Source organism: Plectropomus leopardus, chromosome 20 (assembly GCF_008729295.1).
Source record: "Plectropomus leopardus isolate mb chromosome 20, YSFRI_Pleo_2.0, whole genome shotgun sequence".
NCBI lineage: Eukaryota > Metazoa > Chordata > Actinopteri > Perciformes > Serranidae > Plectropomus > Plectropomus leopardus.
In genome coordinates, this window is record NC_056482.1 from 1,450,770 (window position 1) to 1,522,858 (window position 72,089).

General features: G+C 37.5%; 3 protein-coding genes across 3 annotated transcripts; 2 read left to right on the top strand and 1 right to left on the bottom strand.

The window, feature by feature from the left end:
* Nucleotides 1–2,894: 2,894 nt before the first annotated feature.
* On the bottom strand, nt 2,895–26,186 carry lmo4a (LIM domain only 4a). The gene is made up of 5 exons (XM_042509258.1): nt 26,030–26,186; nt 14,247–14,494; nt 5,531–5,627; nt 5,293–5,451; nt 2,895–4,726 (listed from the first exon to the last, which is right to left on the bottom strand). The coding sequence occupies exons 2-5, from the start codon at nt 14,486–14,488 to the stop codon at nt 4,718–4,720; spliced, it is 507 nt and encodes a 168-aa protein (XP_042365192.1). The 5' UTR covers nt 14,489–14,494; nt 26,030–26,186; the 3' UTR covers nt 2,895–4,717.
* A 3,718-nt stretch (nt 26,187–29,904) lies between these two features.
* Nucleotides 29,905–51,450, top strand: lrsam1 (leucine rich repeat and sterile alpha motif containing 1). Its single transcript, XM_042509846.1, has 25 exons — nt 29,905–30,211; nt 33,958–34,145; nt 34,314–34,370; nt 34,942–34,986; nt 35,102–35,179; nt 35,527–35,595; nt 35,688–35,772; nt 36,703–36,824; nt 36,933–37,023; nt 37,497–37,606; nt 37,768–37,797; nt 39,346–39,468; nt 40,108–40,247; nt 40,392–40,436; nt 41,802–41,872; nt 43,172–43,271; nt 43,410–43,497; nt 43,608–43,682; nt 44,883–44,963; nt 45,310–45,405; nt 46,425–46,523; nt 46,606–46,737; nt 48,515–48,581; nt 49,400–49,608; nt 50,874–51,450. Exons 2-25 carry the CDS (start codon nt 34,074–34,076, stop codon nt 50,994–50,996), a joined length of 2,208 nt encoding a protein of 735 aa, XP_042365780.1. The 5' UTR covers nt 29,905–30,211; nt 33,958–34,073; the 3' UTR covers nt 50,997–51,450.
* A 5,119-nt stretch (nt 51,451–56,569) lies between these two features.
* ndor1 (NADPH dependent diflavin oxidoreductase 1) lies at nt 56,570–69,325 on the top strand. Its single transcript, XM_042509606.1, has 15 exons — nt 56,570–56,659; nt 58,111–58,250; nt 58,413–58,490; nt 59,780–59,877; nt 59,965–60,063; nt 60,251–60,352; nt 61,075–61,278; nt 62,534–62,661; nt 63,543–63,754; nt 63,943–64,050; nt 64,600–64,714; nt 65,102–65,248; nt 65,335–65,453; nt 66,744–66,838; nt 67,539–69,325. Exons 2-15 carry the CDS (start codon nt 58,116–58,118, stop codon nt 67,681–67,683), a joined length of 1,785 nt encoding a protein of 594 aa, XP_042365540.1. The 5' UTR covers nt 56,570–56,659; nt 58,111–58,115; the 3' UTR covers nt 67,684–69,325.
* Nucleotides 69,326–72,089: the final 2,764 nt, after the last annotated feature.

A 72,089-nucleotide genomic window follows, 5' to 3' on the forward strand; every position in this document is an offset into this window, starting at 1 on the left:
GCTTTTTCCTCTCAGACAGCTCCGTAGCGCATAAACTGCTGGCTGCCTGGTGCCCACAGGAAAAAAGCTCCCTCCCTTTTAATTAGACCAGCTCACCAGATTAGGCCTCATTAGGCTGCAACACTGGAGTGCAGCTAAAGCCCATGCAGGCCTCCAGCGCATCCCACTTTAATTGCTTCTGTAATGGCTTCGGCTCAGGCCTTTGAAATCCCATTCCTGTGGGTAATCAGCCATGTTTGTCTGAGAACCGCAAGCATTTCTTACCCACCCCTCAGTCTGCATCTGCTACCTGTAGACCATTTCTACACTCTTATTGTAGCTTTAACAAGATCAACCTCACTCAGCTGACATGATGAGTGAGTCCATATCCATGGACATGAACACAAGCCATATCCATATCTAGGAAAAACTTATAACTTATTTGAACATGTTCTGATCCCAAGTCGTCACATGCTGCCACTTGCAGTGGACTTCCGTGTCTACATGTTACGCTCTAGGTATCCTTCTGTGTCTGCAGTTGATGTTCCGAGATGCTGCTATTGTGATAATTACACAAGCGCTTGGTGGGATGATGCACACGTGGTTATGTTTAGGCAACAAAAACACATGGCAACCAATGCCAATATGTCAACAAATACAAATATGTTTAGGATTAGGGGAAGGAGGCAGACATCACATTCAGATGGGAAGTGAACACTGGACTCCCACATTAAAGTCCAGAGTTTGAAGACCCATCAACCGCCTCTCCCAACCTCCCTTCCGCTCCTTATATTACATTGTTACCAGCAGCATGTCAACCTGACACCGTCCTGCTCCATATCAGGTGGACGACACACGGCCATCCGCTGGCGTATAATAACACCTTGACCTGTTCTATCGGGCTGCGTTCTCAACTGATGCTGTCCAGCGGCACTTCATGCACATGCCACTAGTGCCTTTTGCAGTTGCAACCTAACACCAAAAGCTCTGTAAAAGGGACAATATTTCACAAGTTTGGAATGAGAACGAGTGTTGAGCTGTACAATGAGAATGTTTATGACCCTGTTGCCATATTAAATAGAGTCAAGTGAAACCAAAGGACTACAGTATTTTGGATTCATCCACCACCCCAATATAGGCGCTCTTGCGCTCCTTTTATTATATCATTTCCACTCCTTACTGTATATTACATTGTTACCGGCAGCTTCCATCCGTCCACGTTCTCAAGTGACACACGACTGGTTCTGATGCTGTCCACGTGCGTATCAGGTGTACATGAGAGGTGGCTTTTGGCATCCTGATCTTACTCCATAAATCATCAATTGATGCGGTCAGAGCTGATCAGAAAGATAGATGAGAGGAGAAGCAGAGTGCAAAGTGAGTGAAAGCTAATCACTGACCCCTTCTACTTTCATTTTTAATTGCGCTTGTCATTCTACTGCTCCGTCTGTGACAACAGTACGCTCTGCGCTCTGACAGTATGACGCAATGAATAACCACACAATATATATATTTCAATAATGCTAGAAAATATATTTGTGGCTGCAAATATTTTAATTGTGGCATCCAGCTACAAAGGAATCTACGTCTGGAAATCCCTGTCTTGATCAAAAATCAAAAAACACAAACTGCAACACAGAAAACATGATTCATACACTGTAGCACACAACACAATTAGTGCACTTTGAATATCATCCCAACCTTCCTTCACCCATTCATAACTATAAACAGATCAGTTTAAACTGTAAAAACTTGATCGCTGCTGCAATAAACATTTAGAAGGTACAGTATACATCACTGTTGGTAAATCTTTTATAGAACAATAATAATAATAAGAAGAAGAATCTTTCCAAACACTTAGAAACACTGATGAACCCCAAAAGAACAACCATCAACAGCTGAAGGGGAGAAGGTACATTATGATAAAATATAAAGAAAAGAAATGTATATGTAAGGAGAGCATTGATCCTCTGGGCCCTGAAGTGCTGTGATCCTACCACAGTCAAGACTCACTGTGTTTCTCCACTAATTGTATATAAAATGCTTAGTTATTGGCATCACAGGCCTTTGGAGGATATATAAAACAATGTAATGCAAGGAAGAACCCCCACTGTTCGAAAGCTTGCTTTAAAAAGTTTGTTCCATTTCTTCATTCAGATCTTTAGACGCAATAAAGGCTGGCTTAAATCAGTTGTAAGTGGCACTGCCATTGGTGGTTTTGCCTGTAATAGCCCATTAACTACCAAGAGTCTACCTACCGCCATGCAAGCAGCTCCTCAAAGACATTAGACAGTGAGCAGACTTTAAGGTGAATTAAACTTGAGATTTCAAGTTTGTTTGTGGTGACTTCAATGTAAAAGTGGATGTGGCTGTGCTAACACCCAGCCAGAGACGTTGGGCTCAGGTTGGACTGACTTTAAATTTTTTTTTGAATGAAAATCAGGTTGGCAGTATTTTAAATGTCTAACCATGTAGAATTTCAGGTTGTGTGGATGTTAACATAAAGATATTTTGCAAATATTATACACATAATAATATATATTTTGGATTTTATTCTCCATACTTTACGTCTAAATGCTCGTGTTGATTTGGCTACTTAAAACGCAACTTAAAATAAACAAACAACTTATAATTAGTATTCTTTATCAGATTAACTTTGCATGAAACATTGTCTTAACATAACAATTTTGTTATCGTTACATCACAATATCGAAATCTAATTGCATTGGTAGAAAGTTGAGTATGCTCACAATGATAATGTATAAGCAAATATACAGTTTATCTTAATTTGTGACTTATTTTATGATATCTTGGGTCATCACTATTGGCTTTAAAAACAGCATATAATGTCAACCACATGGTGGTAAGGATCTCAGAATGGAGAGATATGTGTAGTTAGGCAATCAGAAACGAGCTTTTTCCAAATGATCTCAACCACTTTATTTGGAGGTCAAACTGAAAGTCAGCACTCCTGTAACATCTCAAATAACCACAAACTGCAGAGAAAAACCACAAGTACAAAAGAACAACTGCGCTGTAAACTGTGATGGACCTTTACAACAGTTTAAGTAAAAAATTTAACTGCTTGCTTTCATTGTTTCATCCAGGTTTGACGAAGCTGAGGTTTTGTTTTCAACCTATCTGACTGTTGTCTATTGGACTTATTTTGGCAATGTAGCTGTGTTAGCGACTTTTTTACATTAACACTTTTCTGTCATTTACAACACGTTTCCTTGCCATTGACGATATTTTTCATAAATTGGTGTTTTCACTGTACAGGTGCTGTTACTGTACAGTACTGTACTGCTGACGCTGTGCAACGGAACAACATTTCCATGTCCAAAACCAAACAAACAAGACGATCCCAGGGTAACAGGAAGAGTGGACTATTAACTTGTCGACTTTATCACTATTTAGTGGCTTTTACAGACCTCCTCAGTGACATTATATTTAAAAAAGCAACAAGAGACACATTTGGCAACTTATTCAGATAGGGAACGTGCTCTTTAAAATGACTTTTTTTTTAAACGAAAATCCGATTTTCCCCACTTTTTGTCAGAAAGTACGTTTTGTTGAAAATGCACGAATTCAGGTGTTGATTAAGGAATGGAAGAAGATAGAATATTTCTTTGTGTGTGTATGAAAACAGAAGATTTGTTCTTTATTTTGATGTAGTCAGTGTTCATATATTCAAGACATTAAATATTCTGGGTTCTTGAAAGACCAACTTAATAATAATAATAATACTCTGGCTGGGGAAGTGTTAAAAGGCTGTCTATTAGGGGAAAGCCACAAGACTTTTAATGTTAAAATTCTGTAGAATTTCATTCATGGTACATACTTGAGGGCCTGACATGACTCATGCTGTACTAATGCACTGTGTCCAGTGGATATGGACATTTAATTTAACATGCTAAAGGGTTAACATGGCAGAGATGCTGCATTTGCATTAACTGGGGAAGAGGGCAAATTTAAAAATAAAAGCCTGTGTCTAACAAAGACTTGGTTCTTTCTCATGAATAAAGGCCCGGGCCACTATTTGAGAATTTATGGTGCACACAATTTGCAGTTATTGGGCTAGAACAGGAAGAAAACTCTGATATGGCCCTTTATTACTGCAATGGGACAATCAAGACACTAACATGTTTATTGAATACAAGAGACTTACTCAGGAGATCCATACATTTTTTCTATAAACCAAAGAAAAGGTTGAACTACAGTATGTATGTGTCTTTGTAATTTTGGAAGTATGTTTCAGCTCCTGCAGGAATCACATTGTGGTCAGTCTATCTTTAGTGTTCAATGTCCACTGTTACTCGATAGCCGGGTAAAGACGATGAATGATTCTGTTGGAATCACACGAATTGGAGAATTCCCCCACAGTCTATTTTTCCCCCAATAGCCACTTCTTGCTGTAATATTGCCACAGTTCACAATAGACAAAAGTCTATTGTATAAATCAGTTCCAGCCATCCTCAGCATCCTCAGCCCTCCATCAGAGCACTGCACTTGTCCAGATTTCTCTCCTCACGGACCACTCAGAGAGGCCAGTTTGTGTTGGGATGTTGGAATCTAAAGGAGGAGCAGTAATGGCTTTATCCAGACTGTGGAGGGACAGTCCATCAGACTGCAGGGGGGTTAACCAATGGCAGGATTTACAGGTCAAGGGGGAGGGTGAAGGAGGGACAGAGGAGAAAGGTGGGGGAGAAGGCACACATTTGGTTTTCCATCCTCTTCTTCAACACACCTGTAAACAATGGAGAGAAAAGGTTGTAAATGTCATGGGTTAACATCTGTGCTTTTCACACCATATTGAAATGCAGTATTTACAGACACATCAGTGCACACGTGTAAATGCTCACAAATGAGTAGGCCACTTGCGTAGGCTCTGTGTAGAACCTACATACAACTACGACTCAGCCTTAAGTGTATTTCCATTCACCTGTTATTATGCCTATTCTTAGTTTGTGCACAAAAAAACTGAGATTTGCTTGTAGCTTCTTTAATTACATCATCATGTTGTGCCATCTCACAGCTGGAGGATTACTCCACCAGCTGCATATTTCAATAGGTCCCCTTCATAATATTCCCAGAACAGCAGATGATAGAATGCACATTTATTTGCATTTTCATTGTAAATTTGCAATAAATTTAGTTGAATTTTGTGTTACATTTGGATGAAACTTAATTCATACCAAGCCAAAATGTCCAACGGAACTTCCAACAGAAGACAGCCTGCTATACTGAGATGTACGTCTTGTTGCCCTACATTACTTCTTTACGCTCATTATAAAAAGTACATCACTTCCTTACCTTCTGGTCGGGCATCATGCTGTTGGCCTGCAGTGGAGTTGGATGACCACTGAGCAGACCTCCTCCCGGCCGGTCATGTTCACAGAAGATCGTCCCGTTGATGTAGTGAAAGCGATCGCCAGGCACCAGGCGGTTCCTACAGGTCGCACACGTAAAACACTGGGGAAAAAAAGACAGCATTAAATTGTCAAGTTATGAAGATTAACGTTGAGTGATACGATTACATAATCCAACTCACCTTCAGGTGGTACACGTTGCCTTGTGCTCGCATCACCATCTCACTAGCAGGTATAGACTGTCCACAAGCACTGCAGGCCCCACTGTGTCCAAACAGCCTGTGAATCAAAACACATCACAGGTCTGTCACTTCATCTATTTTAACACTATTGCAACAACAGCTTTGCTGTCCAATGGAACTCACAACATGTTGGTAATTTGAATGATGTTTCTGACAAGTAACTGATCATTTCATGACTATCTGATTTGAAGTCTCTTTCCCACTGCACAAAAAAGTTGTTAATGCTCACAAATATCTGGCTTTTAATACAATGGGAATGCATTTGATTGGCATTCAAACCCGGGCCAAATGACTCTGCAGTAGACACAGGTATTTATTGCCTCCAGCTCTGATGGCCATTAGAAAGAAACAACACCCATGTGAATGCATTAATTTTAGCTCCAGCGAGATGCAATCACAAGCCGTCATCAATCTCCTCCCAAGAAGCACTAAAACATTGATCTAAATTAATCTGCATTGAGTTTGAAAGAGAGACTGAATAAGTTAGAGATAAATAAAGAGAAAGAACCACCGCAAAGAAAAAGGGTATCAGTGACAGGAAATCAAACTGATAATTTGCTGTTACAAGTTACAAACTACAATTCTTTCTTACAGCCATCTTTCAAGCCCAGAGAGAATGCCTTAGTATCACTTTAAAACTTTTAAACTTTAAACTTTTCATTTAATTTTCCATCTACGAATTCATTATAACCCCTTGGGACTGTTTGGCACATTTTACACACGTTTCATTCTTCAATCTTGTGTGAAGATTGTGTATTTTTGTTTAATCTTGGAATTTCCAGCTAAGATCCAACAAAAAGTCTAAAATACCATAGAGATTCCATAGCAGGTAACTGAGACCAAACTGATTTAACTGCTCTCTAAGCCCCACCCCCTCAGATTAGCTTTGCTATGCCTGTCAGACTTTCTGTTTTCATATGTCAAATACTGGATGTAGTTTGCAATGATAATAATGGCAGACGTATCGCTTAAAATTCATAGAGATATTTCATAACAATAGGTTTTTAATTTCAAACAGCACCTAACAGCGCAGCCAGGCTGGGTCTGGCCTCACCCAATCACAGGACTTGAAACACAAAACACAAGGATCAATACCAATCAATAGCTATTTTTTATGTTCTCTGTATTAAATAAGGTTAAAAAAAAATAATGGTTGCGTGTTTTTTTTAACCACTTGATTATTATGATGTGATGATAATGTGATTGCTTTGAATACAACATTTTAAAGTTGGTGTCTTAGTGAGGATTTTCATAGTCTATGAGAGGCCCTGTTTTTTTGTTTTCTCAGTTTTGTATCTGTTGTGTTTCTTGTGTTTTGCCTCTCGAAGACAGAAAAAAAATGTAAGCTTTCACCACTGCACATATGTGGTGACTGCAACTATAATCACTCTCCTTGTCTCAGTAGGCAGGTTTTACATTAACCCTCAAATTGCGCAAACTGAAATTGCTAATAAAAAATTTGCCTAATGGAAAAACGTGTCAATTTTGAAAAAAAGATTTTACACTCACAAGAGGTGGTATTTGAAAAAGCCATATTTCACGAAAATTGCAATGTAAACACTTTTTCCCTTTTATAGATCATTTGATTTGCAACAATTGGTGTCTGTAATGCGACTTTATGGATGCCAACTGACATTAAACCCAAATAAGAAGTACAACAAAGTCACATGACATTCTACAAAACATGGCGTAGATCTTCTTAACTCTTATACAAGACAAAGAAATAAGGCAATATTAGATTGGCTTTATCGAGTGGCTGCAATAGAAATAAACCTGCCAATGTTTTGAACATCCATCACCGTGCTTCATAATGTTATCGCGAGAGGAAAATAATATTACTGAACTGAAACGCAGATGTGTTTTATTGAAATTTCCAAAATACTGCTTAAGTTTTGTGCAAATCTGTGATGGAAACCCACCTGCTGTGTCACTACACCCTGAAGAAGGCCCAAACTGATAGGCGTTAGTGTATTTTTTTATGTTTTTAGCCATACAAATTCACTTCCCCCCTTTTTTAAGTATTCCCCTCCACAAGCATGAGACGATCATTGTTTGTTTGGTTTTTTTGTATGTTTTTTGTTTTTTTTTTTAAATTTTATTAAAGGAATTTTGCAGTACTTTTTTTACTATATTTTTGGTAATTCTTTTGGAAATGTCTTAGTTCATCGCTCATTGCTGTCTTCCCATGTTTTTGAAAGAAACCCAGCCAATCTGCTTAAGTTTCAAAGGGTTAATATATTGTAGGTTTGGACTCAAATGTTGTGTAGAAGTCTTTGTAGGAGTAGATGTGCTCCTCCTGCAGCTGTGTGACTGCCACCATCAAACCTTTCCTAACCAAAGTGTGTGTTTGGCACCTGATTAGCTTTAAAACCAGTGGATCCATTACTCAAACCAGTTTCCCTGGGTATTTCATCTTCTCACTGGTACCCGAAACAACACGCCAACACTCACACAGACCTTTGTGTTGTTTTAACACAATGCTGTTTTCAGTCCAAATGACCGACAACAAATCACAGCACACATTCTCTGTGCTGAGATACACACAAGTGAAATACACAGCTGGTAACACACAGCCGCTCTCATTTTTAAGGTCTATTGAAACTCAGCCTCCGGCAGAAACTACTTTTTCATTGGTTTCTGTCAGGCTGAATGTGGCGAAGCTGCTCTGCTGTAAAAGCTCATCACAGTTAATGGCTGTGGGATTTGTGTTACCTTCACATGCCGTGGTTCATGTGATGCCAGCAACCAACGCCATGTGGATTTTTCACAATATTTTGATATCAAGATTATTGTCACATTATTTAATGGTTTTCACAGTTAACAATAACAATAACAGTTATTATGTTATATAGAGTTTCCCACACATTCATTTATCTGTGGTGGCCCACCACCTTTAAAAAAATCACCACAAACAGATTTTTGGAGTGCTGTTGGTGACTGACTGCACCACACTCTCAGAGTGAAGAGTGCACTCCGAGCAAAGACGGAGCAGAAGAACTTGCAGAACGGGTGCATTGAAAATGAAATTAAGCATTCATTGTGCTTGGTCTAAAAGTTTGCATTCACTCACATATAGCCGCTCCTATCATCCATTGAATGGATATTATCAGTCTTGAATAGATCAGCAGAACAATTATCCATCCAGTGAGTCACAAATTGCTGGTGTGGAAAAAAAGAAGTTAGTTAGAGATATCTGCCTTCGTTGCACTCATGGACCTGCAAAAACCTTGTGAAGCAGCTAACCAGGGGACAAAGGGGACTCTGAATGATACGAAGGGCGCATTTAAAAGAAAGTCATCTGCTATTGCCGCACCAGCACATTCCCATCCCAAGTCATCACATATTGACGCTTTGTCAGTGGACTTCATATTACACTGCAGGTATCCTTCTGCATCTTCCACTGACATTCCAGATGTCGCTACAAAAGCACGAATGGTTAGGTTTAGGCAACAAACATCACATTTAGACAGGAAACGCTTGGTGAAAGTCCAGGATTTGTCAGACCCATCCACTGCTCCTCCTGCCTGCCCATAAGGCACCCTTGTGCTCCTTACATCACATTGTTACCGGCAACGTTTCAACCTGATGCCATCCAGCGGTGTAGCATGTGGGCACCACAGGTTTCATCCAGCTGTGTTCTTAACTGACTGCCCTGACAGGTGCCGTCTGGCGGCATATCATAACAACATACAGCAACATTTAAGGACTTCGGAATGAGAACAGGCTAGCCATACATACACTCATTCACTAATTATTATATTAATTATTATGATCAACTATATCCAGTTAGTTTTTATAGTGTAACATTTGGCTACTTAAAGATAATTTATAATGGTTTAATGAGAATAAGCTATAAAGAATATTACTTTTTTTTCTTACTTGACTTTGGCATTAAGGGCAAGAAAATTATCTTAAAGATGTAGGAACATATTGGAAGTGTTGGACCCCTTTGAGGTCACTTTTTTAATGGCATGCATTGCAAACTGGCATGCCAGCTTCTACAAAGACTCCCTTGTCATTTTGCAAATATCTATTTATAGCTCCCACACTGCTCATTTAAGTTTTTTGGCATGTATGAGGCTGAAATGTAACTTCCTCTGATCCTTTAACCACAGTTCTTCTCAATGCTTTAGGTGAGCGGTATGACACTCTCACACACAACAAACCAGCACAACACACACGATATGTATCTAGAGAATATGTCACTGCACGCATGCATACCACATGACTTGCAAGATTTGTTTTCACAGGGCAACAATGCAAGAATCAGGGCACCGCAGATAACGTAGCTTCTAGGATTCACAGTTATGAACTCTGATATTATGTTACTGTGATTATGGCAAAACCGGTTAATCCTGATATCCCTATGTGGCACTTTGAGGTCATTATTTACAAGGCCATCTAGATTTCAGTGCACCTAACGAAAGGAAACTAGGCCTGGGTGGTATCACGGATACACGGTTGTTTAGAAATCCCAATGGTATGTTTTTCACTACCGTCATAAATATAGGCACTCCTCTTTTTATTGAACTCATTGTGTATAGTGCACAGCACGCACCGCCAGAGTTCAAAGTTGAATTCAAAAAGTGTAGTATTTTTCTATTTAATAAGGAAAATAGTTGTGAGAATATTTCTCTTTTTTAAATTTTGTGCGTTTCTGTTGTGTTTTTATTAGTTAAGCTTAAAGTGAGTAGCGCTATCAAGTGAGGGTGGGAATGTTAGTGCTGCACACCTATACCATCATATACCTTATATCCCATTGAAAAGTATAAAATTTTACAAACTCCCCAAGCCTAAAAGAAACAAAAGAAACTTTGGTCATGTTTAACCCTTTGAAACCTTAAGAGAAGCGGCAATGAGTAACTTGAGAAGAAGTGACACAAAGAAGAGAAATTATTTTAAAAAAGTAATTACCTGAAAATTAGTTAAAAATGAAATAAAACAAAATAAAATACACAAACAACATGACCTCAAATTATAATAATTATAATAATTTTGAAGAAAAAAAACATTTATTTTTTTATGATTTTATGATAAAAAATGTAAGTAAGTAGAAATTTACCTGAATATTTGTTTAAAAAAAGAAAAGAAAAACAAATAAGAAAGTTTAAAAAAACATAGCAAAAAGATCTTGGCAAAAAGTGCTTAAAACTATATAAATGTGTGACATAATTTTAAATGTAATTATACTAATCAGAAATATAGTTTTGTCATCATTTTTTTCTTTTTTCGCCAGATATTTTCTTTAGAATTTTTTTTTACCTATTTCTTCCTATCTTTTAAAAAATGTCTAAATCTACTGATAACTTGCAATTTGTGGAACTTTTTTTTTTTACCAGGTTGCTCATTGCCTTTGACATGTTTTTTTTTTCTTAAAGAAATCAAACCAATGTGCTCAGGGTTAACTTTTTCACAGTATATACAATACGTGCACAGCAATTCCTGCTGCTTTAAACAACAGCTGGGAACAACAGCACATGAGCGCAAGAGCACATTAATGTTGAGGCACATAAAAGCTGCACAGAAGAAGAATGCGGCGGCACACAGCAGCAGTCAGTCCTTATCTTCCACAGGCTGGAAGCATGTCAGCACCTGAACTGCAGCAGGTTCAACTTTTAATAGGAAGCCTCTGTCATCATTACAAGCTCTTGTGAAACTGATGCCGTGTGACACTGACTTGACTGGTTTGGGTGCTCTCTGTCTCTCGCTTTCAATGACTGCACAGAGTAATGAATTTTTTATCTTAATCCAAACAGTCATTTAATGAGTGCGCCTCAGAGGATTCCTGTTCTCCTTAATTAACCCCCCTCCCCTACACACACACGCACGCACGCACGCACGCACGCACGCACGCACGCACGCACACACACACACACACACACACACACACACACACACACACACACACACACACTCTCTCCTCTTAAGGCTCGGTTACATCTCATCCTGCTTTACTGGCATGAAGGGCAGGAATCTGAGGACCTGACATGAACCAGGCCTTGGGTCAGGACATTGTGGTCCACCTCAGCTCCCACTAACTTTGCTGTGGGTCTCAAGCAAAGACGTGATTGGACGAGACAGATCCACAGGGCCAGAGAGCAGTCTGATAACATGAGCAACATGTGCTGCAGCAATAGTTCACCAAACAAAATAAAAAATGCAAATGTACACCATGTACCCACTTTAGAAACCTTTTAATACACATTTATGAGCTCTTTATTTGCACCACTGCCACAGAAATGAATAAATGAACGGCCAACCATACTAACCCTTTGAAGCCGTGGTATCTGTTTAACCGTCTGCAAACACTGACATCCAACCATTGACCGAAAGCCTCAATTCGACAGCAAAAACATCGACACTTCCTGCCCTAGATGACGCAAAATAAAAGCACCATGGGTTCCCTTTTGATTTATTAAATTATAACAATACTTTATTCAACTTCATTCAACTTTACTATAACAGTACTTGATTTAACTTTATTTTATTGAACATTATAACAGTATTTTATTAAACTTTTTTATAACTGTAGTTTATGTAACTATTTTATGGTAGTAGCTACTTTATTTGTAACTGTAGTTTAATTTCATGATATAGCCAAAACATATTGGGACATTATTTTAAAACCATATCGCCCAGCCCTACATAAGAACCACTTTGATTTGGATGAGTATGAAAAAACTCAACATGGAGTTAGTCACAAAAACATCAGGAACTTATCTACATCCAACTTCTAATTTGGAATAACGCCACTGTAATACCATATAAATATTAATCAGGGGCATTTTGATATATATGCACCTGAATAAACATCTGCTGACTCATTTTACTTATGGACTAAATGTGGAATTTCTTCAATACACAGCAGGCCTCTCAGGACTACATAGTGGATATCACTGCAGATTGTGGTGTAATCTGAGTGTACACTGAGAACTTTATTTATTTCACAAGCGAGGTCCTGAAAGCCACCGTATTATTCCTGGCCTGATATACAAAGTCTGCTGTGTGTCAGCTCCTCCTCAGCAGGCCTTCAGCTGTAGCTTTCAACATCCAGCCCAGCATTCACCCCGGACATGTGGGCACCCACAAAATCTCTGTCTGTGTTGCACTAGTCATAGACACTGACTGTGCGCACACACACACATATGTTCACCATTGCAATGTTTGCTATACCATTTTAACATGACCTTTAACATGACCATGCTGACCCCCCCCCCTGTTTATTTCTGTCATCAGACATAAACAATGTTACTCACATTCACTAATGAGGCAAAATGAACTCATAATGACAAATGTTTACATACTAGATTTAGACTAGGAATAGCAAGGTAGAGTCTGAGTATGACCAAAAAACAGGATCATTACTGTCTGCAGATATTTTTTGATGTGATGAGATTATAAATGAGGATACGCCAAACAGGGCTCTTAGTTTTTCAGGAACATCATGTAAACATTTTTCTAGAATTCTGATTGGCTGCATTTATTTCCTGCAGTTTGCTGTCCACTGTCCTCACAGTCTAGCACTCTCTTCTCTTCGAGCTGCCTTCTCTTGCTACCTTGCCTCTGCAGGCTTGGTGAACTTGCAGGATATCATTTGATTGACCCTGACAGATGTAAGCAAACTGAATTGCATGCAAAAAAAGCGACTAACCATGCTAAGAGTAAAAATGCTGTGTATGTAATTATATGTTGGTGTTCCAGTCCTTCCAGTATTTTGAAATAATACGATCACACACAGTTAGCGTGAATTCATCCAGTTCTTGTGAACTCTGCACAACCTTGCAATTTTGTCCAGTCACCGCAACTTAACCTCATATTTGACTTCTTAAAATGGGCAAAATCTCATTTCATTATAGAGCTGCACGCACCATATTGATTCAATCAGCCTTCCCTCTCTCTGTTTATCATGAGACTGCTGCTGTGGGACCAGAGCTCTGTGCCTGATATGGGGTCACATACAGCCAGTACAATTACATGATGTTAGAAAAGTCGAATTATTGTGTCAGTCCGACTCAAACTGGACTTTTGAAATACATGTAAACACGTTAGTCCAACTGAAATTAGGGTAAATAGAATTTCTTGAAAACAGACTGACACACCCAGATAATGTGACTGGAAGTCGAGCTGTTCTGTCATGTAAACACCTCAGTGTGACTTTAACTGGACTAGGCATTCTGTGCGTGCTCCTAGTCATGGCGCCGGCCTTATATGGTGGTTAGGGATAGCTTAATTAGGTCATTTAATTGGACTACTGTCCTTGTCCTTGTATACAGCACTAGAAAGTTGTTTGTCCCTCACCTGATCCAAAATTAAAAACACAAGTCCCTCTTCAGTGCTTCCATTGTTTAAAAATGCCTGATCCATTTTTTCCTATCCTTAACCACCAATGGAGGCCAGCGCAGCAACGTGGAGCACAAGCACAACCCTAAGTCGAGTTAAAGTCCGACGAAGGCATTTTCATGACATAGTAGCTCGACTTCCAGTTAAATTATCTGGGTGTGTTAGTCCGATTTCGAGAAATTAATTTTAGTCTGATTTCAGTGGGACTAACATGTTTACTTGAATTTTAAAAGTCCGGTTTTAGTCAAACTGATGCAATAATTCAACTTTTTCTAACTGTCTCCACTGACTGTCTACAAAGCTGATCAAGACTCACCTGATGTAGTCATTCTTGCAGAGGATCATGCCTCCTTTGCTGTAGCAGGTGCTGCTGTACTCGCCCAGCTGAGCGTGGCAGCATGAGCACTTGAGGCATCGCGTGTGCCAGTACCGCTCCATGGAAAAGAGTAGGAAGCGGTCTGCGATTCGACCTCCACATCCTGCGCACAACCTGCCCGCTGTCCCCCCGCCACCGCCCATCACTGCCACCGTGGGCGCCTCCACCCTGCTGTTCACCATAGCAACCTGGAGATGGGACAAGAGGCACAAAAAAGGATTAAACAATCAAAACAGGACAGTGGAAATATTCAGTTTAAACAGTTTAATATATGGCATCCTTAAATGAAGAGGTACAAACTGCTTAATTTAACCCTTAGAGCCCGCTTTAATATGAGACACACACCTGTATCGCTCTGCGCACAAAATGCACAATGCACAAAATCAAGATTTAAAAAAATATTATGCATTGATATTATTTTTTAGTTTTAGTTAATATTTAACCAGCATGAGTCCTAATCATAAATATCAAATATTAATTAATTTTTCAGAATTTTAACCCTTTAAATGCCAGGCTTTTGTCATGATGCCACCATGTTTTTAGATGAACCCTCCCCCCAACTACACACACCCACACAAAATGAATTATTTTCAAAATACTACATGCAAAGTAGGTTATTTTTAAATAACCACAGCCTAGGATATGTCAATGATTTGCAGCAACATTGATTTTCATACATTATTATTACATTATATATTATACATTATTATTTTGTGTAGTGTCAAATACTCATACCATACTCATACAAAATACATTTTTCAAAATCAGGCTTTAAAATAATGTAACATACATTAATATAACTTTCTAGGGCAACTGAATTTATTAAAAAAAAAAAAAAACAAGATCAGTCCTAATCATAAAATTAAATATTTATTAATTTTCCAAATTTTAACTCTTCAAATGTCAGATGTCAAATGTCAGATTAACTTGATTTATGAAGTTGCAAACACTTAGAAAATTGCAAAAACGTCGCAAAATTAAGTAAATACAGCTTAATTTTGAGTAAACTTCACATAAATTAAGATTATTAGTTATATTTACTTTCCTTTTTTGAAGGCAATCGTTTTCCAAAATTATTTTTAACAACTTTTCAGATTTTAAAGTGAGCAAATTATCACATTGGAGAATCTGAAATGTAAATTTTTGGCATATTTGCTTAATTATCATTTAAATGAGTAGTCAACATTTACAGAAGTCCTATTTTAAACATCTAGATAAATTATGTCAGATTAATCTAGGTTGTTTTTTTTCCACACTTCAGAAAAACAGTTGATTCAAGTTATCACATCTTATCCTCAGTACATTCACTGTGTGGAGAATTTAGAGAAAATTACAACAAACAGAAACATGTCTTCCCAAATGTGGCTCTTGGCACCAGATCCAATCGATTGCTTTTGGAACTTCCTGGTAAAAAAAGCTTGGGGCTATTTACTTGTGGGGGCATGGGAATGTGAAAGCCTGACAGGAAAGCAAACACACACACACACACACACACACACACACACACACACACACACACACACACACACATCAGAGAGTTGCTATTTTACACCAAACAAGTCCAAAGTTGTGTCCAACTGAAACAAAACCACACACATGCCTTTTTGGGTGTGCAAATAACTCTTATTCTAACTTGATAATACGTCCCCAGAGGAGGCGCTCTGAAGCTGAGCAGCTCTGTGATAGGATATCGAGGCATACACACTCTGGAAATGTACCTCATTTGATTCAGCCACTCATTTCTTCATCATTTCTTTTAAATGTTGAGGAAACAAAACCCAAACTAAAAAAAAAAAGATTTAGAAAAGGTTATAACAGTAAAGTAGCTATAGCTGCCGGTGGAAACAGTGTTACATATGTGCCATCAGGCAACATTTTCTGTATTTCTCCTTTCTTCATTTTTCCATGACAAAACTCAACTGATTTCATGCACAGCTGGGAATAATATTGCTTTTGAATCACACCGAGCACAGCCGTAGCAGTGTGTGCTACTCAGCAATGAGTCAGCAGCACTGCCTCTTCAGCCGCTTCCATGATTTATAATTAGCGCCAACAACAACATAAAATAATTGCGGGGCTAGATTTCATTTTCCAAATGAGCAACAGCAGCACAATTTGTCCTCTAGAGCGTCTAATTTCAGCAAGGGCATGTTTAGCTTTACGACGAGCCTTCCCACAAGATTATTTGAGATTGCAGCAGCTGGTCCTCCGCAGTGAAGCAGGCTGCCCTCAATACCCTCATTTTGTAGAGGAGACACCTGGCTCTAATCAGCCACAGGAACACCATGTTAAGAAGCCCAAGGCTGCATTCAAACCACAAACAGCCGCATGCTCCGGGACCAAACCTCCCGATTAGTGAAGGCTTATTCATGAATGAGCTGATCTGTTCAATGACATGAAAAAGTAAGTCCATCTACCTTATTCACAGGTCTCACTTTTAAATTGAACCACTTGAATCTTGATCTTCCTGATATTAGCATTAAATTCAATAAGCTCTTTTCCAACTTTTTAGACAACAGTCATTTTACTCCACTGAGCTGCTGCTCTGTTGCTGCCTCCATCAGCTGTTATAGTGAACACTTACACTGATACTGATTTTTTTAGTAGGCTAAAATATGTTTTGTGGCGGCCCCATCCACAGCAGGACATCGCTTAGCTTCCGTGCCGGTGTTGTGGGACTGTACTTTATTGGAGGAGGGGGGTGGCTGGGGTGTCACGTTTTTATTTAGAATAAATAAAGTATATAAAATACTACCTTTGCAAGTTGCATGTCCCTCGCCTAAGCCAAAATGAAAAGTCCCTCCTCACTGCTTAATTAAAAAAACTTTTTTTTTTTAAATGCCTGAACCGTTTTGCAGCTCCCTTTTCCTCCTCATAAGTGATGAACAGTCCCTATCTGTAAACACTTAGGGAGGTCGGCATGGCGACTAGGAGCATGTGCAGAACACCTAGTCCAGTTAAAGTCCGACTTATGTGTTTACATGACAGAATAAGTTGATTTCCAACAGAATAATCTGTGTGTGTTTGTGATTACGAGAAATTTAATTTAGTCCGATTTCAGTCAGAATAACATGTTTACATGTATTTTAGAAGTCCATTTTAGTCAGACTAACACAATATTTTTTTTCTAACATTACGTAAACATACTGAGAAACTCTTGGTCAAATCTTTCTTCCTTAAAATAAATAAATAAACAAACAATAATGTAATCTAATAATAATGAGTAGCAACATGTTATCATTACTGCAAATGTAATGTAGTTTTCCCAAATAGTATCAACTTTGCATTAATCAATCATAAATATCCAAATTCATGACTGGTAAAACAAAGTCAGACTTGGCTGACAGATGTACCTATAAAGAGTCAACCTAACTTACATAGACAACAGCAAAGTCTGCAGAGCTGCTGGTTAAAAAAGCCTGTTTCCCCCAGTGATGTCCTATTTCAAATATTTTGCTATTATGTTAATATTAACATAAATGTTAATCAACACAAAACCATGGGTTTATATTATTATAAAACACATGGTATAAATATTCTAAATGCATCTTTTCTGAAAAATAAGTGTGTGTGTGTGTGTGTGTGTGTGTGTGTGTGTGAAGCTATGCTTCACACTACACTTCTCATGAGCCTCATTGGTTGTTGCTTTGGTGACTAGAGAGCCAAAGTGAAAGCAGAGCTTCCAGGTTCTGCGCCAGTAGTAGGAAAACTTCATTCAAAATCCCTCTGCCCCTCTGAACATAGCCTTCTTCAACAGTAGATCATGTGGATTACTCCATAAATATTTCTGTCTTTAGCAGCATTACATAAACTGCATTTCCCATGAGCCCTTGACATTTGCGAGCTGAAAGTCACAGTTTAAAAGAAGAGACAAGTGCATGAGTAAGGCCACCTTTATGTTGCCTTCACATGCTCCTCTAAAATATTGTATTTGCGAGTTATGAGCACATCAGTGGCCAGACAGTCATGTTTACGAGTGGGAAATTGGGAAATTTCAATGTTACCCGAGTGCAGAGTTGTGACGTTTTTCGTGGCATTTGCGTGACGTTTCAGAGCAGCAGAAATGGCGCAAAGCATGGAAACAGTGTCAACAACTGGCAGTAAAAATTATATATTTGGTTATATTGTTCCTTGTAGCTATCATTTACTTTTAGTAGTTGCACATTTTAGTATCTGCGGCTATTACCTGAAGCAGGCAAACTTTGAACTATAAAGCATGCCAGGCCAGTATATTAACGTTGATATCAACATTTTTTTTGTATAACACAAGTTGCCGACTTGAGGTCATAAAAGCATAAACATGGTGGGCAAAAGTCAATGTTGCCCATGACCTATATTAAGTATAAAAATATATTAAAAATATACTATCTATAATATATAAAAAATAAAATATACAAATATAAATAAACTGGAAATAGCTTTCAACTTCTTCTTCTTCTTTGTAGCTTCCATGTTTTTCCCACGTTACAACCTCAAAGCTCATGAACACAATGAAATCAGAAGAATGACTTCCCAACTCGTAATCTCCGACCTTCCGACATCCCCTGAACGCAGCATTAGTTTAGACACATTCAGGACTAAACGGTGTAGAAGTTGACAAACAGGAGAAAATACTGCTAAAAAAAGAGTTTGAATTAAGAAATCGCTTTAAGAGTGTTTGTGCATAATAAAGATATGAAAAAAAGAAAAAGAAAATGCTAAATGAAGGTTGGCGTTGAGTTATAGGAGCAAGCTGGCATGCAGCATCATGGCTTCATACTCCAGCCAGAGCTGTGACAGCAGCAGATTGAGAGCACTGTTACAATCAGGAGCAAAACACCTCACCAAACAAGATTCATACAGAGAGCACAGGATGTCTGATGTCACCCTGTCCCTCAGTGGACCTGCTGTTTTTTCCCCTCATCTATTTCCTGTCTTCAGTGCCAGATTCCTCTGGGCGGCACATCACCAGCCATGAAATCAATTATCGGGCCGAGTCTGTGTAATACAACTGCTTCCACCCCTGTGAAAGTAAGCCAGGGCTATTTTGGATGAAAGAAAAGGACTCCTCTACTAACATGAAAACTTGCAGTTTTTTATCTCCTGTTGTCACTGAATAGCTTTAATATGGATGGTGCAGCTGGTTGCTGGTAGAAGCAGTCTGATGCCCCATGTTTAGACATATCATGAAGTGTACAGCAGGACAAAACAACCAAAAGGATTAAGAGGCATCGGTTAATGAATCCTGAAAACCTTCAACAGCAAACACAGCATGTCCATTAACAGTAAAACCCCAAACATTTCCTTAATCTTACTACAAGTTCAATATTCTCGGCCACGAGTGAAACTAATTGCAAAGCGGCAGCCGATGTAATCATCATGCAAACACCTGTGTTCATTCAAGACGTTCCAAGACATCTGCCGAATGGCTCTATGATACAATTCTTATCCAATTAAAATGCAAATCCTGCATTTAATCATCGTCTGCAAAGCAAAGCCTTGATGTGACATCAGCCTCACAGAGAGGAGGCAGTGATGGTGAGATTTCAGTGTGAACGCAAACTGGGATCCACACTTTCTATATCTAGAGGTTGGAAAGTTAAAAGAAGTAGCCCATAGCTTTTTTTTTCTGTTGAATCCTTGAAGAATGCAATACAATACACAGCTGCATTGTGTATATGTAGAAAATACTTAATTTAAATCTCTAATTCCTCCATGAAGTGACCTTTACCATGCTGAATCCATGCCAGTTAAAACAGTCTTTTTTTTTTTTTTTTTTTTTTTAAAGACTCTTTCTCACAACTGTGTGGCAAACACTCGACCCCAATCCTATCACTATAGGCGGGTTTCCATTACTGTCAAACTGCAAAAATTAATATTGTGAATACAAAATACACCTAATGGAAACACGTCAATTTCCAAAAAAGTCCCATTTATCACAAAAAAAATTCACGCTTGCCTGAGGTGGTATTCAGGGGCTTTGAAAAAGTCATACTTCACAAAACTGCAATGGAAACACTTTTTTGTCTTTTCTAGGTCACATGGTGCTATGGCTATGTGCTTGTCAGTAGGAACTGGCTCCCCCATGATGCAGCAGGAGCTACAAGAGGTGTTATTGCATCACATAACTCTTCAAAAGTTGAGCGGATCATCTGGAAGTTTTGAATCCAGAATTCCTCAGTGAAATCGTGGACTATCACCTCCCAGATATCTCTCATACATGGGGGAGGCTCGCCTTTCCATTATGGCTCCATAACACGCCTGTGTGGCCTTGGATTGGAATGACGGCTAGTGCGACGGCTGCAATAGAAATAAAGCTGCTAATGTTTTGAACATCCATCACCATGCTTCTTGGAATGTTATCACCAGAGAAGTCACAGAACATCACTCAGTGGAAACACAGTCATCTCACAAGTTTTGTGTGAGTTTTGTGCAAACGTGTAATGGAAACCAGCCTAGTGACATTTTTGGCGTGACAAAATCAGAGGTGCACTTATCAGCCCATCAGAAAAATGCTAACATTGCATCTCTTTTGGCTCTCTGAATCATTCTACTGAAAATTTATTTATTCTCTGGCAATAGCAAATAACCTAGTAACCCTTAACTACCATAATCATAGCAATATGTCATTAAAGAAAAGAATTTACAATCTGACAATATAAACTCACATCCTGCATGTTTTTTTTTTTTTTTACAGATTATTTAAGACAGTGTTTGGTCTGCTCTTTGTTTTTGCTAATGTACATGTATGCACACAATACGTGTGTACTTCTTCCCTTATTTTCTAACATGTTTAAGTTGCTTGAGTATTTGCTATTGAGATTGATGTATATGTTGTTTTTTGTATTCTTTTTTAATCTTTTTGTTTTTGTTCATTGAACTTTTACTTTTGTCTTCTTTTTTTAACATGTTTGAAAAAGAGATTCATTCAATTCAACTCAATATAGCTATGTGCGTTGACCTTGGAACACAGGGAGGGGGGCTGAAAGTGGGAGACATCACCTGTAAAATGAAATTTAAAAAAAGAACTAACTGAAAAAATATTAGGAGAAAAGAATAAATATATAGTTCTGGTGGGGACCAAGGTTACTTTAAAACTTGAGTAAATTGGCTTGATTTCTTCCAAAAACACGGGAAGAAGGTAGTGTGCAACTGAAGAAAAAACAACCCAAAAATCTGTAAGAAATTAGTAAAAAGGACAAAAAAATAAACAAAAAAGTAGCACAAAAAAGTTAAAAAAAAGGAGGGGGGGGGGGGGGTGATCCAAAGAAAATTGCTTAAAAATAGGCTATAACAATTCTGCAACATATTCTGAATATAAAATCATGATCATTATAAATGACAGTTTTCTAGACACCTTTCCCTAGCTTTTTAAAAAAAGAAAAAAGGCTTTTACTTTCTTGCATTTTGTGGTACATTTCCTACCAGTTTGTTCAAGGGTCGAAGGGTTAAATTCTCCTCCTCACACCATATATGGATCATGGTTTAAAAGGCAGAGATGAATTCCTTTTCCAGATCCTTCTCTTAAGGAGCTTTTTTTTTAAGCAACACATTACTCATTTTACTTGTGACTTGATTACATTTAAACTCCAATTAACATCTTTCGTGACTGTTTAAATGCTGTAAAAATTGATTTCCTCCCCGGGATAAATAAAGTAATTCTTCTTCAAAAATTAATTTTCTTTTAGGACTGATGTGCTGCAGGAGCTTATCAGAGCGTGGGCTATATAAGGCAGAGCAACACCACAGACAGTTCAGCACTCATACGGGAAACTTACACTTGTAAAGGAATATTGCTCTTTTTATTACAACCTACAACTTTAAAATGCTACGTACACACTAAGGCAGCAGCAATTATAAAACAATATTAGTACAGAGAAGAATATGGACTTCTGTATGATGAGTGCTTTTACTTTTTACACTTTGAGTACACTCTGCTGGTAATACTGACTGCTGTCTTTATTTTATCTATTTATAAATTTTCTTTGCATGAGACAAAACAAGTGCAAGTCGGAGCAGCAGAAGCCACCTCAGCTGCCGTGGAATTATTGGTGGAACTGCATGTGACAAAATGTGGTCTGATGACATGCAAGTCGGCTGCATTAAAACACCAGTTTTTGAAGATCAAAAAATATTCAGTGTTGGGATTTAAGCAACAGTTATTAGTGACTAAGTAAGAGCAGTTAACTTAATACATACAAATTTATTCAGTTAAAAAATCATAAATGTTAATGTGACTTCCTGGTGATGCTGATGAAAACTGTCTGATTTGACCGCCCTCCCCTGAGATACACATATCCAGCAAGTTGACCGGTTATTAACCCTTAGAAAGCTGAGCAAGTTAGTTTAATTTCTTCTAAAAACATGGGAGAAAGGCAATGAGCAACTTAAGAAGAAATGACCCAGGAAAATCACAAGAAAATTACCAGAAAGAAAAAAAGGGGAATGTAAAAACACACAAAGTAAAACTGGGAAAAATTAAAAAAAAAAAAGATTAAGAATGATACATATTCTGTTGAATGATTTTAAATATATAATCATAGTAATTGGAAATATAGTTCTGGAAATGTTTTCCAAGCTTCACAAAAACAAACCAAAAAAACATCTTAATTTACTATTCTCTTGCGATTTTCAGGACATTTCCCACAAAGTTGCTCATGGCCTTTTTTTCTCTTGTTTTTGAAAGAAACCAATTTTCTCTTCGTTCGGAGATTTGAATACTTGTGAAAGGCGTCTGATTGCAGCACAAGAAAAGTGATGTGGATCCAGATTTCAGAGGGTTTATGCTCAATCTGAAGAAAGTGACGGGATTACACGTCACTGGAATAAACCTTATAAATAATAAATCTTACATGATTTCAAGTGACAGATAAATTTATTCCAATTACCATTGTCTGTCTTAGATATTTGAACCCTTCACATCCAAAACAAAGACTAGTGAATAAGGAAGTCCTTGTGTTGTGCCCTGCTAATAAACTGACTGATGAAGCAGTCAGTGGAAACAGGAGCTAATAATGAAGAGAAACACATTCCACTGCAGTCTGGACACACTGATGAATTGAATGCGGTTTCACGTTGACAGAGCCAATAATGGCTCATTTTACCCCAAACTGAATGCAACTGACTGATGCCTCACACACGGGAAGAACTGTTGTATTGAAATGGGAACAGTATTTAATGGCATGGATTTAAGGGTAAAGTATTTGATATGTTTCCACTGTCAAGCCTGATTCTAGACAGAGGTTTGTTGGATTAGAGGTTTTATGAGGCATCGTGAGAAACTCCCCACTTTTTGAATTTGAGTGATCCTGTGGTGTAATGGATCATAGTATCTCTGACTTTTTAAAGGGAATATTTAGCCATGTTTTCACATTTTAAAAAGTAACCCTGGTAGTAGTCAGCCCATTAAAAACCTGAGCAAACTGGCGTGATTTCTTTCATAAACATGAGAGGAAGGTGATAAGCTGCTTAACAATGAATACTGCCCTAAAAAAACAACTAGAAATGAGTAAAAAGTTACAAGAAAACTAAATTAAAAACAAACAAGAAAAAAAGACTTGAGAAAATGTTACTATAAATATATATATTTTCAATTTATTTTTTCTGTAACATAATTTTACATTTCAATTATAGGAATGATAAACATAGCTTTCTGGAGACTTTCCCCTAATTTAAATATATAATCTTATAATTTCCCCCAGCTAATTTTCAGATCACTTCCTTGTCTCCTTTTACAATTTAATTCTTTTTATTGTTTTCAATTTGCATGACTTTTCTTGGTGCCCACAATGATTCCTAACATGTTTTCCAATTACATCCAACCAATTTTCTCAGGTTTCAGTGGTTGAAATGCTTGTGAAAAGTATCTGAATGCAGCACAAGGAATCTCATGCCGATCCTGGTGTTAAAGGGTTAAAAATGCAAGGGTTTGTGTTTGCAGGATGATGACGGATCTGTGTCCAGCAGCAAACAGTTTAAGATTAGCACGGTAAATAGGGCCAATCATTGATCAGTCATCAGAAATGTTACTCTGCAATAATGTTTCAATATTAGATTTAAGTTCTTCTTTAACCTAAAGTGCCAAAATTCCTTGAAATGATACTCAGATTTGAGGATTTGCTACTTTTATGTCCGTCTACACTGAATATCTATTAAACTGCATTTGCAGAAATATGAAGATGTTCTCTTGGGTTCTGGGAAACTGCAGTGAGCATTAATTTTTATTACTCTGCTTACTATTATTTTGCTTGGTGATTGGTGTCAGATGGACACAGAGATATATACATAACATATGCTTTAAAACTTGTACACAGGCTCGACAGATCAGTCCTTTGGGTCATCACTGGTCCACTCTGTCTTAGTGACATATAGGTTGGAGTTAAGGCACAATTTTGTGGCAATTTCCAACCTCATTAACAGCCAACTAGATGCTGATGTGTGGAACTCTGTAGAATGACACCACTTCATTGGGTTATTATTTTCCACTTCCTTCTTACACATTCACTAATTAAATCACCACACAACACACACACACGCACTCATCATCTGCGGTATAATTAACAAATAACCTCCGCTAAAACAAGTCTGGGGAAAAGTGCAGCTGACTGAAGGCAGCAGAGACACCACAGTCTCCTGTACCACAGAGAGTGCTGGTCAGACTGGTACGGCACTGAGACACATTCACTGTCTTTCTCTCTGTTGCATTAAAATGGCTCTCTTCTTAATGAACACCAAGGAAACCAGTTCCTGTAGCAGAGGTGCTCTCTCACGGGAGCCTGAAGTTGCAGTCTCATTAGAAAGGTCCTCACAATGCTGCAGACTCATGTAAGCAAAGCAGGCTGCATACACAGTGAAAATGGTCCATGTTTTTTTTTTTTAATGAACAAACTTAGAGAAATTGTCAATAAGTTGCTCCTCGCTTTTGACGTTTCTTTCCTCATCTTAACAAACATGCCGCTGCAGATTTACATTTAATTTTCCCCCATCTACCACCACCACCACTGTTGATAAAAGTGAACAATAACATGAATAATAATAATAATAATAAAATAATAATAGTAACAACAACAACAATTACACTATTAAGATGAATACTACTAATATTATTAATATTATTATTATTATTATTATTATTATTATTAATAATAATAATAATAATAATAAAACTGCCATTACAATTACTATTATACTATTATTACTGCTACTACTAGTATTAGTAGTAGTAATAATAATGATAATATACTAATAAAGAATTATTATTATTTTTTTATATTCTTGTTATTATTATTATTATTGTTTTGTTATTATCATAGGTATTTTTATTATTAATATCATTTCTACAGGTGTTATTATTTTGATAAGGAAAATATGTCAATGTCACGTTAAATTAGCAGCGGACCATGTGGACTCAAACAAGCCAGAAAAAAAAAAAACAACAACAACACCACCACCACCACCACCACCAACAACAACAACAACAACAATACCAACAACAAAAGTTATCACAGGAAGAGAAGGGGAAAGCATTATTACATTGTTATAGCTGTTATTAATTTCCCAATTTTCTTTCTAGTAAGATGGTATAATATTATGATACAAATATTAGTGTCTGTTCCTATTGTGTGACATTAGTTCTAGGTGTGATGTGCAGATGAGTGATTTTCCAAAGATGTAAGAAGTTGAAAAGACTTCAGGACGTCTGTTGGTTTCTAACTCTGAGGTGAAGGCGCGCTGGATTCACTCACCTTACTGCTGAGGAGCTGAAGCTCGTCGGGTTGAACAGTCGATGTCTGTCAGTCTGAGAAAGTGAAGGCAGCCTCTCTCGCCTTCAGCTGGAGCGCAGCAAAGAGCCAGATGTTACAGAGAGACCAGAGAACTTCTCAGCAGCTGTAATGTCCACGCGCCGGGTGTGTGTGTGTGTGTGTGTGTGTGTGTGTGTGTGTGTGTGTGTGTGTGTGTGTGTGTGAAAAAGCCGAGCAGAGCAGCAGATAGTGCTGTGGACAGATCCTCCTCTCTGTTCCCATTTACAGAGCTTCACTGTGTCTGTGTCTGTGGACAGCAGCAGCTCTCTGACAGGTCGAGTCCCCGCACTGCCTCTGTCTTTGTTCCTGAGCAGAAAAGCAGAAGAGGCCAGCACACACACAGCTAAGTTCTCCTGCCTCCTTTGAACGGCTTTCTAACTCCTCCTCTGACGCTGTGGAGGAGGCGGGGCTCTTGCCTCCTGTCAGGATAATGGATGACTGCTCGGGGACTTTTGCCTACTTAAGGATCCTCATAATAAGTCACATAATCATCATTGCAGCTGCAGGAGCTGCAGTGATTTTCTCTCACTATCTTATGAATCACTCTTATCATTAAAGTTTTTTTTTTTTTTTTTTTTCCCCAGAAGAAGCACTCAAATGCTTGTAGTAGAAGTGGATGGAGGTCATCATAACACCTTCCTTGAACAGAAACATATGACTTAAGGCTAAAGATAATCACTATTTTTACATAAACAGCTGATGTATTGAATAATTCACTAATACTGACAAATCCATAGAGAATTATCATCTGACTGACCTGGCTATTCACTATCACTGCTTGAAACCATAGGTATAGATTTCTTGTCCTCCCCCTTATTTAAAACACATGCATTTATAATGTGACTCAGACATAACAGTAAAGCAGGATTTTCTTTTTTAAATTTAACAAAACGTACTGTATGTGTGTCTGTGAGGCGAATTATTATTTTCACAATTTCAATTTGCGCAATTTAGGGGTTAATGGAAACCTGCTACTATCTGCAAACTATTTCCCACCTGATGACGTCTTTTTTTTTAAAAAAAAAAAAATGTAACCATTTTTGGCATATGGAGAAAGTACATGTTATTTCCACTAGCTGCACTATCACAATCAATTTTGCTGGTAATCATTGACATATCCCAGAGTGTGATCAAAAACAAAAAAAAAAAAATTTTTTTTTTCAAAAAAATAAAAAAAAATTATTTAATGGGTTAAAATTATGAAAATTAATGACTATTCAATATTTATGTTTAGAACTGATGTTGGTTAAAAAATAACTTAATAAAAGTAGAAAATAATATTAATGTATAATATTTTTTTATAGCCTGATTTTGAAAAGGCATTTGTGAGGACAGCAGTATGAGTGTCACACTAGTTTCACACTGCACAAAAAATAAAAATGTATAAAAACCAATGTTGCTGATAAACATTGAAATAATCTAGTTTGTAATAATAAAAAAAAACTACTTAGCATGTAGTATATTGAAAATAATTATTTTTTGTGTGAATGTTTTTCATCTAAACACAAAGTGGCACCTTTACAAAAACCTAGCATTTAAGGGTTAAAATTCAGAAAATAAATGTAAACATAAACATAAACATCTGATATTTATGATTAGGACTGATGCTGATCAAAAAAATTAACTCAGTGAAAGTAGAAAATCATATTAAGGTATTATATATTTTTTAAAGCTTGAATATGAAAAGATATACTTTTTTTTCCGTATTGAAGCGGGCCCTAAAGCGTAATGAATTAATTCTGGTTTGATAAAATAAGCTCAAATGAATGTGTTCATGCACAAGAGGTATACTGCAGACTTTTTATGCTTTGTTGCTTCTGCAATATTGTGATGATATCAGATTCAACTTTGATAAATGTGCAAATACACATCTTCTAAGCACATACTGGTGTTTTTAGGGTTGCAGTGTAGTGAGACATATTTAACCCAAGGGGGGCTCAGGGGGAAACTGTTCTAACCACAATGTCAGTTCCCTGTCAGCGCCTTTAATTATGTGGTTATTTATAGTGTGTTTCCTGTGCCTCTTGTGCTCTGGTTAAGCCTATGGCCTGGACCACAGTCCTACATCACACCTGCAGAGCTCTGTAATAAGCACAACTGAGTTTTACTGTGATCGTGCTGCTAAGAGACCCACAGTCCCACAGGTCATCCAGTTATGGTAACAGTCTGATTAACCAGAATAGGCCTACTTGTGAAGATGTTAGGGAACCAATCTGTTAAATTAACCCTTTGAAACCTGGATCAACAATAGTGTTCTTGTCCTGCAGTCAGATGATTTTCATAAGCATCTAAATCTCTGAAACGTCAGCAAATTTGTTTAAATTTATTTCAAAAACACAGAGAAAAAGGCAACAAGCAACTTGGCAAGAAATGTCCCGCAAAATGCAAGAAATTTATAAAAGGTGAAAAATGAAGAAAGAGAATTATTAGAATGAAATATACATATATATATATATATATATATATATATATATATATATATATATATACATTTAAAATTATGGAAAGAAAATATGAAAAAAAAATATTTTATTATATTTATTTTATTCATTTATTTATTTGATTGTTTGTTTGTTTGTTTGTTTGTTTTTGAGGTCATTTCCATGTGCATTTTAATTTTTTTTAAATTTATGCTATTTTTCTGTAATTTTCTTGTAAATTTTAATGAATTTCTTGCTCATTTTGGGGTGATTTCTTGTGAAGCTGATCATTGCCTGTTTTCTCAGGTTTCAAAGGAATAATGAGTTGCAACGTTGTAGCTCAGTCTTTGAGGACAAAAACCTCAGATTGTAATCATAACCACATGCAACCAAATGGTTCCTACTCTGTACTGTGACTCCAGCAAAAATGTATAAAGTGTGACCTCTGGTGGACACACTGCTCACAGGCAAGCTTGAATATCATAGAATCTGTCATATAAAATACAAAATGTATGACAGGTTTTAATGCTGGCAACTGCTTTGACCTGAGGCAATTTTTTTCAGGTTGTCCATCCAGTAAAATGATTGTCATGTTTGTTTGTTTTTTAAATGGTCAAATCCATTTGTCAGTTTAGACATTGATTTATTAACCCTTTGAAACCAGCGTACACTGGTTTTAACACAAAAACAAGGGGAGAAGGCAACTTAACAAGAGTTGGCCCAAAAAAAAATGCAAAAAAAAAAAAAAAGTTAAAAAAGATACAAGAAAATTCCCAGAAAATAAGAAAAAACAAACCAAAAGACAGTTAAAAATAAAAACAAACAACAACATTAGTATATATGTGTGTGTGTGTGTGTGTGTGTGTGTGTGTGTGTGTGTGTGTGTGTGTGTGTGTTTGCAATTTTCTAGACATTTCATACAAAGTTGCTTATTACCTTTTTCTTCTCTTTCTTGTTTTGGAAAAAGAATAAAGCCTGACACTTATTTGGGTTCAAACCTTAAATCTGAAATTGGCTTGATTTTTTTCCCAAAACATGGAAAGCAGGCAATGAGCAACTTTAAAAATGTCCAAACAATTTGTAAAATATAAGTCAAAAGTTACAAAAAAATTACCCAAAATTAGAGGGGGGAAAAAACCAACAATAAATAAAAGTAAAAGAACCAAAATAGGAAATGACGTGAAAAAGTGCTAAAAAATAAAATAAAAAAATCAGACAATTATAAAATATATTTTGGTATTTTTCTGTAGTTTCTAATTAACTTTTCCCCATGTTTTTGAACGAATAAAGACGTCGAATGAGGAGTTCGTTTGGGTCCAAGTGAAGACTAAATGCTGTATCACCTCCAGCCCAGCCTGTAGAGGGCGCTGTTTGTATTACAGCTATCGCTAGCTGCAATCCACTAATAACCAAAGGAAGAAGCTGAGCCGCAGTTATTTGTTGTGATTTCATTACGCAGCCGACGCTGGACTCTGGGCTCTCATCGGGAATATTAATGCTGTATTCACTGTATCTTTAGGAACCAGGGAAATAACGGAGAGTACAACATTAATAATAGATCCATGGAATACAACTTGCTGTTTCCGTCCTGCTGACTTCACCACCTGACCTTAAATGATAAGGTCCATCGTTAGCAACTCCCCCTTAAATGTATCCTGCTGTCCAGTGGAGTGAGGAGCAGTAAATCGGCATTAAAACACAGCCTGTGAGTTTTATTTTTGTCATTAGTTTAACATCGTCGTGTTGTTCTAGTTTGTGGGTTGCTGTTTACATGCTAGCTTTTTTAGCTCGTGTTTGCTAACTGTAGCCGGAGTGACCACGAAAGCTAACACTGTCTGTCTTGTATATGAAGCCTTCATTGCTGTGAAGTGAGCTAATTAACCTACATACAGCGAGCTAATGTGTATATGGATGCTGTTACGATTAGCATGAGTGTTTTACAGCGGCTGTATCTTGTACAAGGTGTAGCTAGGCTAAGTTTTTAACCTTAGGTGCCATTTACGTCCCTAAGTTTAACGTCAGCTACGTCAGTTACGGTAACCCTCCCTCCCCCTGCCCACGTCCACACCCACCCTCCGGCCTCACGTCACTGACACAGTCGCTGTAAAAACAAATACACAGCCTGTGTGTAATCTAAATAGATGGTTCAATTAAGTCTGCCAAGAGAGTTTGTTACGTTGTCCCAATCGCAATAAATGCCACTGAAATTCAGGAGTAACTGAAATGTTTTTTTTGTTTTTGGAATTGGAACATTTCAATTTGATTTGCAAAGAAATCTTTAAATAATATAGAGGGGACATCATATTTATCTGACTGCTTGTATTTATTGATGAAAAAGTAGCCATGTGTGTTCATATTGAAAATTGAGGATGCAATGCATGATTTGAATGCATGATTTGAATGGAACTGAATCAAATTGAATCCTTGACATGATGATCATAATCTAATCGAAATGTGAGACCAGTGAAGATGCTCAGCTCTACCACCACTGCCTTCTTGTCATGTTTTTGAAAGAAAACAGGCCAAATTTCTCAGGTTTCAAAGGGTTTAGCAGCATCTTTTCAATGAAAGCCCTCTGTATTGAGTTCTTTCTTTCAAAGAAGTCTCATAAGGCCTGATCTGGAGGCCATCCAACTTGAGGTGTTTTTTTTCATCTCTGTTGTTTGCTATAGAAACAAGTTAACTGTGCCGTTACTGAAGTCCACCACCAGCAGTCTGATTCACTCAGCTGCCTGTCAGTTCTGGTTGTAATAGCTGTGTCAGTTGTTAAACCGTTTTGCAAGTAGATTATCTCACCACACAATTTGTGTTTTGACAATCTCTTTTGCTATGTCTGCTTATTTTATTGTGTTTTTTTATGAGTGGAGAGGTGTGACAGAGTTGTGAGTTGTATCACAGACCCTGTTTGGGGTGGTTGCTTTTCTGGTGTGTTTTTCTGTTTTGCGAATACTTTCCCTGAACATCCAAATTAAATGGAAACATGTTTGGCTTTTATTATGAAGCTGCAGGAAGTTGACTTAAAGCACCTACTAAGCTTGGTGACAAAGAATTAACTCTGTGCTTCATAAAAACTGGCCTGTTACTAGGCTTTCATGTTTATCATTACAGGTCTTATCATGCCAGTAGTAGTCATGGCTGGAGGCATTATGTTGTCTGTCTGTGCCTCCTTCGTTTCTATTCTTGTGAATGCAAATCTTGTGAATCTCAAGAATGCTTTGACGGAATTTCTTCAAATTTGGCACAAATGTCCACTTGGACTCAGAGATGAGCTGATTGAAGTTGGGTGGCCTAAGGTCAAAGGGTGAAGGTCACTATGACCTTGCCTCTGTCTCGTTCTTCAACACGATATCTCAAGAGAGAAGAGAATATTTCCCCAAATTTGGCACAAATGTCCACTTGGACTCCAGGGTTAACAGAAGTCATGGTCAGTGTGACCTCTAAAAACATGGTTTTGGCCAAGAAATCATATGCAATTACAAAATTTTACACAAATGTCTAAGAATAAACTGATGAAGTGATGACATTTTTATTTCCAAACGGTCAACTTCACTGTGACATAATAATGTTCTGCAAAAACACTTTTCATACCATTATTCAGTGTCATTAATCAGGAACAGAAAGGGAGACTTTTGGTCAGATAGTGAATTTGTGACACTAATCTTGGGTGTTCACCTTGAAACTCTGCTGATTGTAGAAATCTTCTGTGCTGCTGGGGGGAGATGTGTATGAAGCGTCCATGTTTTAGAATGTGTAGCTTCTTTGCAGAAATAACCATATATGAACCCCTGTCTTCTGTCATGCGATTCTGGACAGACATGGATTTAAATGTAGCTCAACTTGACTGGTTTACGTAGGCATATAACCCAACACCGTATTTTTAGTTTTTTTTTCTTCAGTAGAACAGGTTGAAACACACTTCATCTTGGAATTTCCAGCTCAGCTCCTACAAAAAGTCTAAAATGCACCGTGAAAACTAAATTGTTACATTCAGACTGTTAAGTGCAAAAAATGCTCCATTGAAACTCATTCAAACTGCAGTTTTTGATCCCACAGCCATCAAAGCATAAAAACATGCATTGTATTATTTCTGGGTGTTATTCAGGGCTTTGGCCTTGGAATTTGGATTTTTTTTTACTATTTTCCACGTGATAACAATTTTTTACCGTATTTCGCATATGGAGAAAATACATGCTGTTTCCATTAGGTGCACTGTCACAATCAGTGTTGCTGCTAATCACTGACATATCCAGGGCTGTGATGACAATAATAAAAAAAATCGGCTTTGCATGTAGTATAGTAAAAATAATTTTTTTTTACTCTTCTAAAAACATAGTGGTATCATGAAAATCATATTAATGTATATTTTACATAGCATAATTTTGAAAAGTGCATTTTGTGTGCAGAACAGTATGATGTGAGTATTTGACACTGCACAAAAAATAATGCATAAAAAATGTTACTGCTAATCCATTAGATATCCCAGAGGTGTGGCATCATGACAAAAACCTGCAATTTAAATTCAAAAATTTTATAATTATTTGATATTTATGATTAGGACTAATGTTGCTTTAAAAAATTAACTCAATGAAAGGAGAAAATCATATTAATATATTAAGATTTTTCAAAGCTTGAATGTGAAAAGCGCATTTTGTCCACAGATCGTTATGAGTGTGTGAAATATTAAAGAGAGCCCTAAGGGTTAAATATTTATGAAAGAGAGCTGATGAGAAAGAAGAGCTTTGTGGTTAATGAGAGGATAAACAAAGAGACAGGCGTGCCCTCAGGAAACTGTAGCAGGAAGAAAAAGACATGCAGATCCTGGCATTTTGTCTCATGATCAGTTTAGTAACTGTTGTGCCATAAACACATATTAAACAAAGTATGTGGTATTTGCTATGTGAAATAGCCCCTCTACTGTTTTGCTTGCCTGTTAATGTTTTATGTTATCAAAGTGTGTATTTGTTTTTACAGCAGAAGTTGTCTTTATTTCAGGTGAACTGCCCCATCTTCACCATAAAACAGTTTAGGAAACCTGAAAACACAGTAGCAAAATAACTCTGGAAATGTAAGAAGTGCAAATAAATATAATTATTTTTAATGTATGAAATCAACATTTTTGGAGCTGGTGGGAAAAATTAGCTTTTTAAATTTGACTATTTAGGAACATGACTCCAAATGATTAATAATGTTGCTCTGCATTTGCTAAATGTGAATATAAGTAGTGGAGGGCTAACATGTTCACCATCACTACCTTTTTAAGGTTATAATACAGTATGTCAGTGTTGTGTGTTATGTTCTGTTGCCCCCGAGAGGCTAAAACATGTTGACTTAAATTGTCGTTTTCACTCATGCTGTGGCGTGTTGTGGAACTTCTAAACGGTCATTGCAATATATGTTAAATCCACATTGTTTTATCTGACTGGTCAAATGTTGTTGCTTCTCAATGTGCAGGCACAGTCAGTGCTTTCCAACCTGTCCATCAGTCCTCTGGAGTGGCTCTTTTTGTGGTGGAGGGACAGGAGGGAGACCCAACAGGCTGAGAGACAGCAGGACAGACAGGACTCAGGATGCCTCTATTCTTCAGAAAGAGGAAACCCAGTGAGGACTCTAAGAAGAGACTGGAATATCAGCTGTGCCTGGTTAGAAGAATGTATTTTTGTCTATCCAGCCATTAAAATGCCTCACCCTGAGTGTGAAAGTGTTTTCTTAAATAACATAATGAAGACTATACCATGTATCTTTGCTGCCCTAAAGAATGAATATTTATTCAAAACCAGCTCAGTAACTGTTGTTTATTTCTTGTTCAGTCTAAGGAGGCCGGTGCTGATGACATCCTGGACATCTCAGCCTGTGAGCTCTCAGAGGTGAGTCTCTCACCGTCAACAGATATGCAGAAAGCTACTGTATTAATAGTACAATACATGTTTTTTTGTTAAACTTTTGGAAAGTACAGCTATAGGTATCAACAAGTTATCTCAAAGGAATAGTTCAACATTTTTTATTTTATATATTGAGAGCAAAGTGAGAGGATCATTAGTAGGGATGTAATTCTGGGCTGATGCCAATGTTTAATTTGTCTTATAGCAAATCCAATCATACAAGCTTTTGACACAACCCGTAATGTAACTTTTGACATAAAAATATATCTAAAATGTTTTTATGTCAAAGATTTCTTTTTATTGAAGTAGGAGAAGATGCTGCTGTTGTCCTTGTTGAAAGCTGCTTCTTTAGGCATTACAGGACTTTTAGAGACTTGGGTCATTCTCCTGTGTGCGTGTGGATTATGACTTCCATGTTTTAACCATTGCTTCCCTTCCATTTTATCTTTTACTGTTGCACCTGCAGGATAACTGTTGAAAAATGTTAGAAATTATATAAAAAGTAGTGTGCGGTTAGCACAGCAGATAATGACATCAGTGCTATGTTCTGCTCCAGGTTCCCTCGAGTGCCTTTTCCATTAGCAAGGTTCTACAGAAGAAGGTAAGATTGTAACATGCAGATGTAGATTTATTTTATTTTTCATTAATATTAGTATCAGTATTTGTGTGCGTCCCTGGCTGAACAGTTAGAAATGTCCTCTATTGGTCTGTTTCAGGTCCTTATTCTCCACAACAATGAACTGAGGTCATTACTGCCCAAAGGGTGTGACATCAGCACTCTTGCCACTTTAAAGGTAATGTAAACCACACACAAGCATGATGGGAAATTTAAGTGCCTGTTAAAAACTTTTTAAAAACATTTTAAAACCAGTTGGCCAGTTTGGACATTTGTAAAGATGGTTGTTTTTGTCTGGGAATGGTTCTCTTTTTAACTTAAAGCAGTGTGGTTACAGCTTTTCTGTGATTGCATAAGCTGAAGATTAGACACAGCTAGGTTTTCAGGTCACATGTGAGCATGCACCTCATCTCAAAAAAACAGAGTTTTTCAAATTACAAATTTGGAACAGGCGCCTTATCTCTGACCCCTGCGTCATCACATAACCCCCTCCAAAAACATGACTGAATATGTTTGCTTCTAAAGGTTTTGGACCTACATGAGAACAAGCTCACATCACTCCCAGAGGACATTGGGAGGCTGGCAACTCTGCAGGTAAGGCCATTCTGACCTCGACTGATACAGGGGAGATGAGTGTGAATCTATACCATTCATCATCCACATGTGTCTATTTTGCGTCCTGTCAGATTTTGAATGTGGAGAAGAACCGTTTAAGGGCCCTGCCGCAGTCCATCGGGGATCTGCGGCTACTGCAGACGCTCAATGTGAAGGGTACGACTGCTTCCCGCTTTCTCATGTGAGACAGAGGACACAAGTGCAAGTAGGGCTGGGCAATGTGGCCTAAAAGTAACACCACAATATTTTTAGGCCACATCATGATACACGATATTTATATCAATAATCTGAAACTTTTTCTAAACTTTCTTAAATTTAGTACTGAACAAAATGCACTACTAATACAGTAAAGTTAAATAAAGTATTGTTATAATAAAGGTAAGTAAAGCACAGTTATATTAATTATAATAAAGTCCTTTATAATAAAGTTAAATAATGCACTCTTATAATAACGTTAATTAAAGTACTGTTATAGTAAGGTTAAATGAAGTACTATTATAAGATGGTTAATAAAGTAATGTTATATTAAAGGTAAATAAAGTACTATTATAATAAGGTTAAGTCAAGTAATGTTATAAAAAAGTTAAAGAACTATTATGATGAAGACAAAAAAGTGCTATCATAAAAAGTTAAATAAAGTATGATTATAATAAGTTTAAATAAAGCACTCTTATAATGTTAAATAAAGTACTGTTATAATAAAATTTTTAAAAAATAGTGTTATGATAACATTAAAGTACTGTTATAAAAAGATTACATAAAGCACTGTTATAATAAAGTTACATTGTTTAAATGGAATATTGGGACAATTGATACTTAATGTGTGCAATGTACACACATTGATTACATCCCCTGTGGAACCAGCAGCAGTTCACTGAGTATACATTGCCTACCTCAACTTCACTGTAATGCAGCCTTTAAACCAGGAGAAGGCAACACGTGCAATATTACGAGATACAAAATCTAAGACAATATTTAGACTGATATCACAGTATGGATATAGTATTGTATAAAGTGTTGTCCATCTTTACGCACAAGTCAAATGGATTTGGTTGTGTTTTCCTACATCCCTGTGTATCTGTGCAGGTAACTGTCTCAGTGAGCTGCCGTCCTCGATTGGTTCTTTGAGCAGCCTGCGGACCCTGGACCTGAGTGACAACAAAATCGTCGAGCTCCCCAAAGCTCTGGTCTACATCCGCACTCTAGAGGTATGTGTCCTGGGATTCAAACTGACAGAAATATGGGTGTGGCTTAAAACATAGATATTGTTTAAAAACAAACCCTATGTGTGTGTGTGTGTATGTGTTCTGTGACAGAGCTTTTCACTGGATGCCGCCACGATGACCTACCCACCTGCGTCTGTGTGCGCAGAGGGCACAGAGAGCATCCAGCGCTTCCTGTGTGATGGTGAGGGTTTACTTTATGGTACTCAATGCACATACACGTGCATGCACGGAAGCACACTCCTGCACTCATAACTTCCTATGTATGATATTTATGCTGCTAGGTGAAAACATATTTCTCAAAAATGTCATCAGAGCAGGACCAGCTTTGTTGGACTGAGTTTATCCATTAGGGCTTTAAATAATGTCGTATTATTGAGGCCATCCAGCAACACAAGTATTAACTCGGTTAAATACTGTGAGAAAACAAATCGCAAAACATGTTGAGCTCTATTAATCTGAAGATGCATCTACACACCAGTTTATCAGTGTTTTTCAGTGTCAGTCTTAGGCTGGTCTGACAGAACAGTTATACTTCAATTTCTTTTTTTTGGGGGGGGCATTTTGGCTTTATTATATAGGAAAGTATGTTAGCATGAAACAGGGAAGAAAATATGAGAAAATAATGCTGCATTTCTTGGTTGACTTGGCTTTCAGAGCTGGGAGAGGAGTACTGCCCGCCCTCCCAGTATCTCCTGCCCGTGCTGGAGAACGACTGCGGCAAACAGAACTCTGACTGTCTGGATGGCCTGGAGGAGGCCTGGCAGGTACAGTATGTGACACACTAACACACATGACCATATACAGGGTAAATACATCAGTTTGATGATAATGTAGTGCTGTTCCATTAGACCTTTTTATTGCTGCTTAAACTGTATAAACTGTTCACAGGAAGTCTCACTCAGTCTTTCTTCACTTTCTGCTGCAGAACAGATTCAGTGACTACGAGAAGAGAAAGGTATGGGACTAATGTCACAATCACTGTTAGATGCAGCCGGTCTCTAGTGGCTCTCTGTTGCTCGATGTAATGTGGAAGAGGTGAATCACAGCAACAAACCTACAGAAAATTTTCTGTAATTTTTTTTTTTTAAATTTTTGTATTTTTAGCATTTTTCTTTTCTGTTTTGGTTCACTCTCATCAGTGACGTTTCCAGCAGCAGCTCTATGAACTCCCTGTACACTACCTGCTCAGCACCAAACAGCACACAGTTTAGCTAGTGAATATAGTGGAGCATTCAGCAGCTAAAGAGACAGATATTTTTTTCTGTAGTAAATCACAGAAAACATGCAACTTTTGCTGCTCTGCTTTCTGAATCTTTTAAGGATGTTGCATCACTGCCCAGACCCAGTCAGTGGTGTCAGAGCAGGTGTTTTGTTTTTTAACAGCTGATCGAGGACACCTGCAGTGATGTTACTGGTCATGCAATATGCTTGAATTTGAATTTGACGAGTCTACAAATTCATTACCATGTTGCATCATTTACAGTCCAAGTACACAATAGGGATTGATGTTGAGTTTATGCTGCCTTCATGTGCTTATTGGAAATATTGTACTTCCCAGTTGTCAAGTCATAATTACGTCATACTCACATTCAAGTGCTCTGGTCAGAAAAAAAGCAACAAACATGGATGTTAGAAATGAAAAGGTTTGTTTTTTTTTGTTACTGAGCAAGTAAAAAGTAAGCAAGTATGTAGTAAGAATATGAATCTGGTATGTAGTTGACGTTTGTTTATAAGCTTCAATAACATTATAATTAGCTTTAGCTTTATGTTCCTGTTGTCTCAGTGAATAATGGCTTAAGGTGCTGCAGAGGTAACTGAAACAAAAATCAGCTTTTGACACTGTTTCCATGCTTAGCGCAATTTCTGCCGCCCTGACACACCATGTAAACATCACAACTCGTTAACTCGGGTGTCATTTAAATTTCCCAATTTCACACCCATAATTAACACTTTGGAGGGCCGTTCATGTGCTCGTAACTGGTAAATACGGTAAATAGGATATTTCCAAGGAGCACGTGAAGGCAGCAATAGTCTTGGATTCAAATTCCCACAAAGATGGCTTTTCATGTCAGATTACTAAAAAGTGTTTTTGACAGTTTGTCGTATCAATAATTACCATAGCATATGATGTTTAGCCCATTTATGCCCTTAAAACATTTAAAAGATTTCCTTGCATGACTGTTTTTGGCCGTATTATTCTACATAAGAAAATGAATACAGTTATTGCACAAGTCAAGATGCACAGACAGGTTCATATGAACTATACAAAGAGGGATGATGTAGTGTGTGAATCTGCCTATAAGGTGTGATCCTGTGAAGATACTTTATTCACAGATGTGTTATTTAGCTTCTTATAGGTTGGTTTAAATTAATACATTTGACTTTTATTGTTTATTTTATTATCAGAAACTTTTGTTGCTGCAGCTGCAGACTTGTAGCAAAGCTTATAAGTTGACACTGTGCACAGTAGGAAGACACTCTGACTTGTCCTTCTGCCCTGCAGGAGCAGAAGCAGCAGGCGAAGCTGGACTTCGAGCGGCACCTGGAGGAGAAGAAAAATGAACACACCCAGCTGATACTTATGAACACCTCCCGCAAGGAAAACATCCTCAACTCAGTGCGACAGGTACATTGCATGCTCACATGTAGCAGCGCTTGAAAAATGTGCATTTTCATGTTTTTTTGCGTGTGGGGGGGTTGTTTGTTGCTTTGTTGATGTATACCAGTCCGAAATATTCCTCCCGGCTCAAGATATCTCCAAGTTTGACAAGATGTTGACAGTGAGCTGAAGGGACACTGTGTCACTGTAGATTTCAGTGGACAGTTTCCATGAAAGATGGCCTGCTTATTTTCATGTTCATGTATTTTGGGATTTACTATAACATGTTTACATGCACTACATTTTCCTCATACTGTCTGCACCTGTATTCGTTCAGTCCATTTCAATTCCAACTATCTAAATGGCCAATTTCTGCTAGCAACTGTTTGAGTGGCATTCTGTTTAAAAAAAAAGCTGATGCTCAGAAAAAAATTGCATACCATATGACATGATGAAATTCACCACAATTAGCACACTGGATACACTGACACTGCACTAACTATCGACAATGAAGCAGCAACAGTAACAAAAACAGCTAATCTACAGCATCCCATTGAAGTTACTCCTATTTAGGGAGTTTTTCTTCTCTGTGTTTTGAAAGCTGTTTCTATGTGTTCCTGTGTTGGTTTCAACCTCATTAGTTTGTATAATCTCTGTGCTGTTTAGGAGCAAGAGCGACTGGAGCTGGGGGTTAGCCAGCAGCAGAGAGCTCAGGAGGCCGAGAGGCTGCTGGTGCTGGAGAAGGTCCGACAAGCTGAGGATGGCATCAGTAGTCGCATCAGTAACATGTTGATGGACAAAAACAGGTAGGACCTGAAGGGAGCAACTATGTAGTGTACTGTTTGTTTTGTTTTGTGAAGTTGCTGTGTGGATCTGTGTCACATAGCAGCTGCTTCATGCACACAGATGAGTATCTGCTAACTGCTTTATATGTATATTGATCTTTACAGGCAGAAAAAAAGTGCAGAGTTTCTTCAAGCCCTGGAGGAGGAACGGTAAGTGGACAGACCACTGATCCATAATCTACTCATCTATTACAGCAAAATGACATAAGGCACTCCGACATACAGCAGCACTCATCCAATTGCTTCCATTTACCAGACTGAGCCTATTTATAGAGCACTTTAGTGTTCCAAGTAAAGTGCACAAATTGCTTTCCAGGGGAAGGAAAATAAAAAAGCAATGACAAAACACAGGAGGCCTTAAAGCCACTGGAAATATGGCTTGAAATATTAAGAATACACATATCAAAGTTGAGTGTCTCATTAAATAATTACAAAAATCTGAGAGAAAAGAAATATCTATACTATTAAAAAAGTGAGTTGAAAACGAGTTGAAAGCTCATTTTGTGGATAACAACATTTCTCCGGACTGTGTGGGTGTGGCAGATCACGTTTTGATTGACACCTCATTGGATCCCACCTTTGTCCACTGTTTCACGTTTCCACGACAACAGCCATGGAGCAAAGCAGAGTTAGTGTGGTACAGCTCTATCTGTTCCAGCCCTCTGACTCTGGCTGTGTTCCTAAATTCAATCTGATGCTCTGCACTAACTTGAGAGAGCTGTTGTTTAAAGCCACGGACATTCTGTTTCTCCATAATTTTACCAGCGATTATGTTCATTACACCTTCACTCCGTTTGGTGCTCTGCTGCTCCTTCTCCTCAGACAGAGTGCCCAGAGTCGCTCTGACACTCCCAGAGTGCACTGCTCTGGATAACTAAATGGTACATTTCAACAGCACTCTGAATTTAATGGTAACTCAGAGTGCGCTCTGACACTCAGGGTGTTTATGAACGCATCCTATTGAAAGGAGCGTTTAGGGATTTCAGTTTGTCATGTTTAATTAGTATCAACTGACAGCTGATTTTGACTTTTGATTGTCTTTATCTATATTATGTGATATGGATTGGAGATAACATGCCCAAATCAACCGAGCTTCAGGAAACTGTGAAAAAACTAAAATGACAACATTTCAAATTTGGATTGAGGCTAATGTCATGATCATTTTTGATGCTTTTTATTATGCATTTAAGACCCTAAATTACATATTAAGATGAGTTTTTGCAGATTTGGGTTCCCAAAGGTTTAAAAAACGTCATCATAAAGAAGCAAAAATTAGACACAGCATACAGTAATGGAAAAATAAATAAGGTATTAAGAAAATCCATTCTGTAAAATCAACTTTAAATGAATTAAATGGATCTGTCGTCAGTACTTCAGTCTCATCCACACATCTTGTAGATGAATTAAAATAAAGTAATTGTAATTTGTAACAACTGAACTTATATTATGATTTAAAAATTTTATAGTTACTGTAAAACATCAGCAGAGCATTACTATAAAAATGTTCTCCCTCAGGATCCGTATGGAGCATCTGACTACCATCACACAGGAAGAAGCCAATTCACTGAGGAGGAGGGAGGTGGCAGGTAAGCAGCTTGGCTGATGTACTTTAGCTATAATGTACGTACCCCATAATGTACGTTATTTTGCCAGAGAATCATTGTAACTTAATACAGTTGGCATAATGCATGCAAAAATCCCAAAGTATTTCTATTGTTTGATGTATTTACACTGAAATAAATGGAGCACACCATCACTTTATTAACTGCCACCTTTAATCTTAAAGCAAACTCTTGTATATCCTTTAGAAATATACCATTTCTCGCAGGGGAAATAGGAAGGTCTGTTTTACCATCCAACACGCTGGTCTAGAGCAAGAGATCTTGACAAATATTTTTCTAAATGCCACAAAATATTATGTAAAAATTTATGGTCTCCGAGACAATTCCCTAATCGAAACCCTCACCATCAATCTGGCTCTACTATCAGGTTAAGAGTCACTCAAGAAAAGTTTCCCGAAGGTTTCGTCGTGTAAAAATCTGCAAACCCGTTTGTTAAGTGAAACATCAGACTGGACAGGTACCTTCATTTTACCATGAGGTTCCACGCGACCGGTTCTGTTCGTGAACGTATCTGGTGCTCTCTGGCCAGCCGACAGCATTTCATAACAACACCACTGGCGTCCGAGGGCGCTGTCATCTGATGCCTTCCAGCTGCGTTCGGGTTGTCACACTCGTACGTCAAAAGCACTGATAGTGGGGTGCTGTTTGACGAGTTTGGAGTGAGAGCAGGCTGCTTGGTCTGTAAATATTTTAATCATGTTGTCATATTGAATATCACTAATGCAATACGTGCTGTGAAATTGTCAGCAGAGATTGCTGATATAGGCTACCTTTTATTTTCTATAATAAATGTCATAAATGTCATAATGATAAATGCTGGTTCAGCTGGGTTTAAGCTCCCACACCGATTTTTGCAAAAGCAGAAATCAACCAAACTCTGGTTTACCTTGTACATTCATGCTCCCCACAGGTTGAATGCTTTCAGTTTTAGAGAACTTTTCTCTGGTTTCCATTTTCCTATATCTCTTATCAGGATATAATGTTAACCTTGCACATGAGATATCTCCTAAGCTGACTGCCATGAAAATGCCTGGCACGTTCATGCTCCTGAGAGGATAAACCTTGAAGGTTTTAATGTCCTCATGACCTTGCATCCCACTCTAATCCATAAGAAAGATTCATGTTTTGATCTCTACTACAGCTGTAGTATGGCGTGCTCTTTGTTTCAGTCAGTACTTTATTATTGGTGTGCATTCATTTCTTCACAACACATTTGCTTTTCCTCTGAACTCTTCCTGTCTCTTCCCTCTCTGTGTGTTTTAGTGGCCATGCAGAAGATGCTGTCAGACAGCTGTGCTATGAGCCTGCTCCAGGAGGCCAGTGACTTTCGCAGAAAGAGCCTGGTGTCTGAGGCTTGCAGAAGGTAAAAGACAGACACACAAACACACAGTAGATCTGAGAAGACGGATGTTAACATTGCAAGCTTGTGTAGACCAATCAGAGCTCAGGGAAACATGTTTAAAACTCAGCATGTGGTTTTCCCCTCATTGTCTTGTAACAGTATGGAGAATTTGGACAGGAAGTTTGATAAGATGCTGTCCCTCCAAGTTTTGGACAAATCGAAAGCCATTGCCCACATTTTACAGGAGGTATGTGGCTGTCATGAGAGCCTGATGGAGAAATCCAATTCAGTGTTAATCAGAATCACACCTAATGAGCATCTACGTGACCTGTCACGTCCTCTGATTGTTCTCTGCAGGAGGAGATGCAGAAGGCAGCGTTCCAGGCCCTGCAGCTGCAGAAAGACGCCGTACACGGCCACATCCGTAACCAGGTCTGTGTGGACGGGTGGAGCCAGGGGGTGGGGGTCAAACCTGTCGCTAGTCTTTGGGTTAGAAGGTAGCTCAGTTTAACATGAGAAGTTTAGGTAAACAACTTCAACAAGCTCCCAGAGTTTGCAAGAATTCACAGTTTAGCTTTTCTTCAAAATCTCATTTTATAGCATTTTTTTTTACACTAGGTCTAAGAAATGATTAAAAGTAAACAGTAACTGATCTGTGCTTTTCTACAGACTGGTAAACTGTTTCAGTTTACACAGTGGGGTTATTTGAAGAGCAGCAGTCCAGATGTTTTCTTTAAAGTGCCTGTGATCAATTATCTTAGCAATTGAAAAAAATAGAAAATTATCTGAAAATTAGGACAAAAAGACAACAGAACAAATAGCAAAAGAAAGTTAAAAAAATGCCTAAAATTCTAATAATTATGTAACTGTAATTCTGTGATTTCTTTTAAAAATAATAGGGGCAAGAAATTAATAAAAAGAAACAAACAAACAAAAAACAAAAGAAATGAAAAAGAAATAAAAACTTTTTAAAAAAAAAGGCAAACGAGACCTAGGAAGTGCTTGAACATATGATTATAAATCTGTAACATTTGAAATACGTAATTTTGATATTTAGATTTTTACATTTTTTGCCCTAAGGTTTTTAAAATATAATTTTCTAGATCTACTAATTCCTTTCAATTTGTGGAGCATTTCCTATAAAGTTGTTCATTGACTTTTGCTGCAGGGTTAAAAAAGTATGTGTTGCATTCGCAGCTTGTTTTGCTGTGGACAGGTGGCCCAAACATTTGTTAATGTAGATTTAGGAAAAACACCAAACCTTTTTTTGGATATTTGAGTGCTCACACACACCTTTTTCACTGGCTTTAACGTAAAGAGAAGGAAATTCCGCTAGTAAGTTACTGAAAATAAAGATCGTGACGCTGGACATTGCTGTTATTTATTTTTCCCTTTTTTTATCTTTTATTTTTTTTACTTTATCTTACTTCACCCGCAGGCTGCCCATAGCTAACTCATTTTTACTCATACTCCTCAAGAAATTCAAAAAAATGTTTTGGTCACAGGTCAGGTACCCTCAAAACCCTGTTTACTATGATCTACAGAGAGGAAATCATTTCATCCAGACTTTTTTGTTGAGCAGCATGTCCCTCCTCCCTGCTAGCTTCATGTTTGCTTCTCCACTGTCCCCAGATCAAGCTCATAGAGGGTGAATTATTGCAGCTGACTAGATTGGAGATTAAAAGACGCAATCTGGATGCTGAAAACCTGCAGGTGGGTGTCACCGCCTTCTTCCACCACCTTCCCACTGTCACCTGATTTTTTCCCTCTTCCTGTTGATTACTATTTCATTTCTTTTTGCTGTTTTCATGTCATTGCTCCATGGCAACAGTTTGTCATTGCACACACTGAGGTGCAAAAAATACTCAGAAGTAAAGTCATATTAAATACATGCTTTCAACTGAGAGATGATGATTATTATTTTACTCATATCAGAAGCAGGCTAGTAGTTCAGTTCTTAGAGTATTTATTGTTGAGTGTGTTGTGGCATTCTACCTCACGCACTGATATGTGTATATACTGTATATGTGTGTGTGTGTGTCTGTCTGTCTGTCTGCAGGAGGTTCTGGTGGAGCAGCGCACAGCTCTCAGTGATTTGTTGCAGCAGCTGCTGAAGCAAAGAGACCAGAGAGAGCAGGAGCTGCGGCAGTTTCTGGTGAGGAAACAGCTGCTTTGACGGGGCCTTAGTGGGCACCGCTTTCAATTTTTCTTCAGTGTGTTGAGCTTTTTTTCTGTCACGTCATCACAATATTATTGTTGTGCAGGCAAATTGCTCAAAAAGCCACTGTACAAACACTGGAAAGTTTTAACCCTGAAGGGCCCGCTTTGATATTAAACGCACACAAATCACTGCGCACAACATCCACTTTTCAAAATCAGGATTTAAAAATATAATGCATTAATATTATCTATATTATCTATATATCTATATATTATCTAATATTATATTATCATGATGCCACTATATGGATATATATATATATATATATATATATATATATATATATATATATATATATATATATAGAGCAGGAGCTGCGGCAGTTTCTGGTGAGGAAACAGCTGCTCTACTAAGAAGATATTTTTATTATGACAGCCTGGGATATATCAATGATTAGAAACAACATTGCTTTTTATACATTATTATTTTTTGTGCAGTGTCATATACTCACACTCATAGTGCTCTGTACACAAAATGTACTTTTCAAAATCAGGCTATAAAAATATTATACATTAATAGGACTTTCTACTTTCATTGAATTCATTTTTTAACCAGCATCAGTCATAATCATTCATATCAAATATAATAATAATAATTTTCAGAATTTGAACCCTTTAAATGCCATATTTTTGTCATGATGCCACTATCTTTTTAGATGAAAAAAAAACACACAAAAATGAAATATTTTCAATATACTAAATGCAAAGTAGATTTTCTTCTTGGATTATCACAGCCTGGGATATGTCAATGATTTTTAGCAACACTGATCGTGACATGATTGTGATGTAGTTTATTAAGATCCATGTCGCAGAGTGTACCTTGCACTACACATACAAGATTGGAAAAATCGCACAGTCTGCAGGAGGCTTTAGTTATTTACAGACATAATGTTGTCTTTTCTCACCTTGAGATCAACAGATTAAATGAGATCAGCATCACTTTGTGCTTTTCAGGTGGAGATGGAGCAGAAGTCTGAGTCCAACCAGCAGAACTACTGGATGATCCAGTACCAGAGGCTGCTGGATGCTAAGCCCCTGTCACTGCGCATGCAGGTGCTGTACAGAGCAGGAATAACACCCAGAAACATCTGAAACCCAAACTGTGCAGCTGTTAAACTGTAATCTTATTTTGCAGGAAGCCGGCGTGGAGAAAGAGCTGGTCAACCTGTTATGCAAACTGTCAGCTCAGCATTACCTGCCCGTCCTGGCTCATCATCGAGTGACAACTGAGGCCCTGCGACACATGACCTCGTCTGACCTCAAGAAGGTCTGTTTTTAACATCACGACTTACACATCACAAGGCGGGTTCCCTTTACAAAACTGTGCAAAACTTCAATACATTAGCAGCTTTATTTCTATTGCAGCTGCCAGATTCAAAACTTCCATATGAATCACTCAACTTTTGAAGAGTCAGTTCCTACTGACAGGCACATAGCCATAGCATCATGTGACTGAAAAGACAAAAAAGTGTTTGCATTCCAGTTTTGCCAAATATAGCTTTTTCAAATAGCCTGAAATACCACCTCATGCGAACATAGAAACTTTTTTTGTGCTAAATGGGAGTTTTTTCAAAACTGACGTGTTTCTATTATGCATATTTTATATATTCGCAATTTGAGGGTTAATGGAAACTTGCTTACTGTCAGTTACCACTTTGATGTTAGAGATGTTCACCACATACTGTAAAGACCTTCGCACACTGAGTCTGATTTTTTCGTCTTTATATTTTGTCTCATATTTTCACAGCCAATTGAACAATAATGTTTTGAGGATTACAGATTTTTAAAAAGCATCCGTAAAAAACGGACTCAGTGTGCAAAGGTCTTAACAACTCATTTAATCATCATGTGTTTTATTAGCCAACACAAAGTCACCACTGAAAATAAGTGCATTTGTCCCATTGACATTCTCCACTTTGGTCAAAATAGCATAAACTCATATGCATCAGCACTCATTAATGATCAAAATCTGGAGTCAGGGTTTCTCATGTCCATCATGAAACTGTCGTAAATGTAGAAACCTACCCTGATAATCAGACATGAGACCGTATCACTGCGCAGAAAGAAGCGTGCATGTTATGTTATGAGCAAGAGGCTCGTGCTCGTGACGGTGTGAGGTGTAAACATTAATGGCGCCTCCTTGCTGTATTGTTAGCTAGCTCAGTGGTGCTAGGTGAGCTAACAGTAGATGCACGCTACCCTCTGTGCAGCGATTCGGTTGGTAAGTGGAGTTTGGTAGAAAGAAAGAAGTTCCTACATGGAACTGCCCACAACAAGGTTAATATTAATAATGATAATAATAATAACTCTGTTTATATAGCTCCTTTAAAAGTTTACAAACTGCTTTGACACAAAAAGCAAAGCAAAAGTAAGTAGGGTTTCTTGCAGAGGCAACATAACCATAAGCAAACAATAATGCTGAACTAATGCCAGAGAAAATTTAAATACATTTAAAGAAAAGATACACAATTACAGAACAACAATAACTATAACAACCCAAACCAATAAGAGTGAATACAATTCACATATTATTAGCAGTAAACACAGAAGTAATAGCGCTCATGATAGAATTAAACACGATCAAGACAGAATAAATTAAAATATAAATTTAAAGACAAACTAAAATAGATTAATTAATAAAATATCTTGAGTAACCAGGTCATGATTTCTGGAGACATTGCTGTTGAGTTTTTCAGATGTATTTTTTTGGTGCATTGAGCGCCCCAAGTCAAGTGTTATCTAGTTCCATTATATTGGAGAGAAGACAGACATCTCTATGGCCGATATCTCAAACACTCTGCAACTCACACCAAAATGGTTTAGACTGAGAAATAGCTCAACAGCTAAGAGGGAAAATATGTGATTTTTAGATTGGGGTGAACAGCCCCTTTAAGGTGATAGCATGTCAGTGTTGTGTTTGCAGCTTGTTGTGCTGAGACAGAACAAAACAAACAAACAAACAAACAAAAAACCAAACCTGAACGCAAGTTTACATTTTTATGAATGTGCAGAATAATCAGCTTTATTCATTTCTCTGTTTTCAGCTCGGCATCAATGAAATAGGAATCCAGAAAGCTCTTCTGAACTGGGCTCGGGAGCAAAACCCAGAAGGTACGTTACACAAATCCTGAATATCATACTGATCACGATGTGTGAGATTTCAAAAAAACAGAATCATCTGCACACATACCGGTCACAAAAAAATACATACAAAAAATGAACATCTTGGCAAGACTTGTCCTGCAAAATGCAAGATATGAGTAGTTTAAGATTTGTAAAAAAAAAAAAAAAAAAAGCTAGGGAAAATTAGTGTAGTATACTAATTATCTCAAAATATATTTTAAATTATTTAACAGAATCATTTTGTCTTTTAAAGAAATTTACCATTTTTTTTAACATTCCTGTTTGTTTGTTTTTGTTTCTTTGTTTTGCGTATTTCCTTTTCTGATATCCTTTCAAGACTTGTGCCCAAAATGGAAAGAAATTTGAGTTTTTACTTTAAAAATTAGCTCATAAAAATATCCATAGAGTTACATTCTCATACAGATATTTAAAGTTATTTTCAAAATTGTTAAAAATTTTAAATTGGTTTTGAGGTAATTTCCTATGCTTTTGTTATTTTATTTTATTTATTTTATTGTATTTTTTTATTTCATTTTTAACTAATTTTCAGTTAATCTACTTGTACTTTTTTACTAATTTCTTACTAAATTTTATTTCTTCTTAAGTTGCTCTTTTCCTTCTTCCCGTGTTTTTGAAAGAACTCACACCACTTTGCCCAGGTATTAAAGGGTTAATGAACAGAATGAGAAATGTATTTTCCAACCTGCTTCGGTGACAGAAGATGATGTGTAGCATGTGGAAAATTTCGGAAGGTCAGTGCAAAGCCCCCCTGTGAGCTGCTCACTCATGATCTCGTCCTCGCTCAGGAGCCTGTAAGGCTGTCCAGCAGGACGAAGACGAGGAACAAGAGCGCGCCCCCTCGGCTCCACCTCCTTGCTCCCCTCCTGCGTTTCCTAGCACCTCCATCCAGATGCCAAGCCCACCGCTCACCCCAGGGACACCCGTCACCCCCTCGGCCCCCAGCCCCGTGGAGGGACCAGGGAGCTCAGAGTGTGTGGTCTGCATGGAGACCGGGGTAAGAAGCACCCTCAGCAAAACCAGGACCCTTATTGTATGTGTAATGTTTGAAATAATGATTGAGCTAACTAACCAGCGTGTTAACCGGGGGGGGGACAAGAGTGTGGGTGCTATGTTTCCATGGCGATGCCATCCTGATTTCAGAAGCAACTGCCATATGAGTGCTGTGCAAAGCGGTGGCCATGAGTGTGTGTTATACAGAAAGTACAGACTGAGTGAACATGGAAGTGATTCCAGACACAGACACTGAATCTGTGGCTACGATGGGCCTCATGCAAGAAACAATATATAAACAAATGTTCTCTTATTTTTGTTTGTATCCAGTATTTGTTCTTATTTTGTTAGTACCCATTGATTTTTGGGATTCTTAATTTTGCTTTTCTCTGAGGGAAGAGAAAGTGGTCCAGTCCACAAATTGTTGTCCAGCACAAGGAAAAATAAGTTTTATATTTAAGGAATATTTAAAAAATGCATGAATATCTTTTAATCAAATTTAGATAATGTTTCAGAGCGATCATAATGACTGGATTATTACATTTCAAGGTTAAAGGGATACTACTGTACCTGGTAAATTGATCCCAAATACTGTAATTTCAGTTACTGTGCGTCCCTCTGCTGACCAGAGCTGGAATGTAACTAAGTACATTTACTCAAGTACTGTACTTAAGTACTAATCTGAGGAACTTCTACATTACTTTACTGTTTTAATCTCATGCCACTTTCCACTTCTACTCCACTACACTCCAGAGAGAAATATTGTACTTTTTATTCCACCGCTGTTATTAGATAACTACTTTATAATTGACGGTTTTTATGTACAAACCAAAAATATGAAGATATACAAATGCAGCTTAATGAGAAAATTAATTGGAAATAATACGTAAGTAATTTTTCATGCAAAAAAAAAACACGTGCCAGAGTCTTTGCACACAGCAAAAAACCTGCAGATTAGGGTGGTTAAGAATGTTTGGTGCATCTGGAGTTGACTTCTCTCATATTTTCTCTGATCAGAAAATTAAGAGAAAATATAAGAAAAATTTGGGAGACAGTTGCTGCATGAGGCCCATTGTCCTTCATGGTTACATACATCAGTGCACATGTGTCTCCTTTTGCTCTTGTGTTTTTGGGAGGCCAAAAAAAAGAAATACCACCATCCAATCCTTTAAAATGTAGAGAAACACTCTTCAGAGAGATGATATTAACCCTTAGCATGGCGCACACACTTTTCCAGACGTCTGACTGTGTCCGTCTCTCTGTCTCTAGTCTCAGATCATCTTCCTGCCCTGTGGTCACGTGTGCTGCTGTCAGGTGTGCAGCGAGGCTCTGCAGAACTGCCCTCTGTGTCGCAGCACCATTTCCCAGCGCGTTCGCCTCTATCGCAGCTAGGACCGGCCGCACTGCGCTGCTCCTTCACTGACCGCATCTCTGTATTTATGCATGATTATAAAGCTGCTGTTAGCTGGCCACGTCCTGTTGTAGCTTTTAGCAGGTTGTCAAAGAGCTGAGCCACTTTCCTGAATTAACCACAGTACTTTGTGATGTACATGTCAGAAAAGAATTATTTTAACAATGTTTTTTTGTTGTTGTTGTCACTGGCGTCTGAGCCTGTTTTATTTTGTTCTTCTGAATTTTATTTTTTTCTAATATATATATTTAGAGCTGTGTGGACTCCGCCACTCACTGGTGGAAGACGACTGTTCTTTGCCTTTTTATAGTTTCTCAATTGATCTGTGCCTTTCTCTGGAAATCTCGTTTTTTTAAACAATACGACTCCTCTGTGTTGTCAACCAAAGTAACACCTGTCCAAAGTTTGCCTAAGGTAACTAAAACATAATCTGTTGATTGTTATTACTTTTTGCTATCACTGCTGGTTGTTGTTGTTGTGTCACTCATGCAACCTCAACTTTTTGTTCTTCAATCTGTGACACAAGGCAGGTTTCCATTATAGATTTTCACAAAAGTTAAGTGATATTTTCAAATGTTGATAAAACACAATTGTGAGATGACTGTGTTTCCACTGAGAGATGTTCTGTGACTTCTCCTCTGGTGATAACATTCCAAGAAGCATGGTGATGGATGTTCAGAACATAAACAGCTTTATTTCTGTTGCAGCCACCACACTAGCCGTCATTATTTCCAATCCAAGGTATGGAGCCATAATGGAAAGGCAAGCCCCTTACATGTGGGAGCGACAACGTATGAGGGATTTGTGGGAGGTGATAATCCACGATTTCCCCTAACCCGATTTGATGTGCAATATAAAATATAAATATAAAGGGGATAAAATGAACAGCTGAGAATTCAAACACTACAACCTGGCAAACACACTATGTAGTGCATTATTTCAGTGATGGGGAACAGTTTCAAACACAGCTAATTTGTGTGTAAACTAATTTCTGCCCAGGTGTAAAATAAGGTGCAGAACCTCTCAAACACCCCCAGCCCCGCCCACTCTATAGTATATCACTATAATTCTAATATTATTTTCTTCTATATTACATGGCTCCAGGTTTGCTCTGTGGTAATCTGAAACACAAAGAGCTGTATAAATGTGCACCATGTAAGCAAAATGAGAATATGAAGATCCTAAAGGGGAATGTGTTATGTTTAGTGGAGTTTTTGTTGCGAGTTGTACTCATCTTGTGCAGTTGTATCATATTTTCTGTTTCTCCAGAGAAGATTTTAAAAGTCAGAAAATAATCTGATGTTAACTTTGGTTTTTCGACTTCAGATGTTTAACAGGAATTGCAAAGAGGGGGCATGGAAAAAAATGGATTTTTCCCAACTAATTTAAAATGCATTTGAGTTGCATTTTGGGAAATGTAGGCTGCAGTGATTTTTGAAGCTTGCCCCATGACTAAAAATGACTATTTCTCAGCCTCTGCTGCTCTGACCCTTTGCTTAAAAATCAGTCTCACCCTCACCACACCTTTATAAAAGTGCAATACGAAGTTGTGGAGTATACCTCTGAAACTAGATTTTGACCATACCTTATGAAGGGCAACTTCGCGATTTTCCAACCCAAAAACTATTTAGCATGTTTTTGTGTGTAAGTGACTATAGGGACCAACATTTCTTTTTAATTTGTCTAGTATTAACCCTTTGAAACTTGGGAAAATGTGTTTGATTTTTTTTCAGAAACATGGGAAGAAAGGAGTGAGCATCAAAAGAAATTACTCAAAATTAGCAAGAAATTTAGTGAAAGGTAACCCCCCCAAAAATACTTAAAAATTATCAAAACCTAAGCTAAACAACAAGCCCCAAATGAATAACAACAAAATTGGAAAGGTTTAAATACTTAAAGGTGTCTGAACAATCCCGGTGGGCAAATAAGCACTGACAGTTTACGTCCACTTAAATGCTTGTTTTTGCCATTGACAGGCTCCGATTATTGTTAAGTGTCTGTCAATTTTGTTAAAGAGTAAGACCCTCTAACCAGAAACCAATCACCAATCCCGCCAGACTCCATTTGAATAAACAATAATTTTAGCTTGTATAGCGCCAGCATATATTGACCCCTAACTTAAGGGTTTATTTCAACCAATCAGAGTTGGTGATTGTTGACACAGTGGAGAGATGAACTGAACCGGCTTTTGTGATTTTTATTTTGCTTCTGTTGAGTCAGAGTGATGCATGTTTTAGGGTGATAAAATGACTGTTTAAGTAAATGTAATCTGATGGGTGTGACGATGGTGATTTTGGGGTTATTTGGGGTTGTTTCTGGTTAAACAAAAGAATTGAAGATCTATCTCTGTAGGGATCCTTTCCATAATGTTGTCAGACGATTTGAGCCTGTCAGTAGCAAAACCGGTTCAGTTCATCTCTCCAATCCCACTGCCTCCCCAAATGTGAACCATCAGATCCTCTATATTTGTAATTGTATTTTATTCTCCTGCGTCATGTAAATGTCTTTTAAGCATTTGTATATCTTATTTTGTATTTGTATTTGTTTTTTTTTACTTTTCATTTAAAGCATCTTTGAGCTTCTAAAGTCCTATCAAATTATTATTATTTATTATTATTACTATTATATGTAATCCGGGCAGGGATTATGTTGCACCTGGTTGTAGCGATTTCTCGCTCAATACAGGACCAGTTTAAAAAAAAAATGTTTTTCTGGTTAGCCTTTGACCTCACTTAAATTTCTGTCCCACTTGTCTCCTACATATTTTTTTGGATCCCACTCTTATTTAAATTTGTATATATATTAGGGCTGCACAATATGAGGAAAATATGCTATATTCGATAACACCAAATATTGCGATAACAATATTACTTGCAATTCATAAACAAATATTAAAGTTCCTTCCTACTTGCTGTTTTCGGTATACTGCAAAAATCCAACAAAATGCTCCTTAAATGAGAAAAATGAAAGGAAGCTATTTTTGGCATTCTTTTATTGAACAAATTTAACATTAAACACACAAAAATAAGCTTTATACTGATGTTCTCTGTAAAAAAAAAAAAAAGTGTTACAGTGTTTCTCGTGTAAGTTGAGATCACGAAAAAACGATATACTGTGCAGCCCTGTTATACTGTATATGGTGCATATGTATGAACTAACAAACACATCACCTGCGTGTCGTCACCACTAATGCTATTAATACTCAAGTGCTCTTAACTTCAACATCCCAGCATGTTTCAGGAAATATCTTTACTTGTTGTATATGTCTGTTCAGTGTAGTGTGTGTAAGAGATCTCACCTCTTTGTAGATCAGTCATTTCATGTCCACAGACTGTGATGGTGTGTTTTTCTGTGCTCACACTGTGCTCAGTGTAACAGCTTTGTGTTGCTGAAGAGATGCACTGCTCCTTCACGGGTAGCAATGTCTGGAAATGTACTAAAATACAATCTACAAACAGAGTCATGTTGTCAAGTCTCAACACAAACACTCAAATACGTATTTCATATTGTTGGACACCTTGCTTTTATTTTACATCTTATACTTGCTCGTGTAGGGAGTGATCTGGGAACCAGTATGTTTTTAAGATTCTTTAAAAAAAAAAAAAATTGTTGGAACAACTTTATTATTAAAGTGATAATTATAGTAATTAACTTAAAACATGTTCATAAATAGGGTAATTAAATGACACTTTAGAATTTCTTTCAGATAATGTAGAAAATGCATTAACTTGTATAGGTTATCAACTAAAAACTTTTTTTTTTTTTTTTTTTTAAGTTTTTATCATATTTATGAACACATTTTTAAGTTGATTCATTATAAAAACAAGTTCTTTCCACATTATTTAGAAGGAATTATTATGTACTGTTACCACAACTGTAAACAAATGTTTCTAAGTTGATTACTAGTAAATGTTAAATTGGTCCAGCTATTTTTTCCTCATTATATAAAAGGAATTTTAAAGTGTTAGATGCTTAAATACCACTACTGTGTGTGTTTTTTTACATTATTTAAAAGGAATTTTAACTTTAACTGAAAAAAAAAACATACACCAGATTAGAAAACAAATATTAGATGACGCGTAGTGACTTGCTTGTATTGAGGTGGTCAGTATCTCATATTTTTCACCTCATTAAACTCATAATTTTGACTAAAATGATAAGTTTGCATCTCATAATTTAAGTTGGGTACCTATGTTTTTGATTATCTCATAAGATGATAACTTTCACCCCTCTATATTCTTATTTTTTATTTTGAAAATTAGCTTTTGTTAACCTCTGACTAACTTTTGAATAATGTTATGGTGCTTGCAGCATTTGGCCAAAACTTACAACACTTGAAGATTCTAGGTATCGTGTTCAGCAATAAGACAAATAAATTAAACGTGAGTTTAGTGACCGATTCTATTTGTGAGCATTTTGACCCATTTTATACCAGTAACCCTGAAAATATGAGTGGGCTGCAAAACTCACTCACTGCACGACTCTTCTAATGAAAACTGTTGAATACAGTATGCATATCTAATTATTTATTTGAAGTTTTATTTGCGATAACAAAGACACAGGAATGACGTGCATACCAAGGGGAGTAGCTATATTACATCTAGAAAACCATAGTAGGGAGATTAGCTTTAGTTGTGCATGAACAAGATTTGAATGATATTATAGGGAAGCTGCTTTTTGGGGACAATTTTGGCCAAATAGTATTTGAGTTATTATTAACATTTGTAGTAGTTGTAATAATGTAAATTAACAAAAGGGCAGTCAGTAATATATAAATGTATATATACATACATACATGTACACACTGTATATGTATATATACATACATACATACATACATACATACACATATAAATAAATTAAAAAAAAGTTTTTTGAGAAAATAAAAGAAAGAAAATAAACAAAAACAATATTATAAATAATATTTGGATGTATGAGGTGTGTCTGTGCCTGTGTGATTGTCTTTTCATTTGTGTGTCTGTCTCTAATGTGTGTATGTTTTGAATAGATGTGTTTTGTGTGTGTGTGTGTGTGTGTGTGTGTGTGTGTATGTTTGTACCTATCTGTGTCTGTGTATATATGTGAATGTGCATGAATGCACAACTCAAGATCTTTTAGAAGTTTTGAAATATTTTTTATTAAATTGTTCAAATTGTTGAGCTGAGTGTTCCAGTGTGACGTGTTCTGTTTAAAGCAAAACCTGTATATAAAGATACTTTGTATTTTATTTTTATTATGATATAATATATAGTAATATCATATTGTTATCAACCACAATAATAATGATCATAATAATAAGTCTTATTCTTATTCTATTCTATTATACTATATGCCACTGTGAGATATTACAACAGTATATATTATAACAGTGATGGGAGATAGAGGGATCAAACAAACAAACAAACAAAAACTTTTTTTTCCCCAAACGGTTGTTGCTTCTCTCTCCAAATAGAAAGTCTTAATCTCGGATTTTCCTTGACCGTCTTTGAAAGCAGCATGAAAGCACGAGCCAATCACCACGCGAAGCCGGCCTACCGTAAAGTGTAGCGGTGATGTTTGAGAGTGAGCAGCTGAAACCTCACATAGTGGAGCTTTTTGTCCGTTTTGTGAGCGTTTAAACCTATCGTTGACAAAGACAGCGACGGTAAGCATCGTGTTACCTTAGTATTCGGTGAAATGTGTAGGTTAAAGAGGAGAAAAAATTGAAGCGAACAAAATTAATCGACCTAATTTCCCGGCAGCTAACCGGCCTGCTAACAGCTAGCAACACAGTGATGTAATGTCAAGTAACTGGTCAAGAAAAAACCTAACTAACTTTTTCTATGAATGGCTTTGCATTCAGTTTTTTTTTGGATAGAAGCAGAACATTTCTTAAATTGTGTTGTCTCAAGTATCTGTATAAACCACTTGTCCTAAGGGCCACCTTAACTGAACCCCTAAAGTAAAGCAGCTTTATTAAATCCTATTCTATTTTGCGTGAAGAAATAAACTGACATTCATAACAAATATTGTGAATATCTAGGTTTCCCTCTTCACAGTGCAGAAAGACTGCATCTAATCAGCGGAATCCACTCCTTTGTATTACAGCACAGCTTTCATAATTGTTTTCTGATGCAAAGGTTTAATATTATTATTGCTAAAGGTACTGTATAGGTGTAAACATTTTAAACAACTTTTTTAAAGCAAGATATATCACTTGTGTAGCAAAAGAAAGTAGAAGAAATGTGCAAAAACTAGTTTTGGATGCATTTTATTATAGGGAAACAATTACAGTCTTTACTTTAGCAACATAGTATATCATACTATAACAATGAGGACTTCAACTGCAAAATACCTAGTCTACTCCCATCTTTTGAATGTTTTTTTTTTGTGATATAAAAATGATTTAATAACGGCCAGATCAAAACTGACCCCTAAGACAAGATTTGTACCCTGCTGGCATGCAGCTTTCATGGAAATATAAACAACAGCAATGTTTCACTTTTTCGCATGTTGGACTCCTTATAGAAAAAGTCATTGAATTTCAAGTTGATAAAAGATCATTTAGTGGGTTTTCTGTGTTGTTAAACATAGTGGCGAGTCATTTTTTTTACTCCTAGGACAACCCCAGGGGTTAAAACAGTTTTCAGTTGGGAAAGAAAAGATATATTATGTTTGTATGATAAAAATTTAGCTGATGGTTGGGAAAAAATTTTTTTTGAATCTATTTATTTGGTATGAAAAGTTTTAAAATGTAAATGGAAATTTAAAAAAAAAAAAAAAAAATACAAGAATTTAATATAGAAATAGGACAATATATACAAACATTACACAGATTAAAAGATGGCAAAGCTGAAAAATCAGCAAAAAGATTTACAAATCCATTCTATTTTTATTTACCTTTTACACAGCGTCCTGACTTGTTCTTTAGGAGTTATGTTTGTATATTAGTTGGATGTTAAGTAATGATTCATTTGTCTGCTTTGGCTCTTACAGTCTCCTTTTTCATGCTCTTTATGTGTTTTTTTTGGTTCGCTCTGTGTTCCTTTGTAGTATTCGTGCCACGTCTGTGTTCTTCTGAAGTAACGGAGCATTTTGTGACTTTGTTTCTGTCAGTCATAATGTCAAAGCCCACTCTGCTCGTCCTGTATGGGAGCCAGACCGGCACGGCTCAGGACACGGCCCAGAGGATCGCACGGCAGGCGCAGAGGAGGCAGCTGCAGGTTCAAGTGCTGCCTTTGGATGGCTACAACGTGGTGAGTGCAGTGTTAGCGAGGAGAGGAGATTATTATGTCCATTTACAGTTCCAGCAGCAGACTTCCCAGTACTTGTGTGAGATAATAATTTGGAGGTGTTACATCCTGAATAAATCACATAGGAACACTGTGCACTTGTGTGTGTTTCCTCTCGTCCAACAGGCCAGCTTGATCTCAGAGCCTCTGGTTATATTTGTATGTGCCACCACCGGCCAGGGAGACCCTCCAGACAACATGAAGGTAAGAAAACAGACCGGTCATGTTTAACATAAAAAAGAAAGAAAAAATCATACCGTAAACAGTAGTAGATATTTTGTGTATGGCCTGCCCCCTTAATCCTTTGAAACCTGAATTGATATTGATTTTTGTTGTTCTGTGTTCAGACACCTTTCACAAGCAAATAAGCATTTGAAACTTGAGAGAATTGATGCGATTTTCTTCAAAAAAGGCAATCAGCAACTTGGTATAAAATGTCCTGCAATTTGCAAGAAACCATTCAAAGGTGGTGCGAAATTATATTTAAAAGAAAGAGAGAGAGAATTATTAGAAAGTTACCGTACAACAAGGGGATAAAATTAAGTTTTTCTCTCTCTCTCTCTCTCTCTCTGTCTATATATATATATATATATATATATATATATATAATTAAATAGATAGATAGATAGATACATGCATACATACATATATACATACATTAATATATACACGCACACACATGCAAAAGAAAATTTCTAGAGGAGGGTTACAATTTAAGGGAGAAATTAAATTTAAGAACTTTCAGGGTTTATTCAAGCAGGAAATGTTTTTGTATCGGTCTGTTAAAACAATGACCAAACATAAAACACTTTAAAATAATTTATAAAAACTTGACTTGACAATCACCAGCTGTTTACAGGGGTTACAATTTATTTGGTTACCTAATATTTATTTACCTCTTAGTTTATCTTCCTCTTTTTCTTGTAAATAATAATGAAAAATTGTAGATTTTGTATGTGCATGCATAATGTTTAGTTAATTAGAGTATTGGTTTAAGTTAATAAGGAATTAATTAAAACCCAGTGAGTAATGGAGAGGGGGTAGGATTAAAAAAAGTTTGTACTTCTTGTCACTGCTTTTTGAATATGTAAACCTCTTCATGTCTTTGACAGTTTTTGCTTTATGGTTTTCATTGTCTGTAAAATATATATATATATATATATATATGTATATATGTATTGTAAGTATATATATATATATATATATATAGTGTATTCCTGTTTTGTTATTTTTTTTAAAACTTTTCTTTTATCTTTTGTTCCTATAACTTTTATACGCATATCTTGCTAATATTTTGGCCATTTCTCGGTAAGCTGCTCGTTGCTGTCTTTACATGTTTTTCAAATAAATCAAACCAACTTGCTCAGTTTTTAAGGGGTTAGCTGTTTCTGACTGATTATATTTGTCAAAATATATACAGATACAGTGAAATATGAAACCCCTATGAATTAGTATGTGTTTTTTTTTTCTGTCTTTGTCTCCGTTTTTCCAAGAACTTCTGGAAGTTTGTCTTTAAGAAGTCTCTGCCTGTTGGCTCTCTGAGTCGTTTGGACTGTGCCGTGCTGGGCCTGGGGGATTCCTCTTATCCCAAGTAAGTCCTTTTCAGGACAGTACACATTGACAGTGACTCATGGTCTTAATAAAAGCACTAAAAATAATAAACCACTTTTACCCATAGGTTCAATTTTGTGGCTAAGAAGCTTCATAAGCGCCTTCAGCAGCTTGGGGCCAGTATGCTGTTGCCTGTCGGGCTGGCAGATGATCAACATGACCTTGGGTGTGTTTCACATAACTTTTTTTACTGATGGAAATGTCCATTATCCAGAAGTGATTAATTTATCAGCAAAATAGAGTGAGGCTGGAAACTTGTGGGAGAAAGATGGAAATGAGTAACAACAAATGTTCCTAGCTGGAATAGAACCGTAGATGTTGTGTTTGCTCACTTTAAAATGTACTTAAACCAGGTCGGATGCTGCGATTGACCCGTGGCTCACATCATTTTGGCAGAAAGTGTTGGCTCTGTACCCGTCTCTGGCTGATGTGATCCCCCTGAGGGAGGATGAGCCGTGAGTACTCTCCTGATATCACACAGTATCTCCTTCTGCTGTTGCATTTCTGACTGACAGTTTGTGATTCTTCAAAAGCACAAAGTATTATTAATTTGTGATTAGGATTATCTTAATCAGTCAGGTTAGTCATTATTCTTTGATTCACTATATTGATGTATCTATCTCTGCTTTATATGGATAAGATGAGAAGGATTTGATTGATTGATTGATTTAAATGTATTTAGTTATTTTTATTTAATATTTAATTATTTTCTTAATCATTCATCTTCATTTCGTACTTATTTCTGTAATTTTTAATTAATTAGCTATTTTTTAAATTTATTTATTTTTATATATCTGGTTTCTTCATCATTCATCTTTTCATTGTACTTATTTCTGTATTTTTATTTCATTTACTTTTTAAATTAATTATTATCATTCTTCTTTTTTTTTGTACTTATTTCTGTATTTGTTCAAATTAATCAATCAGTTACTTTATCTGTTTTTATTTATTTATTTATTTATTTATTAGGGTGCAGTGAAAGGTTAACTCTCCTTCTGAAGTCTCAATACCTGCAAATTTTTTAAAACATATGTAACATATGGATGAGATGTGGCTATGTATATATAGTTTATTATTAAACTCTGCACAAAACTGAATTAAAAGAAATCTAAAAAAAAAGTGTAGGATTTGTGTTTAATTCAAGTCAGTAAGATTTTTTGCTTGCCTCTTGCGACAGGCTCCCTCCGGCTTTTACTGTCCACTTCCTGGATGAAGTGAAAGAGAAGACAGATGACAGGCTGAGGATTCCCACGGAGCAGACCGTCCCCTCCCCGTCCCATCCATTTCCTGCCAGACTCGTGTCCAACGTGAGAGTAACGGACCCGTCACACTTCCAGGACGTGAGGCACATCGAGTTTGATATCACTGGATCCAACATCAAGTAAGCCACCCTGAGACCTTTTCTGACATGCACCTCTTTACATGAATCTGACTACAACCAAACATGTCAGTGTCATGCCCCAATAAGCACCCTGCTCACTTTCATGTCAAAGTCATGAAGGCATCCTAAATTAAGGTTCACGTTAAAGTCTTGTCAGTCAGTGCTTGTGCTTTGTTGGATATTATAAAACAGGTACAATGCTTACAATGCTCACTAATTAAGTCTAGCAGCAAAATCCTAAAGGCCAGATCCACAAAGAATGGATTGCGCCCACTAACAGCACCATGATTTGTGTAGAATTAGCACCAGCAATCAAGCCCTGTTTTAGCACCATATCCACAAAAGAATTTTCACTAATTTGTCAATGCTAGCACCAACTTTACTCCATATTTTAGAACACGGATTGGTTCATAATAAAAACATTTTGCAGGAAGTGTCAGTTAGGTTTATTGCCCACAGCTGGTTGTGTGTTGCAGCTGCCGCATCTCACTGCAGCTGACACAATACATGAGTCTTCAAAATTAGGCATAGGCCGTGTGCTTTTACGCACGGTGCTGCCGTTGCTTCACTAAGGTGATCAGTCAGGGTTTGATGGTAATTATTGTTCTGTATTTTGCTCCACATCCACACAGGTCGGCTGTTACATACAGACTGAGGTTTATACTGTGACATTGTTTGTAATACAGCAGCTCTTATGAATGAATCCTGAGCTCCATCACAACTATTTCATTTCCAAACCTGATATAAGTTCACAACCCACCTGACCCCCCTCTGACTGTAGATTTGGCCCATAATGTCACTCAATTCAATATCATTCAAAGCTCACAAGCTTTGAAGAGAGAGAAACTGCACCTATTGAATACACGGGTCTCCATGGTGTTAAAAAGCACTGCTGTAACTGTCTGCAGCAATTAGCGCTGGTCTTTGAAGTCAAGTCAATTTTATTTATAAAGTCCATTATCACAAAACACAGTTTAAGGCTTATTTGCATTGGAAGGGAACAATTTTGTGCCAAATTTTAGATTATTCTTAAATTGACCAATATGCACAGACAGACCCAGGGCGCTGTCTGCTTGGCCGTGCAGTTTGCGTGCATTTCACACTTTGTACATGCTCTGTGGATTGCACGCCATCTTTTTCTCTCATTTGCGGTTTAGCGGAGGCAAAAGCAGCGCAGTCGTTTTGTGGAAATCTATTACTCCTTTTGAATTCAGAATGTAAGTGGTGAGTATTCATGGACTTTCTTGCTGTGCAGGTTTGCTGCTGGTGACGTGGTGATGATGCGCCCACGCAACTCAGCAGAAGACGTGCAACAATTCTGTCAGCTGCTGAGACTGGATCCAGAGGCCAGGTTCACCCTCAGAGCCACAGACAACACTGCAGGTGTGTGTGTGTGTGTGTGTGTGTGTGTGTGTGTGTGTGTGTGTGTGTGTGTGTGTGTGTGTGTGTGTGTGTGCGTGTGCGTGTGTGTGTTTTCACTGTGTGCATTGCCAGTACATTTCAGTTCATAGCAAAGAAATCGAGTAAGTTAAAAAACCCATAAACAAATAAGCCTACAACTGACCTAAGATGTAACTGTATATACCAATTCCACACATGTAATAGAGTGGTGAAATATTGAGTCTTAAAACACAGAAGTCCATTAGCATGTTTGCATGTCCGGTTAGCTTCTCCTCTGACCTCTGGCATCAACAAGGCATTTTCACTCAGAGAACTGCCGCTCACTGGATATTTACTCTTTTTCGGACCATTCTCTGTAAACCTTTGAGATCGTTGTGTGTGAAAATCCCAGCAGATCAGCAGCTACTGAGATACTCTGTGAATGTGGCATGTTTGTTGGTGCCATGCGGGCTGGTCAGTCACTTAAATCACCTTTCTTCCCCATTCTGATGCTCAGTTTGACCTTCAGCACATTGTCTCGACCATGTCTGAATTCCTAAATGTATTGAGTTGCTGCCATGTGATTGGCCATTAGATTAGATTAGATATTTGCTTATTTTTTGATGAGCAGTTGAACAGGTGAATCTTATAAAAGGGCCGGTGAGCATAATTATTGATAGAAATTTATGAAGAACCACTAAATTGTGAAATTTATAAAGAAATGATAAAAATTAAATTTTATTATTATTTCATCATTGATTTTTTTTTTAAATTCAGAATGCACTGCGTATCATTTTATATACTGATATATATTAATGTTATTTCTTACCTGGCCCTTGCCTCTTCACATTTTGAAAAGTGGCACCTCAACTTTGTCCTCTAAGTTCCAGCCAGGCTTCCTCAGCCCTGCACTGTGCGCTACCTGGTGGAGAGTTACCTGGACATCGCCGCCGTGCCTCGCCGCTCCTTCTTTGAGCTGCTGTCTACCTTTGCCACCAACGAGCTGGAGAAGGAGAAGCTGATGGAGTTCAGCTCAGCAGTGGGCCAGGACGAGCTGCACAGCTACTGCAGCCGGCCCCGACGCACTGCGCTGGAGGTGACGTTTATTTACAGTATCTCTTAAATGATTTTTATGGGTGTTGCTTGCAGCACATTGATTTCAGTCGGATCATTGCTGTGTGCCTCAGGAAGCAGACCTGTTCAGATCCTTCACACAGAAGCTTTACACTCATAAACATGACCTCTGACCTGCTTGCTGAGCGTGCTGTGCTCTCGTTGCTGCAGGTCCTGGCAGATTTCCCTCACACTACAGCAGAACTCAAAGCAGACTATCTCCTGGATCTGTTCCCTGAGATCCAGCCTCGCTCATTCTCCATCGCCTCCTCTCTGCAGGTAGCCCCTTTTTCATGAAAACTTTTGAACTACTGTTAAGGAATGTGCTGTGTTTCTTTCCTTTTGAAAAGCTCTAAATGAATTTCATTGAGAAGTAGATGGAAAAATCATAGTCAGTCTTGACTTATTCTTTTTTAATCTTGACTTATATTTTTATAAACTTGCTTTTCATGTGATGTTTTCTTTTCTTTTTTTTAAAAAAATGTATTTTACCTTTTTAATTTAGATTTTATTTGTTTTATTTCCTTTTATGTGTGGTTTTATTGCTTCTTTTGTTGTTTTTGGTCTATTTCTATGCATTATATATACTGTCTTTTTACATCTTGCATATTTCAGTAGCTGTCCTCTGGTTTTCATTTGATCCTGACTCTACCCTAATTTCATCTTGCTTGTGTTCAGTAGGACGGTTCAGCTTTTCGTTGTTTTATCACTGCCTACGTATCCCATTTCTCCTTTGCTCTGTTTTTAAAGGTGCCATATAAAAAGAGCAATTATTTTTTATTATTATTATTATTATTATTATTATACAAAATCCTTCTCTCCACACAGGCTCACCCAGACAGGATTCAGATCCTGGTAGCTGTGGTTCGTTACAAAACCAAGCTGTATAAACCCCGAAGAGGCCTCTGTTCCACCTGGTTAGCCTCCCTGGACCCTGCACAAGGTCTCTTACCACACTGAACAAGTGCTCAGATCACAGACACACAGATGACTTCATTCTGATTGGCTGGATGTTGTGTCATAATTTCCAACATACTTACATTGTGTTTCTTTTGTCTGTTAGCAGACATGCCGCCACTCTGCTGCTCTCTTCAAAACGCAAATACTAAAAGCAATACACACTTATTTACTGCTCACACAATGAATTACTGCTTTATTTACTGCGATCATTTGGTTATTTACTGCACACATATATTTACTGCACTCACCCACCTTGTAACACAACTAGAACAAGTACCTCCTGATGCAAACAGATGTTGATTATCTGTTGCAATACATAATAAAGGTTATGTGACGGGTGTTATTTTGTTCTGTATTGATGGTGTTGCAGGGGATGTGTATGTGCCTCTGTGGGTGAAGAAGGGAACTATGAAGTTCCCTAAAGAGAAGGACACCCCTGTGATCATGGTTGGACCTGGAACAGGACTGGCACCCTTCAGGTCGGCTCTACAAGAGAGGATTGCTGAGGGAAAACACGGTGAGATCTCTGCCTCTCTGACTTTGTCTCTCTGATGTGACACTTTACTGACATGATACCCCACCTCCTGTTTTTCTGCTGTTCAGCCAATGTCCTGTTCTTTGGCTGTCGCTCTGAGACCAAAGACTTCTACTTCAGGTCAGAGTGGGAGGAGATGATGAAGGCGGGACAGCTGAGCCTCTTCACTGCCTTCTCACGAGACCAGGTCAGACACACTCAGCACACCATAATCATCACAGGACAGGAAAATTAACTTAGTGGGGCGGCAAAGCTAACTTATCGTTCATTTTGTAGTAAAAGCACCAAAATTTGGTACAAATATAGCTTTATTCATTTTGAAGAAATCTGTATATCGAGCTACTGCAGACTGGCGTTCTCATGAACATGGCAGCCATTTTGGAAAATGGCTGCCTGCAGTTACTGGTATATAGCACTTTAGCCACACCCAAGCTGCTGTGTCAATGTTTTCAACACCAGAAATATTAATCACATACAAATCAAAGTGAAAATATGTTGTATTACAATGTAAGGCAATAATAAATGAAAGAAAATGCAGCATTAAGAAAATGTCAGCATTCTACATAATTATCTCTATGTTACTTTAAATGACAGTAGTAATAATAATAATAAACACTTCTGACAGAAATGGAGCTGTAACTGTAGCTCTACTAAACTGTGCATGTAAATGTACTGAGTGTCCACTGGGAGACACTAAAGTCTGATATTATCAAATTCAACATAGTGACTTCAAAGAGCTGTTTCATTATCACTGTTTAATGTCTCCATGTATTAAAATAAAGGCTGCAATTCAGATTTTCCTCTTTCTTGAAATTATCAGAAAAATAGTCAATAATATATTGTTTTCTCGTGTGTGTGTATGCACATATGTGTATTCTTCGCGTATATCTTGATACATTCTTTTTTTCTCTAAGACATAGTCAATTTGTATGACATTCTATAATATGTATAATGTACAGTATGTATTCATTGTTGTTGTTCAATACATTATTCCTTTTTTTGTAATGTCCCCATTCCCTGTCTTTAGTCAGCTTTGTACACTCTGAATACATTAGCTGTTTGAATTGCCAAAAATTGCCTTCTACTGAGGAGAAAAAAAGTACTGGGATATAAATAACAAAAAAAGATAACACGAAAATTCAACTGAGCATTCACATGCTTAAGAATTAAATTATAATAATAGTGTTGTTAAATGATTTTAAAAATTTTAAATTGTTCAAAAAAATCATCTAGTGTCAACTATGTTTTTAAAAAAGTGTTTTCAGCTTTTCCTATAATATCCAGGATTCACTGTGAATACTGCAACCCCACTCCTCCAGCCTTCTCCCCCACTGCTCTGACTTTACTTTGCTAAATAGCCTGTGTGTGTGTGTGTGTGTGTGTGTGTGTGTGTGTGTGCGTGTGTGTGCGTGTGTGTGTGTGTGTGTGTGTCTTTCTTTTAATAATAATAGTGAAACAGAGTGTTTGTGTATTTCAGGAGGAGAAGGTGTACGTGCAGCACCGTGTGAGGGAGAATGCTGAGCTCCTGTGGGACCTGATCGCCAATAGAGGCGCCTGCTTTTACATCGCTGGGTGAGTCACCAAAACTTCTGATTTGTATATATCTGGGTATTTAGGATAGTTACACAGCTTTTTAAAATGTGTATGAAAACAGTAAATACTAATATAAGCACTGATTATTCCTCATGTTTATGCTGATCTCTTAAAAAAAATGTCTCACACTGTGTCCTAACTGGACACGAGCATCCCATATCTCCTCGCATGGCATAATTTTTGGCAAGATTGTGTATTTTTGTTTAATCTTGAAATTTCCAGCTCAGCTCAGCCATTAAAGCATTAAACACGTATTCTATTATTTCTGGGTGTCATTCTGGGCTTTTGCCTTGTAATTTGTAATTTTATTTTTCGTTTTAATTCGTTTTTTGTCTTTTTTGGGGGGTTTTTCATCTAAAAATATAGTGGCATCATTTATGATTAGGTCTGATGTTGGTTTAAAAAATAAGCTTAATGTGTGGCTGACATCTCAAAATCTCATAGTGTGCAGGAGGCTTTAGACGTCCTGAGCATTCACACAGACCTAGTGCTGATTCTGCAGGGACACCAGGCCTCTTGGGCTCACAAGAGTAGGACTTATTTAGCTGGGGTTTTCATTTTGTCCCACAGGCTCACAGGGACAAAAATAAATCATTTTTTACGTTTAATGCTGGCATGTAGCTGAACTTATCTAGCTGTGAATACACAGTGCTGAGCTTGTGTCCTCTCTCCTCTGCAGTAACGCCAAAGAGATGCCCGCCAGTGTGTGTGACGCCCTGAAGGAGGTGTTTCAGCAGGAGGGAGGCGTGTCCGCAGAGGACGCCGAGCAGATGTTGACCAACATGGAGAGGACGGGTCAGTTCCAGAGTGAGACCTGGTCCTGATCACATGACCCCAGCCAACCGCCTCTCACTGTCCACATGAAGCTGCAGCTGCTGCCATGGTGACTGCATGAAACAGCTGTGGAATCAAAGTGGATTCATCCATCAGTCAACAAATTCAAGCACGGACGATCGTTTCTGACATTTTTTAACAGGGCGAGTGACAAAATAACCTCAGCTCACTTACTGGCTTTTTGGAGCTTTCGACAACATCTCAGTCTTTATTTAGCTTGTGGATCTGGCTCAGGTGACGTCATGTGACCGTAGTTCCATTCTCAGGTCAACAGGTGATTGTATAAAGGTGCTGTAGTTAACATCAAATCCTCTAAGGCTGCATTCAGTTCGTAGACTGTTTTTTTTATTTTTTATTTATTTAACCTTTATTTAACCAGGAAGATCCCATTAAGATTAAAAACAAGACAGGAAAAAGATAGGCACGGGCAGCAAGAACAAAACACAGTTACAAAATACATAGATAAAACACAAACAAATAAAGAAAAAGTATTGAATTTACAAGCAGATTATGAAAAACACGTACATGTAGTGGAGTTCGCCTCATGTATTCTCAGTTTGGATTTAAAGGCACTCAAAGAAATTAACAGTGTTAGTTTCCAGTCATTCTGCAACATATTCCATGCTAAAGGTGCAGAGTAGACAAAAGCCTTTTTACCCAGTTCAGTACGGGCATATGGAACAGAAAGCAACACGTAGTCTTGAGAATGGAAGGACTAAGGACCAGCACCTCTCTGCAATCAAGGAACAAATGTAGGAAGGCAGTATTGAAGACAAGTTTCAGCTGAAGTTTACAATTTGCATAAAACATCCCTAAAGAATGTCCAAGCTAACTCTACATCGGGGATAAGACCTATTTTTTCCAATCAAAATTAGACAAATCATGATGATAGGCTTGCTCATTAAAAATTTTAAGGTTCCTCTTATAAATGATACAAGACTTTGATTTGGGCATCTTAGTGTTTCTAATAGCAGTGACGATACAGTAGTCGCTTAAGTCATTGCAGAACACTCCCAAAGAGGAGAATTTATGAGGATCATGCGTCAAAATTAAATCAATCAAGTTGGACTTCTCAGGGCTTTTAAGATTTGGCCGAGTGGGTGAATTGACCAACTGGGTGAAATTAATAGAATCACAAAAAGATTTAAAATCACTAGAAACTTTTAAGCCAATCCCAATTCAAATCACCAGCTAAAACAAGTTCACTAATTCATTCTGGACAAAAGATGCTTCAAAGATTGTAATGTTTCCTTGGAGGCAGATGGAGGCCTGTAACACCCAACAACAGTTATACAAAGGCCCTGAATGATTTCCACATTCAAAGCCAAAAATTCCAGTTGTTTGCAGATGGATTCAGACAGAACTATGCAAGCATTAAATTTTGATTTGATATAGATAGCAACACTGCCACCTTTCTTTGGCCAGTTTGAAGAAGAAATAGATTTGGACAGCCAAGTTTCTGAAATAACAACAATATCTGCATCTGTTGATTTAACCCAAATCCATCTTGATTCACAAGCTGCGCACATTAAGATGAACAATTTTAAGACCAGACAAAGATTTAAAATCAGACGGTGTCTGGGTACACTGCAGCTCAGGGCCAGGGTCAGGTAGCACATTACCAGATAAAAGTAATAATAAGACAACAATCTCTGCTTAGTAACATTACATGCTGAAACAAGCAGGATCTCTCACGGGACTTGAGGTATTTATGCAGGGCTAAAAAGCTTTGAAGTCAGGGTAAATCTCTGTGCAGGTCAGATGATAAGTTCATGTCCTGTGCCAAATAGAGTGGTGGTTGTACAGCAGTCATAGTGCAAGTGCATCTGTGAGAAATATCCAGCAGGCTGAACACACTGTCAGATCTACTCACCCAGGAATGATCACTTGCTCCCAAGTCCCACACAGTCGATAAACAAAGTAAAGTCAATAGAAATGCCACAACTCCACAACTCTCAACACTTAAAGAGAAGTAGATCTCTGCAAACTGCACAGGCGTGAGAAAGGAAAAAGGCTCCAGCAGACAGCACAGGCCTCAGGCTTCAGTATGGTGTAGATGGTTTCAGCTCACAGCTCAAGAGAATGTAGCTGACTTGCTGCTGCAGTTCCAGGCTAGAAGCACGCCACGGTGCAGCAGGAGATGGGACTCTATTGCTGGAACACTTCTAGGTTGAAAGCAAACCACACTGCAGCAGTTCCCTGAATTCCTGGAATTAGCTTTAGCCAGAGGACAGGCCACAGTCTCAAAAAAAGACTTTCAAAATGCTGAAAGTAAATTCATAAAAAGCAACATTTAAACCGTTTTTCAAGAGTGAGAAAAGGCACTAAGGTTAGTTAAAAATAATTACGACAGACACTGAGACAGACAGACAGTGCGCACACAGTGGACATGCTGCCATCTTGGTTCTCTTTGCCTGCTCTCCGTTCTCTGTGCCAATAATGAAGGTAGCCATTGTGATGTCCCTCATTGGTTAATTCAGCTGTGCAGAAAAAAAGAGCAGAAAAAATATTTTATTAAATAGGGAGAAAGACCCAAAGCTTCATTCAGCTTCATCCACCTAGGACTAGTTACAACTCAATATTTTGCCTTATCTACCTGACCTATAGTCAGTAATATTAGATGTAGTTACGTTTCTCTCTTTATCTGCCCACTCCAGCAAGCCTCCTCCTTCTAATAACAGCTCAAACGTTATTGACTGTTTGCCGTGCTTTTGAAAGGTGTTTCTTCTCAAACTTTTCAAATCTGCCTCTTTATGCCAGCAAAGCTCAGTCTGCATCTCCTCACATGAATGTAGAATATTTACTCGCCTGAGCCACTCGGGCTACAAGCGGCATCTTCACGATATCAGAACATCATCAGCTGTTTTATTTCATGATAAAACACTTTAGATATTCATGTGACCTGCTGAAACATAGCGTGAAGGAGCACAAGTCGAGGATTTAACCTTTTGAAACCTGAGCAGTTAAGTATGATTACTTTCAAAAGAGCGATGCCTCATGTAGAGAGGCTACGTCCTCACTGCAGTCCTTTGCTGCACGTCATCCCCTCCCTCTCCCCTTTCACACTCAAGCTTTCATATATAATAAAGGCTAAAAGCCCCCCAAAATAGTCCTAAAAAAAAGATATAAATAAATAATTGAATAAATAAATAAAATAGATATGGCCCAAAAATGTGCAAAACAAACAAGAAAATTATCGAAAAGTGCTGAAAATATAAATATGTATTTATTTATTTAATATATTTGATTGGATATTTTCTGTAACATCATTTTAATCTTTTTTTTGATTATAGTTTTTCTTGGAAATTTTCTTGTCACCCTTTACTAATTTCTTGTAATAAGTAGGCCATTTCATGCCAACTTAGTCATTGCCTTTCTCCACCACGTTTTCAAGAGAAATCAAGTTGAGTGACAAAGTTGAGTTTCATTGCTTATAAATTCAACTTTTCATTTGTTAAAGGAAGATTTTGTTCTGTCAGAAGTTGCAGTCTTAAGTATAAAGCCAATAATCACCTCTTTTCAACGGCTGCAAATGAAATGACGGCGGGTGCAGTTCCAGAGGCCTTTGCCATTTGTATTGCTATTAATGATGCTGCACTCTGTTGTGAGTGTTGTTATTGACCCTGAAATTCATCTGAGCCTTGTAAGGTCCATTAATGTGTCCATAGGGCGTCTCTAAAAGCCAGCAGAGACAGTGAGTGAGACCGTTTTCCATTTCCATTTTCAGCAACAAAGCAGCGCTAATAACTTGCAAATATGCAAGTGGATGTGAGAAGTTTCTAAGCAGCAGGTAGGAAGTCGTTTGACTGTAAAGGTTTGAGCTTATAGTCCAGTAACATTTACAGGGTGTCATTTTAAGGCCAGTCTGATGGAGCAGGACGCCACACAACGCCTCACATTCTTCTTCGATTATTTTTACTCTGTATTTTTGACACTCACTGAGCGCAGTCTGCATGTATGACACACTAAGACTGCATAGCAGAACATGAACATGCCAAATGTTTTAAAAAAAACACTGTGAACTGAAGTGAAGCACTGGTGGGTGAATCCCAACTTGTAAATTTGACTTGCTGACAGACAGTATGATGGACCAATGGTGCAGCAGCACACAGTGTGAAATATTGTGACTGAATATGCCATAATAAACCAGTTTAATCTGAAAACTACACGAGGCTGCCGTACCTGTTCACCATTTGTTTTTAGGCCTTTTTGTTTTGGTTGAAGCTCAAAATGGTCAATAATGGGATTGGGATCAATTTATAATTCATAAAAAAATCAAAATTTGAAGTAGCTGTCAGCCTGAGACTTCTGTTGACTTGACAAGATCTTTCTGATGTTTTTAAAAGAATTATTTCCAGAATGATTATGAACAATGTATTATTGTTTGACTTTTTTT

Bases quoted from the DNA above. Each gene is read 5' to 3' on its own strand.
- lrsam1 (XM_042509846.1), top strand. From the start codon at position 34,074: ATGCCTCTATTCTTCAGAAAGAGGAAACCCAGTGAGGACTCTAAGAAG. The intron at 34,371-34,941 runs GTGAGTCTCTCA...GTTCTGCTCCAG, and splicing joins CAGCCTGTGAGCTCTCAGAG to GTTCCCTCGAGTGCCTTTTC. The intron at 35,773-36,702 runs GTACGACTGCTT...GTATCTGTGCAG, and splicing joins GCAGACGCTCAATGTGAAGG to GTAACTGTCTCAGTGAGCTG.
- ndor1 (XM_042509606.1), top strand. From the start codon at position 58,116: ATGTCAAAGCCCACTCTGCTCGTCCTGTATGGGAGCCAGACCGGCACG. The intron at 58,251-58,412 runs GTGAGTGCAGTG...CTCGTCCAACAG, and splicing joins CTTTGGATGGCTACAACGTG to GCCAGCTTGATCTCAGAGCC. The intron at 65,454-66,743 runs GTCAGACACACT...TGTGTATTTCAG, and splicing joins CTGCCTTCTCACGAGACCAG to GAGGAGAAGGTGTACGTGCA.
- lmo4a (XM_042509258.1), bottom strand. From the start codon at position 14,488: ATGGTGAACAGCAGGGTGGAGGCGCCCACGGTGGCAGTGATGGGCGGT. The intron at 5,628-14,246 runs GTGAGTCTTGAT...TTTGATTCACAG, and splicing joins TGCAAGAATGACTACATCAG to GCTGTTTGGACACAGTGGGG. The intron at 5,452-5,530 runs GTGAGTTGGATT...TTTTTTCCCCAG, and splicing joins GCAACGTGTACCACCTGAAG to TGTTTTACGTGTGCGACCTG.